General features: G+C 43.1%; 1 protein-coding gene and 1 long non-coding RNA gene across 10 annotated transcripts; one reads left to right on the top strand and one right to left on the bottom strand.

The window, feature by feature from the left end:
* Positions 1 to 25,215: 25,215 nt before the first annotated feature.
* Positions 25,216 to 59,439, bottom strand: LOC111254200 (uncharacterized). 7 transcript variants are annotated; one of them, XR_015317093.1, is made up of 5 exons: positions 58,760 to 59,439; positions 42,059 to 42,131; positions 34,824 to 34,980; positions 26,887 to 28,740; positions 25,216 to 25,566 (listed from the first exon to the last, which is right to left on the bottom strand). XR_015317093.1 is itself a non-coding variant. In XM_086974891.1 (5 exons), the coding sequence occupies exons 1-3, from the start codon at positions 58,899 to 58,901 to the stop codon at positions 28,683 to 28,685; spliced, it is 357 nt and encodes a 118-aa protein (XP_086831017.1). In that variant the 5' UTR covers positions 58,902 to 59,415; the 3' UTR covers positions 25,216 to 25,566; positions 26,887 to 27,016; positions 28,201 to 28,682. The 7 variants fall into 7 exon arrangements, 6 of the variants coding, with proteins under 6 accessions (XP_086831017.1, XP_086831014.1, XP_086831015.1 ...); XM_086974891.1 differs by lacking the exon at positions 42,059 to 42,131 and having other exon boundaries at positions 26,887 to 27,016; positions 28,201 to 28,740; positions 58,760 to 59,415; XM_086974888.1 differs by lacking the exon at positions 42,059 to 42,131 and having other exon boundaries at positions 58,760 to 59,415.
* LOC147754548 (uncharacterized) lies at positions 45,136 to 52,227 on the top strand. 3 transcript variants are annotated; one of them, XR_015317348.1, is made up of 4 exons: positions 45,214 to 46,003; positions 46,288 to 46,436; positions 47,186 to 49,564; positions 50,028 to 52,227. It is a non-coding gene; the product is annotated as an uncharacterized LOC147754548 (long non-coding RNA). The 3 variants fall into 3 exon arrangements; XR_015317347.1 differs by having other exon boundaries at positions 45,253 to 46,003; positions 47,186 to 52,227; XR_015317346.1 differs by lacking the exons at positions 47,186 to 49,564; positions 50,028 to 52,227 and having other exon boundaries at positions 45,136 to 46,003; positions 46,288 to 46,642.
* Positions 59,440 to 72,089: the final 12,650 nt, after the last annotated feature.

The raw sequence follows: 72,089 nt of genomic DNA, 5'->3' as shown, positions 1-72,089 counted from the left end.
CAGGGTTGTTTTCAAAGCTTCATCAGCTGGTATCGGCAGAAAGGACGTGTTTGTCGCGGTCTATGTTTGGCTATCTCATTCGGGAGCCATTTGGATCGGCTGTTGGATCACGGTCGACATTTGGATAACCGGTAAACCTCATATCATCTCGAGTCCTGTAGACAGCGTAGGCAAGAGCAACGGGTGGATCTGAGTTCCGAATTGACTGCAGTAGCATCTCGATTGTTACTTTTGTTGCTGTTGGTGTTGTCGTTGTTGCCGACGACTGTCGTTTTATTGTCCTGTTTCTTCCTTTACTGTTAAGGAGCTACTGCAGCGGCGAGCGTTTGCCGTCATCATCTTCTTAAGCATACGCATTACAGATAGATACCAACACTATACAGACTATTATAGCCAAATAACCTAACGCGGCGTTAGCTTCTGTACGTATAAGTGTAGACCATTGCCTGCGTTAGTCGGCCGACTGATTCAGTGGTGACTATAGCGCCGCCAGCACCTTTATTACCCCAGCGGCAGACGCTGCCATCTCACTGGTAAGCGAGAAAAAGCAGTACAACATCAAAAAATAAGGGTTTACAGCCCTGTTCGTTGCTCCTATATGGCGAGCCACACTTTTCCTTTGACCGCGAACGTCTACCGTATACGCACCAGGATTGAAGACGACGCTAGCTGGCGAAAGCGAATTCGCCAGATCTGGTTGATTCGACAATGCCTCTCTCGATAATGATGACCACGGACCACCGAAATCGCTGCTGCGGCAGTGGATCACCTAAATATCCCCTCTATTTCTTCACCCCCAGAACTTTCGCGATTGGTGGCTTGGCCTTTTTTCGCTTCTAATACTTTGATTGTCGCCATAGGCCACTTGCAGTCAAACAAGCGCTAACCACGAAGTGACATCACTGCAAGGAAAGACAATGCTTCGTATAGCTTTTTGTCATGATAGGTACTGTTATTGCTGCATCCTGTGGGTCTGTTGCTATTGGGAGGGGTCGGCATTGCACAGGTAAACGGAAGGTCACTAGAAACCACCTACAGCATAAAATTAAAAGTTACAATTGGCTGTCGGAGCGCCGCTTAAATACTCAAGCAGACCTCTGTAGTACCTAATCGATTTGGCTTGGCCCATTTGGTTTTATCCGATGTCACACCAGTCGAACTACGATATAAATATACGTAATACTAAGTTAAGTGATATTCGCCTTTGTGGTGATATATTTTGTTAATTAATCTGTATTGCCATTGTTGGTCTAACCGTTTGACCATGATGTCTTTAGCGCGCATTGACGCTAACGCTAATTCAAAAGAGAGCAGCTTTATAAGTGATTATGTGTGGCCTTGTCCAATGTTACCGTTCAGGGTGTTGCATCAACACGACTTACCGGGCGGCTCATGCCGCCGGTGGGTCCGCGGGATTTGCATTTCTTTAGCTTTATGCAGATGTTGTTGTGATTAGGCCCTAGGTCAAGTGAACCTGCTAGCATTCCGGCCGTCAAAGTTCAGCTGAGTTAGATGTTCTATGGCTGTTGTTGAAACTTCTTACAGCTTCAGATTGCAATGGATGCTATCTCCCTCTTCTTCAATCGTTATATATACATGTATATATATACACCCACAGCTATCTACCATCTCATGAAGCTACATGAGTCTCTCATAGGACGCTTCGACCTAACCCACAAGTTGAGTAGGCTGTAGTCGGCAACTTCTAGACCCTGTCGGCTTCTTGGTGGTTGCTGATCCGGATTAGCAGGCAGTGATACTACAAAACGAATCAGCCTGCCGCCCATAAAGTCCTCACATACACAGAAATCTACAGAATTAAGAGTGATAGCGTACACATGAGCCATCTATATCATAAGTGTAGTGGACGTCCAGCGGTGTAGAATCTGCTGATCAGCGTAGACAATATTAACAGATCTAACAGTAGCTTTCCTCTGGGAATCCCTTTTTTTACAGCGAGGTTGAAGGTCTCGCGCAATCGGCTCATTAGGCCTTCATGGTGAATCTTCGCTGGATTTCTGTCTAATTTAAGAAAAAGGCCAATTCAGATAGGCTTGGGGATCTATCAAGTAAAAGAGACATTCAAATGAAAAAGCAAAACTGCAAAGAGATTATATAGTAAATAGAATAGAGTCTGCTGGAACGATGCATTTATGAAATACGGCAATAGATAGATGTACTATATATATATATATATATATATATATATAGATTTGTACTTCTAAACAAAGCCGTGTACAAACCTCAAAAATATAATAGAACCATGAAAACAATAGGTTGGCTGGTCAACGTCTTTCATTCCAACTGCTTATATAAACAACGAAATATCCTCAATTAGTTACGTTAGCGTATTTTTAAAATGGACCAAAAGCATCTAGGTCATATCGCTGCTGAAGCGTAATTCGACACGGAACTCGTTTGAGGGATCGTGAGCTTTGAGTTAAAGCCCTCGACCCTGTCACCAACTGTGCCCGATGGGCCAACGGCGATTGATTCTTTACGGGGTGCTGATGAGCTCGTCAGAACAGAGGTTGGTCATTAGTTCCGTAGCCTTGTTTATACATCGAATATTATCGATGACTGAATATAGCTGTGCATATACTTGAATATTTCTATTGACGACAGTGTATCTCCCTTCAATGACTTCGTGCTACGCTGCCCGTGGTTTACATCGTTTTTTAGAACGTTATAAGTCTTGTACATTCGTCTTGCGGTTTTTTTTCGTACTATCGTACGATTTTTCCCTCTTCTCATGAGCCACTAAGCACCGTCAAAAGGTGGACATCTTTAGTTCGGACGGAATAACCAACATGTTTTTCTTTTTTTGTCAAAGTACGATGCATTTGTTGTCTTCACCATTGCCGACGTTTGACTCTATATATATATATGTGCGCCAGAGGCAGCAGGGGGCGTAAGAATCGAATCAACTCCTCGCCGATGTTTTCGTAATTCCTAAGCCTGGCAAGTATTGCACCGATTACGAAGGTCGTAATTCAACCTCCTGCATTCACAACGTCTAGCTAAGTCTCTAGCTGAATATAATATGAGTCTATTCTTCGAAGGTACATGATGCGTGAGATGGACCAGAGGTGACCGATAGCAATGAACATCACGTTCTTGTGGCCGATTTTGTTCCGGATTGGAAAAACATTTCTTCCAGATGAGCGCTTGCGAAGAATGCTGCGACTGCTGCCTATTATACGCGAAGCCTGTTGGCTATCTGCTAACAGCTAGCAGAGGTAGCATACAAAATCCATCAATTGGTCGACTGGCCATTATCGTCGTCGACAAAGATCCCATTTAAGCAGAAAAACATGCCGAATACTGCCACACGCAAAGGAAATTTAGATAGACAACGGTAAGGTGCGGACTCGAGTACAAGGGTGGACACAGCGCAAGACAATTTCACCGCGACCGTATGTACGCTGAAAATATTTTTTTGCTTTCGTTGTGCCGCGAAGTCATTTAGCATGCAACGCTGTCTTGTATAGGCTCAAGTCACATACTGACGAAGGTTTAGCTAGGCTAAGAGCCTGTGCGAATCGCGGCAAGATCTCTTGGATAGGACAAAGTTCGCTTAGAGGACCTGATATGATCGTATACTGCATCTAGTACATTTTCGAACTGTATGAGAACAACGCTACCGACTATTGAGGAGGACTGACTTGGGCTTGGCTAGTCTGGATAGGTGGTGGACGGGAAGGAAGGGGGCGACATATGTTTCGTTGATAAACGGCCCCTATCCGGTCACTCGTTCGTATGTGATGTTTCTATTTCGTTGAATTCAACCGCTTGCTCGACGACACATGAGGCAAGCAGAGCTGCCGAGTTTGGGCCGTCGCTTCAGTGTCGCTGCACCGTCGACAGTGAGAAACATACACGGTAAAAGAAGGCGAAGAGCATGTATAACTTATAATAAGTATATAGTGCCTCTAGAGAACACAGTAAGGCTCTGCATCCCACGTTTACACAATACACATACATGACATTGTCGAGCCTTTCTCTACGCAGCCATGTACACGCTGCTGGTCGGCTCGCTCTCGACCGTAACAAAGAATTACAAAAGTAGAAAGGGCGATGGTAGCGACGTTGTTGACTTCATATCAACAACGAGTTCAGCAATACACAAACGACGATCAGGGCCGATCAGTTTCTGGGCAGATGCTCAAGTTTACTCGACTCAGACCTGTCTGAGATGAAATGAGAAACGTTACGGAGAACGACATGAAACGACAGCTTATCGCAAGAGTGATGAGTGTTATTACATGAAGGCATGCGTGGGGCAGAAGGACCGTTGTGTGAGTCCCTACAAAATAGCACAGCCTCTTTGGCCGACAGTGCTGAACGTCTTTCTGCGCCGATTGATCATTCATCGACAAATATAGAAACAGTGAAACTTTAAAGTGGACATTATGCCAGAAGGCGCAGATAGGCCAAGTAAATGGCGATGTCGCCATAAGCTACCTAAAATCGATGTTTACTGTTAGAGGAGGAGATGAAGCCAGGAAGTGTTACGGAAATAATGCGCAAGCACTGTCAAACATCTAAACTACGGCAGAAGTTCAAAGCTCGATGAGGATCAAGGTCAAGCTGAATGCCAACTCTTATCCCTACGCGTTATGTAATTGAAAAGAAGCCTCTAACGAACGTGAATGACTAATAACAAGCAGGATTCCGATATTTGTATCAGAATATTTCATGTTTCAAATTGGTGACAGGTTATCATAGCAGGCTGAAAATCTATTAAGAAATTAATTAGAATGGCCGCAGTTTCGAACAGAAATCAATCGGTGTCTCATTCAGGCTTTGATAAGCAATCTTACAATATTTGCAAGAGCGTAGATGGTTCAGGGAACATACACCGTTTGCAACAATCTAAGCTAGGGGATATCCTCGCAGATGAGCGATCTGCGTCAGATCATAATGTCCGTTCCGCCGTGAGCTATTACGTCTTATTATGCTCATCATTCTTGAGAAAGTTTGGGGATCTGTTTTGACCGATATCGATAGATGACGTGCACATACGTACATGCATAGTTGTATATTGTGAGCCAATGTCTTAGAAACAGCGTTTTCAACCAAAAATGTATATGGACGGACATTAACACAACAGAAATTGCCATCTCTGTGTTATCTGCCATAGCGAAGTACGTTGTGTGTCTCTCATATGTGTATACGTACATCCGTGGGATGATCTTATTATCTTCCATGTCCACACTTCGGTTACCTCTTTTTTTTTTCTAACGTAGCAGGAATGATTGAAGAAGATCGCTGGTCGATCCGGTGGTCCCAGCCGCGTCTTTGATGCCCGCAGCAAGGTGGACTCACTGCCGCAAAAGCGCCAACATCAATGTCGGTGATGAATGTACAGCGACGGATCCTCGGATGTCCAGTCTACTAAATAAGAGAGTCAATAATAGATTCGGTTGGCATTCGCTCGTCGGCGACCGATGGCCACAGCCTCGACGGGCAGGTAGTGCAATGGCCTGACTATGGCTAACTTCATCGGGCACAGGCGATCGTCAGGCGAACATTATATTGGGTGTTTTTGCGCCAGCGGTGCGTGCAATGTCAGTGGCGCCCCCGTAGAATGAAAAGCTAAGGAGGAAATAAAGTAGTAGAAGCAGCCGACAACGATTCTATCAGATTATGCGTGGTGAACATCGTCGCCTATTCGCGCGCACGTAGCAACGACGTTGACGTGGTCAAAGTCATTACCAACATAATATATAACTGCAGCATATGAATGTCCCGCCGAGAGACACAGGTTGCTGAAGTGGGCAGCAGCAGTCGATCGTTGTACAGCTGCCGTTCTAGTCATCGCCGCCCGAAGTGGTGATATGCTTTCCAAGGAATGGTTCTTGAAGGACGTCACAGGACAAGGAACAGCAACAAATAAACAGCACCAGTTAAGTGCAGTACGGCGGCAGCAAAGGCATAATAGCAACATAAACACAACAACAGCATTTTCTGTCGTAGAAATACAATGAGAGGAGCATCTGAAATGATCACGTTACGAGGCCAGTGGCGGTAGCAACCACGTTGATCTCCCCTACGTTAATTGACCTCGACGGAATAACAGTAGTATTTAATATCTATTCAGCAACAGTTTAGCTACATTGCTGCCGCTTGCGGTGAGTGAACGAACCGATACTTTCAATAGCCATGATCGGGACGCTACTGTCTGCTGAATCACGCCATTAGCGTAACTGCAGTGAGTAACTAAGATGGCGAATAACTTCGGAGCATGGAACAGAGAGAAGCTGATATTGCAAGTACAACAATGTCAATATCGACACCAACCAGCCAACTAAACAGAGAGGAACGCTCGACAGCCGGGGTGACCATGTCACTCGCTCCTAATGGCCTCCATTGCAAAGGTTTTCCCTTACGCCTCAGCCAGAACGGAACTTGTACTAATAACGTGTAGAGTGGCCCGTCATTGTCTACAGACGCCTGTCAATGACTGCAGGCGCCGCTGAGCGCTCAGAGTCCACTATTAGGCCTTGATCAATGAAGAGCAGCATTCGTTTCTGGGTGGCCCATTTAGCGCAGTCAGGTTCCTGTCAGGTTCCTGCCAGGTTTCTGGTCACTGTGGTGCGAATGTTCGTCTAGGGTTTACAGTTATAATGGAAGGGTGATGACGATGTTGTCGGTGCAATTACAGACCCAGCTAGACCTATGGCATAGCGAATCTGAGCTTCTACTTAGAAGACAATTGGGTGACACGTTTAGAATTGGCAAGTGAAGTAGACTCGAGACGAGGGATCGCGACGACATCTGATCATCTCACAAATTGATGTCGATGAGGGTAAAGACGTTAGGACGAGACGTGTTAAAAAAAAAATTGATTTTTGCTCGGCAGACTGTACGTGTATGTACATGGACCAACTCAATCTGACAGACCACTATTAGCTAGGACAACTGGTGAGGGAAAAAGGCGTTCAGTTTATCGTGTCAATATATATGTGGGTCTAATACGCGTCCCGATGCGGGAGGTACGCTTACATATTATAGTCACATTGCCGTTATTACTGTAATTATTAGTAATTATTCAAAATTATGCGCTCTTTTTTGTGAAGTTGCAATGTAAAATAATCTGTATTGTACATATATATATATATATATATATATATATATACATGTACAATACTTTGGCTTCGTTTGTTTCGTTGGTTAGCATTTGAAACGGATCGAATAAGTTCGTTTTGCAGTTGTTAACTTAGCACAGCAAAAACATCGAACTTACATTGAAACACTGTGTTGTGTAGTGACGACGCGGTTTATCTGTCACTGCGTTGTTCGGCCATGTGACCGAGGAGAACCAGTACGTTAAGATACGTATACACACTATCTAAAATGTTTATCTTCTTCAGTACTACATTACTATTATGTTTTCATTAAGAAGTACGTAAATGGCTGGCATTAGCGTCAAGAATATTTGCACTGTTTGTGCATCTTATTTACCTGGCTATCTACTATTACGCTTACATGCAACGTAAATAAGGCCCATATTGTTTTAATATCCAGCTGTCGACTGCAGTCCTCAAAATCCTACGATCTAAAATAGGCCAACCTCTATGTAAATGGCTGTAGCTTTTTACTGCCTGACGCAGTAAGACATCGATTGGCGTCCGATTTGGGAAGGTTCGTATCCTTCCCATTACGTTAAAATACACGTATGCATATAAACACTTGCTGAGTGATTACTGAACCCTTTTTTCGAAAGAAGGCACCAGGCCAAACTTCATTAATTTGATTAACTGGTCCGTGCTCGACGGACATCGATCGGCTACGACACGTTTACGATATGGGGTGTCTACGCTTAATCGGCTGATTTTCCTATCATCGTGAACACAGCCGTAGCTATCAATCCGATGAAGCACCATCTAATGGTTCAGCAGGCCCCGTCGTACGCGGGATACTGGACGACGATCCTTTCTGTAGACTGATGCGCGCTTCCATGAAGTCGTTCTAATTACAGCCAAACAGTAATGAACGTTGCTCATCTTAACTGAACCAACGCCAAAGCGGCCATTTGCTAAGGTTGTTGTTCACGGGTGATAGTTCAAAGAACGCGCCCCTGAACCAGAGCGAGCTAGCTATATATATGACTGACATACGTGTTTCGGTGGCCCCAATCGATTCAGGACCGAGACGAAAGATTCTACTTGACAACTCATGAAGAAATTCGATTGAGGAGAGTATAGGAGGTGCTTTTAGCTATCGATTAATTGTGATTCTATCGAATTCATGTGACGAGAGCTAGTATAACGGTCGTACCGTACAACAATCCATTCATGTAATGCTTAAATTGAATGGAAATGTAACAAGTTACATTGGCGAATGTAGGGTTCGGTTTAAGGTTTAAGGGCCTAGGCATTCGAACGAGGCCTAGAAATTGTAAACACGGATGCGGCCTTACCTTTTTAGTGACATAAAAGGACCAAAGGTAAAAGAAGAAGTAAATCTTTTCTATCTTTACTTCCTGTTTCCAGTTGTTTTGGGTTTTAAGCTGAAGGCAATATTAAAAGTAGACCTCTGAAGGTAATGAAGATCTTCAAAAAAAAGACGATAGTCTTCTTTTTTCCTTACCATATTTTCTTACCCATTACTCAGTTAACCTTATCAATAGATAGTATTATAAGTACACTGCGTATTAAGATTAATCGTTACCTTCACTAGGTTTCAGAACTATTTCATATAAGGGCAGTAGCTTCTGTAATCAACCATTTACGGCATTGAGGTTCGATGAAACCTTGCTAGTTAGGTGTGCGATTTTCGTATCAGCTTGTTTGGATGAAATCCCCCTATGCTCTCTCATTGTCAATGGCTTAATCGTGACTCAACACCTCTGTCCTTTCAGCTAGCGACACACTTAACTCAAAGAAAATCAGAGACTACAAATCGGAAGATGGACTTGTACGCAGACTCGGACGTCGACCGCAATTTAGCTCAAGCCGATTACGGTGCCCTACACATGCGGACCAAGGCTCGTAGCTTAGTCGCATAGTAATTTCCTCATAAAACTTCGCTATACATATTTGGATGAATTCAAGACATTTGACCAGAAATAAGCTTGGCCTACCATGCCGGAAACACGCTCAGAAATCATACGTATAGATATGATTCACTCTCCTAATTCGAGGTACGCAGATCCTTACTCTTGCACAATGCGAGTAAAAAGTCCTAGCTTGACTCATTGGGATGATCATAGACAAAGTAATAAATATTATAAAGGTATTATAATAATAAACAAAAAGCCGAAGCTGGAGCACATTCTTAAAATGCCATGTAAGCAGATAGGTTTTCGTGATAGCCAGATACTTAGAGCTGAATATAAGCGACACATGTGTTTGCATGTGTTCCAAGTATAATACAATAGCCGCTAATTACCAGCATAAGAACAAGATTTGCAAGTAGAAACGAGGTGGATAGAGCAAAAAAACAGTACTCATTCGAAACTCATGGACAGTGAAGTCTACGAGTGCCTTTGATGTGACGCACCCACAGGGTTCGGCTTATGTCTGTGCTCTCGGTGACGTCCCACAGATGACAACCAATATGAGAGCAATCGGTGAAATTAAAGCTGATACGAATATCATCTAGCCATTCATGCTGAAAACCGGATCTAATCTTTTTTTCTTCTAACGGACTGCATGTCTTCCGATTGTTCGTGATGATATCTTATATTCCAGTTGATTAGGGTGCAAAGATCAAACGGAGCATGGATATTTAATTCTTTTCAACGACGATTACCCTATGTGCTCGGGTCGAAAGGGGAGAACGAACGTCACGATAACGAATCTAAGTGAAAAAAACCTTACTGTACCTACTAACCCCTGACGTGAATCGTTCTTGTAGTTTCGAGAACACAGCACTATCGGTGTTTCTTTGGTATCCCAAACAGGACCCAGGTATCAGGACTCGACCTGCGGTAACGGTATCCTGTTAAGGATCAATCGCGCCTGTGATGGGACACCCTTGTCCTTCGCTTTGTATCCTCTTGTACATCGGCTGCCTGTCGGTCCAGCTGATTTGCCTGTTTTCCCTCTAGCTCGTTCTCTTCGTTCGCTATTTCTTCCCACATAAAAGTGAGTTCGAAGCGTGTACCCGTCAAACACATGCTGCTATCGGCGGCAGCGGCAGCAACTGCGGTAATGATGGTGGCTATTTGCGGACAGCTCTCCACAAATAATCAGCTCAGCTTCAGTATAGAGATTGGTGTTTTGCTAGTCAGGCAGCGCGCCAGGCCCCTCTGCCTCTAAAAACAAGCCTAACTCGTCTTTATGTCGCCCATCGCCGTGGCACATTTAGCAGGCCAGCTACCCCCGTTATCCATGGACTAGTACTGTTCCTTTACACAACTTCTGCCTATTGAAAGATCGTAGCGGAGTAGGACAAGAATCGGCTCATTTCGCAGCCTTTGCTAGCCATCGACACAATAAGACACAAACAGGGTACTACTTCTGGCTGTTATTATCTCGCCCTTGGGGGTAGGTGTTTTGTAGCTTGTACACCCTTCAATTCGTTTGCCGTTCTAACAGTCGTTTTCGTACCCAGCGAAAATACTGCCTTATTTCTGAGGTATAAATGAGCGGGTAGCCGCTTGTCCTCAACCTTAGTAGGTCCGCACGAAATTAGAAGAACATATGGCGTTCGAAACGGGTGCGGATCGCAGAGGATTGATGGACAATGTTTAGCTTGGCGTAGCAACGATTGATATTTGATGTTACGTACACGTGTATGGACATGTTAATATATACAGGCACTCTGATACATCGACCTGGAGCCCCGTTTCACGTCTTATCATTATTACAAGCATAAGCGTGTCTGTATCTACCGTTGCTGTCGTCATCGAACAGCAATAGTTGAAGGCCAACATTGATCTAGATGTCGTCGCCACGGGAGTTTGGGAACGGGCACGGAGTTGACTTTGACATCGAAATCGACCCGAAAAGAAATGAGGTTTACCGAAGATTCATGTGGGGCTTAACAGCATCAAAAGATTTAGTGCTAATTCAAATCAGAGCTGGGCGGGTCGACGGCATGGCTATTGTCTACCGCCGCTGTGGCTCAACTGTGGTCGCCATGAAATAAAAGAGAAATTAACGAAACCGAAACAAATAAGTAAGAAATAAGCGTATGAGATACCGTAAGAACTCTATAGAAATCTTATATTGCTAGCTTGTCGTAAATACGCCTTGTACACATCCGTCCGTAGATGAAGAACCATATTGACTGCTATTACAGTTGTTCGCGTTGCGGGGCGGTGGCGGGGGGGGACGAAGTGACAACAATGCAGTTCGGGTTTCCAGTAGTTTCCTGGCCATAAACGCCCTCAATTGTCGACGACCACGAACTTGCCGTCCGAAGCATCATCATTATGGTGAAAATCTGCTTTGTCATCCATTCCGACGCTCTGGCAATGTGTACGTCTTGTACGCCGTGCGTCGTATTGGCGTAAAAAGTGGAAAATTATTGAATAGTTGTTTTTTGGCATAACAAGGCTAGCGCCATCAGCAGCACAAGTGGGAGGACCAGCAGCGGCTCCGGGTGGGGAAATGGTTGTTGGAATAGCCAAGCGTTGACGTCTCACTTCGAAGATATCATCAGACACCGCAGGACTTTGCCGTTTCAATGGGCTCCAACGACGTCTTGCTGTTCCTGTTGCTTTTGCTCCCCTCCCCCTTCCCCTCCCTGGCGAGACGCCCGCTGTGCGCCCGTCGCAATTGGTCGGACCGTTGGCTGACTGGATTCAAGAGCTATACCAGTAGTAACGACTAGAAGACACCCATCAAAGTTAGGAAACGCCAGCTGTGAAGTCGGCGCAGGTCTACGCGATAATGAAGTTGATGAAGTAAGGCCAACAGAGCATCAACAGCCTTACCAGCAAATTTACACATACCAATACATTGTATGCATATGTAGAGTAAAACCTGCAAATTGTGGGTCTCCATACATAATTTGTTTGTTGATTTTTTAGTTATTTATAGTTTCTGAATCGTCTTGAGACCTCCGACAATCTCTTGGAGAAACTTAAAATAAAAATTTTCAAAGGTTGGCCAAAAGAACAGGAAATACAGGTCGGTTTAACAAGTTTCGTGCAAAATGGCTTAAGTTAATTTTCATGCATGTCACTGTGTCAGAAGGTAGAAGGAGTCAAGATCTGTCGAGCTCAATTTAAGCATGCAGTCTGACCCTACTATCCAATCTACCATTTATTTATTTTTTTTTTATACCTTTCTCAACTTTGCCAATATGGACGCACGCGCTTTTCTACGCTAACCTCTTTACTGTACACAGAGAGATGTAACAAGTAACAAATGGGGTTCACGCCAACACAACTAACCGCAAATCTCCACGTAATCGTTGTTGTTATCTTCGCTGGCAAGCTTCTCCCTCGTTTCAGTTAGATTGCTTCCACACATTGGCACGTTAGTAGACCTTTCGTTCTCTTTCCTTCGCGTTATTCTTCCTGCGCGTCTTATTTACACGGCTCGCCGCATTCGGTCGTGTCCCGCTTACGCAGCCTGTGTACGACTACAGAATGGACTGCCGCCCTTGTTCGACTCCGCAGAGCTCAACAGGTTCTCGGCTTGTCCGCAAAGGCAGCAGCGGGAAACCGGCAGCGAAATAGGCCCTGGCTACAGCTTCATTTTCGGACGGGCGATTCCGATCAGAGGAATCATCGGGTGGCGGTCCCGATAAATAGACAGACAGCAGCGAAGTGGCGGGACGTCGAAGGAATTGTAGCAGAAAAAGATCAAAATTTGAATTCAGTTCCATAACTCATACTCTCCGCGAGCCAGGAGCATTAGGACTGTTAATGCATCGCCGTCGTCGTTGTTGCTGTGGGACGGCCATTTGCTGTTGTAGCCATCACTACTGGGGTGACGGCGCATGCCGTTCGTGCAGATGGGACTCGCCAACAGAAATCAGATAGTTGAATCGAGACGCTGCCGCCGGCAAGCGTAGGTACGACCAGTGTAACTTAGCTATCACCGACATCATCGACATGGTCACTAAAATAGACCGACAAAATTTAATACACCTGCTTCTCCTGCAAAGCAGTGGTCCCGCCATTCCCTGCGTCGTACTTGTGGTCGGGATCATTGTCGGCGGCGATTACTTCGATCAGGCGCGCGGCAAGGTTCGAATAGAATTATGGTACGACGTTACGAAGTTTTCATCCGTCTGCTTTAAATAGCTTGCTAGATTCGCTAAGTGCAAGCATCGCTTGTGGGTCCCATTTATATACGGTATGGGCAGGGGTCGATTGCTGGTGGCAGCATCGGGGAGATGTGCAGAGGCAACCAAACGTGCGCGGGTTATTCAAAGCTGAACGTATCTGTGCATGGAAAGTTAGACACCTACTAATTACCAGGCAACCTATACTTCACGACTGACGCATTTGAAACAGCAATTCTTGCCAAAAGAGGTAGAAGTCAGTTGCGCGGAAGCCGTACCCCTAGCTATGCTCTGTATGCGCGCAGGTTTAGGGGTTGTTGGTTGAGCGTTACCGCTTTTGCGTGTCTGAGTAGATTTAAATGCGATTTTGGCCAGAATAAGATGTTTTTAATAATAACTATAATAGTAAGCATAGCAGTACTCTAATAGCATAATAACAGTGGCATAAAGTGGGAGAATCATGTAAAAATTAGATACGTATTTGAAACTTATTTGAGATGCTACGCCATCTTATGCTAAAGAAATCACCATTGTATGTTATAATACAGACGTAGTGCACCATAGTAGTTTTTTTACAAAATGGGTACAAATAAATGACCTTAAGTAAATGTCTAAATATATAGAAATTTATACCGTAAAAATAGAAGCGCACTGCATAAAGATAATATTTTAAAAAGTCTTACGTGCAAATTCTTTTAGTCGCAGGGCTCAATGGCTCTGTTATAAATATAACACATTATATAAATCTATAACTCTAAATAAACATCTGTAAATCTCTGTCGGTAAAACAGTCAGTGAATCTAATAGTTTGTAGCAGAAGCTCTAGAGTGTAATTTATTTCTACTAATGAAAAAATTAGGACGAAAATTTGGCAAGAACTTTTTTTTTGATTTTATTAGCAGACGATAGGCACTTCATCGTATGAGGCATCGCCGTTCCCTAGGAGTTTCCTGTAACGTAGCAGTAACTATCTATATAACTTGAACAGCATCCAAAATTACATTGACGTACGATCTCGTATCAAATCATATGCCTTTTCATTACTAATCAATTACTATAATGAAGCGTTCAGTTAAGTAGTTGAAGTGTGCCTCATTGGTAATCCTCTACCGTCAAGAACCTACCATGACGAATACTCAAATAACCCAGCTCTTTGTGCTTTTAGTTGATCTGTCTGGAGTTACAAGGAAAGACTCAGTCGGCGATTCGTCAATTGGGCCTACCTCATTTTGCTGAAGAGAGCATGCTAAAGACAAGCTCGAGTGCCGTGGTTTCAAAAATCCCATGCGATTGCTTTCTCCATTATGTCTCAGGTTCGGTAGATCTGTTTCTTGGCAATAGCTCTCAGAAAGGGAACTCTCCGAGGGTATCGGATGAGCGGCCAATAATTCTTCTTCGGTATCTTCAGAAGCATCGACATCTTACGAAAGAGACCACGTGATCTCTATTACTAGCAAACAGATGCCATTTTGATTTGGAGCCTCGGTGCTTCCAAACCAAGCCATCACCGCCAAAGGTTAATTTGTGCCGAGCTTCCTTGAAGTACCTGAGCGTGCTGTTCAGCAGTGTAAACAGCGGTGTCAATAAGGGATACCAGCAACCCTGGGTTCATCATGAAACTAGTGAAGAAGAGACCCCAAACTCGAAACTTTTTTACGAAATCCCACCTGGTTGGGTTCACCATGAACAGACAAGCTGAAATAGTAGGAAATATTGTAAACTAGCCAACATTGGCGTAAATTCGTTTTGTCTATTTGATCCTCTCCGACCCAGTAGAAAGACTTTGGCCGTCGATAATGCTCAGCTTTAGCGAAAGACTTAGTGTACTATACGCTATGGCCACATTCAACGCCCTCGGTTCATTACGGGTTAGTAACCGTTTTGGAGTGTGTTAGAGGACAATACAAGTAAAGGTGACACGATGGACAAAAACAGTATCCTGCTTCTTGTTTCTTTCCTCGCATTGAAAGACGATGCATAATAGTCTTACAGAAAAACCTTATCCTAAACCGCCCAATCTCTAATTCACAATAAAAGTTCATAGCGCCAAACTGTGCCCACTAATGGGCTACCACTGATTGAAAATGGAAGAAGATCCGCCCGTTCCGCTGATTTCGTTGAAAGTCAAAATTGAATGTCTTGCGCGGGGCAAGTTCACGTCACGAGCCATCCCTCGACACTGTGGTACATATGATTGTTCTATAGCCATATGAGTGACATGTGACGTTTGCCGATTATAGGGGGTTAACTTTGAAGCTAGCGCTATGCAAAAACTTTTAGCTTTTATCCATCTAAAAATCACTTCTCTACATATTATAGTATGCACGTACTGTGAAGCCAATGCTGTGTTGAGCTTTATGGCCGTGGATGTCGTAACAGAAATCCAATGGTAATTGAAACGATGTTTTTTTTTGCAACATGTTTATAAAGGCACTATCCCACCGTATCAGTAGTACTAAACTGGCCAGTAAAATTGTTAAGCACTCGATCAATGACGTCGATACTTGCGTCATTATTATATAATATATAAAAAATAGTTTATACAATATCCTGCCGTACCCATAATAGCGTACTGGCTCATAAAATCGTTATATCAGTTGAAAGTCTGCTCTGGGTACTGATTTAATTAAGTAGTCAAACTGTTTTATATAGATAAACAGTATTTTAAATCTTAGATGTCGAGTTAAAGAGTTCCGTATTACTAAAGTCTCTCGAATTCACCCTGGCCATTTGTTGGTTACCCTTAGTGTAAGAGACATAATGAGAAAACCCACAAAAAGATTTGATCTGTATGGGAACTGGTAGGCGTCGACGGCACCCTAATACCTGTCAAACTGCTTTTCTGGCCTTCGACCCGTGCCTCCGAAAAAGTGTCCTGCTTAGTCTTTGCTTGTATGTCCTTGAGTTAGAATTAGACCAAATGCGTCTCTCAAAGCGTTTCGTTGCCGCCGATTTGGTTTCCATCGTCATTTGTGCCATCGGCATCACCGCACACCGTAGCCACCCCATGAATTTCACTGCCGGCTGAACGACGCCAGAGTTGTAACTCTGATCTTCTAGCAATTATTTACTATTTTTTTTTTATATATTATGTATTCATACAGATTCGTTTCTTGCTCGTGGCAATGTCGACCATTTTACTTGGCTTCGTTTCATCTCACCCTCGTCATCAGCGCCGCTAGCGGCGAAAACAGCAAACGTTCCATCGAAATGTCTTTGTTTTAGTGGCAGTATCGAGGTACCGCGTCGAATTTCACTTTACGGCGTATTTACCGCTTTTAAACTGTCTGCAACCAGCTGTCGTGTCATTGGCTCGATCTCTAGCATCACCACAAATTTAACTAGGTAGCACGGATATCGGTGTTTCTTACGGTATAGCTATGAAAATCTACAACGACGGCCGCTAATGCTACGTAGGACTGGCGACATTCGCAATTTGATGGCTGATTGGATTGCTTCCCTCACGGCGAAGCAATGAATCGTACATCGCTTTCGGTCGCCATTTTTTTCTTTTCTGATGGATCTTGTGCCGACTTCGGTGCTGTTGCTCGACCCACCTTTCCTTTTCGAAGTATCTGAGGTCGAAGAAACGTCTCTGAGGTAGCACGAGTTTCATTTATGACCGTCGCTGCAGCTGCTACCAGCGGCTGCAGAGCAGTAAAGTTTGTCGTGTGCAGAGCTTCAAGCGAATTGAAGTCCCTTGATATCCTCTGGAGGTTTGCCTGTCTCCGTCTGTGCTGCCTGGTTAGCCTTGGTTTAGGTCATAGGCGAATTCGGCAACACCAACAAAGGTGAGAGTGACTGAAACATACCATCATAGGGGTTAAGAATCCCGTGAGGCGTATGGAGAAATAGATAAGGCCACAGAGAAGTCCTAATCGTCCCCGTCGCCACCGCTACCGATGAAGGCTAAAGTGTTCTGTGTGGCTTGCCTACCCTTCATTTTGGTATCAGTGTGTGTGTATTTGTCTACAGAGTGCTACTGGACCATCCGTTGTCCGCAGACAACACTCGAAGATTTGTTTTGCGACCTGTTGAAACCGTGTCCAGGCGGCATACAAGACACATCCACAGATAGGAAGAAATAATTATAGAGAACATGTACGTATGTGAGAACGTTAGAAGAAAACGTTGTAATAAGGCTCTCCACAGTCGGCTAGGCTATTAAGGCCACTGATGCCTAGGTTCTCACACTACGTGCGGACGATTTATTATACCCAGATTGTTTGATTAACATTCAGAGATAAGTTGATATGATGACAAATTTCGAAAGAAACAGGCAAGCCCCGAAATGCAACAGGTCGAACGGGTCGCCGAAATGCCTGCGGAATCCTTAAATTCATTCGTGCAACGAGCATGCGGGGGTAGTAGGTCGGTGTCTGAAAATCCAGACCTAACGGGCGCGCTCGAGACGAGACGGTGAGATAATCTAAACAATCTAATCGGTTTTTGTTGGCCTAATGCATGGAACAATACTTACCATTATTGTAATCTATTCGAGCCTGCATCAAACCCAGCTTGGGTCTCGTCGGTTTCATTGGTCGCCTGTGAATAGATCCCTGCTGGTGCCAAATCAAAACTTGTTCCCAGTCAAGAGATGCACTCATTAATATTATTATTGCTCCTTACCAGTGAAGGATTGCAACTGTACATTTACCTAAAAGCAGTACCCTGGGTTGTGCGACGGCATTCAGAACTTTCGAAAGACCCTAGCATTTTTTCACATAAAACGTCCCAGAACTGGTAGCTGCCATCCCTCTCATATCGAAACAAACGCAACTGTTTTCTTTTCCCTTACATTTTAGTCAATACCCATGGAGTGCATTACGTTACATTTAGTACGCAAGCCCAAATATAATGATCCTTTTGTTCCTGTGCTGCTCCAGGAACTCTCCAAACAAAGAGCCTATACCTGCTTTCATGAAAGGCTCCCAATCGGACCAACAGGTCTACTTAAGAGTCAGCCTACAAGAACTTCAGAACACTCCGATCCTCCCAGGGAAGTCAGCCATCCGTATAAAACCGAACTAATCGCACTTCAAAAGGGCTGAGTGGCATTTCAGCTCGCTGTCGATTCCCGGACGACAGGCTATATATCCTGCATGCGCAAACAGGCCTGCGATTACCTCCTTGTTCTGCCGCGGCGGCCGCCGCTGCTGCCGTATCCGTGTAATAGCCGTTTTGTTCATTACTATTTGTCTCTGTGTTATCTTGTTCCTTCATCGTCGATCTGGTGTCCTCCTCTTAGTTGTTCTGGTACGTGTTTCTATCGTCGTTGTTATTGCTCACGTACCCAATACAATTTGTTGTTGAGTTGTTAGCTCCTTGAAGGGCTTTGCGTGACGTCCTCATCGTCTTCAGACTCGGTTTGGTTTCATCGCCAAGCCACCGTCTCTCGTGGATATCGACATCATTGTATACAAGGATAGCAACACGACAACAGCGAACGCTTTTCGACCATGTCTCGCCAGCAAAAGCAGCACCCAAACGCTCCGGGGTCTTCTGGCGCTCTCAGGAAGGCGTACTGGCTTCACCTATGCCGTCGATGTCGCGGTACAGGCAACGACGTACAACGCACGTGACGGCTTGGCCACATGCGATATTTACGTAGACATGTGGTCTATAGTGTGGTTGATCAGCGGCTGTCGCGACACGAACAAGTTCAGCGAATTTTGTCTAGTTTGGCCTAATCATTCGACCATCAAGTAGCTCCAAAGGACAAAGCCAGTTTGCTGTCGTTTTTCAGTTAGTTTTTTCACGATTCTACGCTGGTCGGCCACGTAGCAGCTATGCGCGCGCCTCATTGCTGCTGCTGCTGATGCGGCACCCGTGCTTAGTCCACCATACAGACTCGCGACAGTAGTAACCAATGTTTTAGTAAGGGCACTTGTTGCCTGGCCGACAGGCTGGATAATAAGAATTGGGCTCTTCCCGGCCTGACCTGGTATAGGTGGTGAGATCTGTGGAAGTGCGTACGTAGTTTAACATATTAAAATATCACGGCAGGATCCGATATTGGTTTTCATTTTGTAGCTGTTGTAGTATTTTTATTGGCTTAGTTTTGAGCACTACAGGACACGTTCCCCTCAATTCTTATCTGGTTGGCTGCATTAGCACCGATACTATACGGAATAACAGAATAGAAAAAAACAAGTTTAGGATAGGGAAACCTTGGAACGGCCGATCAGTCTCAATTCGTCCGACTTCACGGTTTTTTCTGCTTTAACTAGTGAAAAAGATTCGGAGCTATCTGCTGTTGATTCTTTGTTCGCCTTGTTTTTTTTCCTACTTTATCTCCTCTGACACTGCCTCATGCACAGGCTCTTTACTCTTGACTACCGATATCGCTAAGTCAACTACAGGTTCTTTCGTCTACCGTCTGACGCTAGTTGTTGGACGCCGTGTGCGAACACATCATTCTCCTAGCGGTCTTAATGGGCGGGATGTGTACAAAGTATCTGCCTCTCACGTGGCGATGCACCCCCGAGGGGTTCTAATGAAGCCAAGACAACTCGGAGGGTGTGTCTATCGGTTCTGAACCTGTGCGTTCTGTTTCGGCGCCACCTTCATGCTGTACGAAGTCAATTATGATCTGGGGCTTCTTCTCGTCACTGCTTACGTTCTTGCCTATCTATCTGCCTGCATGTCCTTTTCAAGGCTGCGTCCAAAGAATGAAGCAGGTCTGCTTCAATATTTTATGGTTCGTGCATAGAACTCGCTCAAATGCTTCCTTAAGTACACTTTTTGGGGGGTAAAAACGAAAACTCCGTAAAACTTTCCCCAAAAATTAAAAATGTAATTTTTTTCAATAGGTACTAGTCTAATATATATATATATATATATATATATATATTTCATTACGACTGAGGTACGGCCTAATCTGTAATTCCCTTAATAGTGCAAAAATCAGCGAAGATTGTGACCGAGTTCGAGACTACTGAGAAGGCCACGAAAAGAAGATGCAAACGTGTGTCGAAGACAAGTGCCCCTCTCATAATATAGGTGCGATGTCTATCGCAGAACCTTTCACTGACCAATTGTGTGTTCGCTGTTCATACCTGAACCTCTATAATATTAAGTTCAGTTTGAGCTCTGTTCAGCTTCGCTTTGTTTTTCATCAAAATCTATGTCTTACGCTGCGTAGGTTAATGTCAAAGGCGCTCAGCGCGGAGCAGGGGTAGCGTCAGGTGCACCATAACATAGAGCGAGGCACAGCGCCGTTGCGGTGCCGCCATAACTGTTTCAGGCCTTCGATGAGATGATGCCGGTTTGTGTTGTTAGATCGTTGTACTCTCACGCGTCCATTACGACGTCTACACGGCTCCTCGCCACACTTCTCGTAGATTTTGTTTAAATGGATAACAGCGGTAATTATCATGGCAAACAGCAATTTGCTCTGAATTCAATAGAATTTAACGCTATAAAGTGACACAGAGGTTACCTGATACACATCGGAGATCTTGTAGTATATAATTTTCTACAACATGGGAAAAGTTAAAAGGAAGTTTTTCTACCTTTGCTACTAGCATTTTTAATGGAGTCATTGAAAGCTTTTTTTTTTTTTACATTCAAGCATTACTTATTATGCTCCTCTTTATTTATGTTCCTTATTTCAGTATTATATAATACTAACAGGGGCGTTTGCAGGACGTTGCCGATACAGCAGGCGCAGCGTCGCTGACAGAACATAATGTATTCTGTGAAAGTGACACAAATTTCTTCGCTAGAATTGTCAACGCTCAAATTAAATTATAAAGCGTATCTACATACAGTTGTATGGCCTCCGTTAGAACCGTTACTTAAGCGACGTTCGAAGCGTCGAAAGAACCCGCTAACGTCTTCAAACTCTGTGTTTATAGTCACAAACTTTTTGTGGGTCCCTCACAAGATAAAATGGTACCTACATAACAATTCATGTATTTCTTGACAGAAGGCTCTGAGACCGTAAATAGTCCCATTGAAATCTACGGCTGTACGGATTGTCAATCATTAGCATGCCGGGCAAAGTTTCATTCAGATATTTTTCAATGTATGCAAGACTTTGCCTTCACAGTTCCTGTCATTTCGTTGAGCTCGTAACGACGGCTTGACCACGAAGGACCGCGTCGTACTGAGCGAAGGTCTTGTGACACTTCGTCATCACCAACTATGATATTATGCATGTAATAAATTGGTCTTATTAGACAATGGCCAAGAGGACGGTAGAAACACACAAAAATTTGGACGCGCATATGGCATCGTTGCTTTGCTCGCTGTCCTTTCGAATTTCATTTAGAGCATACAACAACATGGAGAAAAACGCAGACTTGTTACTTGTCATTAGTATGCTTGGTATCATTGAGGTTTGCTCTTACTAGCTTCATAGTCTTCCTTAATTGCGAAACAGGCATTGGCTGTACAATTTGGCTAGTTAATAATCGCACCGACTGAGAACTGTAAGTAGAAAATTAAAAAATTGGTGGTAGTAAATATCTAGGTAAGCGAGGCAGTAAATAAAATACGCCTGTCTCAGCGAAGAATGAAAGTAAATTATAAGAACTTACATATCGATGCCTAAAACGTATTCCTTATGACACTGAGACAACGTCAAAGCAAATCTAGACACCGACATCGGTTAGTCAAACAAAAGAGGAAAGAGTCAGAAGCTTCACAAAACGAAATCTACTGGGATGAGTCCAGCTGGAATTACTGACAAGTTAAATCTTCACAGCATTACTTTGTGTTTTTGCTGAAGTCATCATCGGCAACTGGGCCACTGTGAAGCGTTCGACTGCGTCTGTAGACAGAAAAACGATTGCCGCTCTGATATATGGTCCGCACGTCGTTACCGGCCACAATAGAGTGCTACATTAACTTCCCAAGCACACATCGATTTGTGGAACGGCGAGAAAAGTGGGCTATTACTTATAAAACTAATGGTAGAACTACCTCCGATAGTCACCAAGCTGCGACTGCTACAAAAGGGAATACAGTTGTGTATCTTACGTGAGACGTCCACGCCTACTGGAGTTATGGCGGAACAGTACCGGCCCAGCCCCATGGTACCTATCTTTTTTCTCATTCCAATCACATAAACACGGCGGTATTACCGGCAATCGTGTCTAATAACTAGATATACATTGAGATAGCGTGAAAATCAATGTCCTCGTTCGTTTTCAACAACAAGAAGCACGAGCGCCACTGCTAAGACACAGAAACACTTAACAAAAACAAATAGTTAATGAAAAGCTAATGCGTAGCAATGATGTGCAGCAGTTATTGCCTATCACGGATTTGCTTTTCTAAATCGCACGTATGGCCTTACTGCATTCACTTGGTCCTGGTCGTACGCCATGTACGCTGTTAAATATAAAAAAAATTGAGATTTGATATTATAACAAGTTGTATTATTATTATTATTAGATAGCTGTTCAATATTGCAACGTTACGTTCGATAAAAATGTTTGTTTCTAAAAAATCTGTTATTATTCGTACAATACACGTACGGCGATGACTATTGGTTTGTTATTTAGTTGATGACGGTCGCATGATGAAAACGCCTTAGACGTTTAGCTACACACTGGCTTCTGGGAGAATCTCTCTCCGAGATGCGTAAGTTGAATGGTCATTGAATCGTATCGAATATTATAGGGGACTGATGTGGGATATTGATGATAAAATAACTGGGTTGTCGAAGAGCTTGTGTATCTTTGACCGAATGGAAAGTCAACGATGGCCATAACCTCGTCGATGAGGAACACTAATCGAGGCCACTGATAAACGGGAAGAAAGTGAATTTAACGAAGTTTTGATAATGCACACTTTCATAAATCTACTTTCTAAATACTATTGATCCGTTTAACGACTGTGCTATAATAACAACCGTCTTGCACCAGTAGATAGCAAAAAAAAATATCATGGTCGTTGCCAATGCATCATCTATATTTGATCTATCACAGCTACTTTTCTGTCATACCAATATGAAACCATGGGTCTAAGAGCATTCGAATTTAGCTATACGAACTCAACCCACCGCTCAAATACCCGCTCCTATATCAGAGAGGAACGTGTTCCCAAACCAATACACATATCGTTATTCCGGATTTTCCGTACACTCATTGGCGTCTAGGGAGATGTTCCTTCAGACATCTGTACTCATCTTAAGACGTTGGATCGCAGAAATCATTTCCGTCATCACGAGTTGTCGTAGTCAATTATCGCAATTAATTGGTACTATTTGTGGAAACGTCTTCTTCACCGATAATGGTCCATCGCAGATCTCTACATTATAAGAGACATTACTACTTATATGGCGAGTATCGCTTATGTTTCTTTGAGGTTTCAGTTTGTCCGTTCCACGCTACTTCCCACCTTCATCATACTCCGCACCAGTGGCTACGGTCATTGCCGCTTACCTCGTTTCTATAACTTTTCTGTGAAAAGACCCACTGCGGTAATCCACAGATATGCAATCGATGTCGTACAAAGATGGCTAGATTGTTGTATGGCAAGTTCGTTTTTCTAGTTGTCCTACACTGAGGCACTGTGAAAGGTCCTTCCTGCGTCGTAGTTCAATGCGTAGGACCTCGTTGCATTTCAAATCAGTGTATCCTCAAATCGCTAGTTGTATCGCACTTAATTCACAGTCCATATGCGTTGTTTTCCCTATTTCTATCACACTGTCTTTTCGCCTAGTTTCGTCAAGCCGCCCGGCCGAGCCAAACCGATCCTCTTTGCTTCTGCTGGTACCGAGTAGCATCACCCCGAAACACTATGGCGCTTTACTGGTAGGCTCTGACGCATATTGCGACTAGCGATATTGTTTATTTTTGTCATTGTAGCTGTAAACTGTGGCTGTATTACTACAGTCCTCTTGAAACGCTTCAGCAGAGACTGCAGATTCGTCCGCTTGCAGCATGGTACGACTGGACGCGGTGCCTCGAGGTATGCCGTCTTCTGTTCCACTATGTGCCGCAATAGTTTTCGTGCGGGCCTTCCCTGTAGGACCTAGCAGTACGCGACCGCTATCATTGCCTACATCTACTTCGTATTTCCATTGCAGTGCATGCGTCGAACCATTTCATTCGGCAACATTCTTATTGCTATCGACAGGTTCTCCTATTATTAACTACAACTGCAGCTTGGACAACAATGTTATTGAATTGCAATTGGAATAACTTGCCGATCGTTGGCTTTACCCACCATAGCAACACCATGCTGAACAATGCTGCCTTCTATAACGAAGCCACCAACGACGTCGTGGCCTCATGACTTCAATATTGCAGAGCAGCCTCGGCGTCTTCACGGTTTACCAGCGGCAGTAACAGTAGCCACTCCAAATATAATAGCAGACCATCAAAGTGAATTGTAAGACCTTCAATCGTGTCATGTTTTCGGCATTTTTCTTTCACCGCCGTTTTTACCTCGACCAGCTGCATGCGAGCGCGCAGCAATAGAAGCGGTCCATTGAAGTGATGCAGACCCTCCACGACGTATCCTCTAATAGCAACAGCGGTAGCCTAGTGCTGTTGTTATTGTCATTATTATGGTTGTGATCTAAGTTGGTTTAACCTGACAATCATTGTCAGGCCGCCGCCGATCGCGAGGCGAAACAACGAAGCTGTTTGTCTGTCAGAGATGTCAGGAAATTGCCAATCATCACGTCTAGGCTGGTCTATTACTGCTGGCGGTAGTAGGTGTATAAGTGGTCTTGCTTTTCAAACGACGGGGCGGGCGTCGGACTTAAACACGTTAAGCTCTGACGAGCGATCTCTGATGAATAGTGTCACCATTAGAAAACGAATACATAAGAACGCGCGCAAAGTTTATGCGGACGTTCAGAGAAAGATATGAACCAGGTTCCGACGGAAACCCGTGCATGTATGTCGATATACAGCTGAGTGATACGACACATATTACTAGATTTATGTGACATATATAAGTGTGACAGGCGGAGTGACCCGCATGAACGATGTAGAGCGATTGAGTTTCCCTATCGAAATACACGATGGCAGATGGCAGATTTTTTCACAAACAGCCCTGAGGTAATAGTGACTACTATGATTCTTTTTATTCTGAACTACGAGCTCAAGTATCGCTCAAACGTTCAGGTTGAATGAACAAACGCAGGCGGAGTGATAAATCAACAGAGTAATATTATGTCCATTGCATGTACATCAATTGCCAATGCATCTTTCATCAATTTAAATAGAACTGTTGTCGTCGTGGTCATCCGAAGCTGTAGATGCTCATATGCATTAAGTGGGCATTCAGATGTAATGATTCTCTCACGTAACGTGTTTAAGAGATACGTCTACAGCTTCAACAACGACGCAGGTCGCTTCGGAGTTTGTTGAGTTATGCAGCAGAGATCACTTCGACGGTAACGATTTATCCCTGTAATAGTGCAGCAGGTAATGCGTGTATGTGTTAAAATTAAAAATACATGGTGGTCTAGGTTCGAATCCGGCCGTGGACACGATTCGTTTCGTGCTGGAAGCCAGCCGTCTGAAGTAACATCTGACGGCTTACGTCGGGATAGAAAAGCATGAGAATTACTATTTTAGTGGTAGCAAATAACTGCTAGTGTCCAATGTTAATAATGCGTTATCTGTGACGAGTAGGAGCTGTGGAAGCAGCAGAAGAAACGTAATTTACAATACAAGACAATGTCTTTAGTGGATCATGTGGCCTGATTAATTACAGCAGTGCAGAGGAAAGAAGGATCTTAAGCAATGCAAGTGTATGAGAAGCACACGTAGATTCGAGCAGAAAAAAAACGGTCACAGAATCAATTGTGAAGCTGTGTTTAGCATATAGTTAAGATCATCTGGAAACTACTGCTTTTTGATGTTATTTAACTAGATAGTTCGGCTACTTTTCCAGCATGCTGCGAAGCTGATTAGAACCTGCTGCGTTGCTCAAGAAAGAAGCAAGCTTTCTTTATGAGAGAGAGAGATATCTGTACTGGGGGAGCTGTAAAAAGATAAATCATTATAACGAAAATATATACGCTTTTTCTGTTTTTATCTTTCGATAGTTTTTGTACGATATACACGCTGTGTTCTCTAAGGTGTTACTTAGGTAGGAAAAGCGCTTCTGTATTCACCAGTAAGGTTAGGATCGAAGTATTGTTGAGGTTACTGTCTACCGTGTACTGCCCGTCTAAGTTTTCACCTTCTGTCGTTTCGTGATCAGACAGCTTAGCAATAACCTAAACATTTGCTATATTGATATTTTTAGTGAAACGCTAGCTTAGGTCACGTGTTAAATCCAAAGAACTGCGCCGAGCGCCTAAATCGGTTGTTCTACTGGATCACGTTTTTGATCAGGTAAGCAAATCTCAGTTGATCATATCAAATAAATATAGTAAATCATACTAATGAAGTATTATCATACATCGTCACTTTTCATGTTATCTGCTGATAAGATTGATGTAGATTCAGTCATGCACAAAAATACCTAGAAATTTCAGTACATGTATATCTAACGCGACTTGGGCACCGAAAATATACCAGGAGAGACTAGTTTTCAGGCGTTTACGTGCTATTATAACAAGTTACTTCTTACACTAGGAACAGCCACGGATACGAAGCAATAGCTAGAATAACATCGGGCATGGTTTCAATGCTGGGGCCTCTTTAAAACAATATGTTAACAGGGGATAGCAAAAACTAAGCGAAATATAATCATGCATTAAGCTACATATATACGTACAACTTACGTCACGGTGAGCGTAACGAGCTGGCTTCATGCCGGAGCCTCTACTATGCCTCCTCCGCGGGTGATGGATAAGTTAAATGGGACTTCGCAGTAACCAACGGCGAAGGAGCGTAGCGTGCATTGACTGTGTCGTGCGTAAAGTCGATGAATGAAGTCATATCTTACTTTACCCACTAACAGACAGACCTTCATTTACGATTTGTAGCGGCAACTTCCGTTTCGTTCCACGTCTAATTATATAAACATATATACTAAAATAATGCAGAATACAGGGCTGGCACTAATTTGCTCTCCTTTCTAACAAACGCAACTGTAGGGGATCGCTGGCGATAGAACATGGTGATAATTGAAGGCAACATTTTGGCTATGAAATTTATCGGAAAAAGAGGTTTTAGCTTCTTACAAAGGATGCGAGAGATAGATGGATACTTATGGGTAACTGTCGTAAGAATTTGGGACATTATATGGATGGGAATACTCTTATGTGTAATTACCATTTACAAACTGTCAAATTTAACCTAACATAACAACCCGTTGCCAATTAACTAGATTCAAAGTAGGTTTATGAATGCAGTAAATTGGGTTCAAACAAAAACACTGGGCTATATTAAATCTTCGCTATAGATATTTCATATTAGTGAATCAATAACTATTTTTTTTCTAATAAAAAGCACTCATTTTTTCGTTTAGATACAGAAGCTGCGACTTAGTTTGTCTACTTACCTTAAAGCCTTTTCCGTTAGACTTTAAACACATAATCCATTGACAAGTTTCTAAATCATTTTAAGGAAAATAGGATAAATAACGTAACAATTTTGCTTGCTTGCTTGTCTACGAACCTATTAAATTAATAATATGTCTGAGCGGTACAAACAAATAAACTAGAAACCAAGTTCTGCGTATCAGACCGGAATAAGCCTAGTCTACGGTTGCATTTCTGATGAAATTAATTTTTGTGGCACGAACTTTCCTTCACAATATGACGCGATTTGTTTTGTTTTGCTAACTCTATTACCACTAATAGCCATAGCATAATGCACAGAACTCCGTCATGACGATATGTGCTTAGCACTGCGGCTTGAAGGACAAGTCTTGAGCTTCACGGTTAGATATTGATTCACCCCCTCGAGTTCCCTTCTCTGCGGAGTGTTCTACTATAGAATGGAAAAGGAAATGTATGCTCCTTTAAAACTCATATATTGAGGATTGGTGGTGGCTGGGCTGGGAGCCTTTAAAGGAATTCAATGCCGATGTTGGGTGGTGACGACTGCGGTTCTGTCGTTGCGTTGGTTGACGTCGTTATCGTACCTCCTATCTGCTGATGGCCGCGTTTCCCGCGCGGGATCGCTTACAGTCGCTACGTTCGTCGACGAATGGCACATGGTGTACGGAGACATAAAGAGCGACAAACAGCTTTCTGCAGGCTCGCTTACCGGTATCATACAGCCTATGCCCCGATGTCACACGCCGGAATTTGGGCTTCGGTAAGGGATTCCGGCGTTTGTTCCCTTCGTTTGTTCATTGTCGGCAGCTCTTTTCTATGGCTGCCGCAGTAAATACCACAGCGGGTTTACGTTTTGCTACACAACTTTTACGCCACTCACGGTGTGCTCTACAAGCGTATCCGCCACACTATACTACACATGCTATCAATATTAGTGCGAAGATACGACCGGCAATGCGCTCGTATGATCAGGCAAACAAAGGCATGCGAATCAGCTGCACCGTGTGATCACGGTACCACGTCGAAGATTCGCCCTGTGCTCCTTCATTTTCGTTGAACTGCGCCTTCAAATGATCGTCGCAACCGCGAGCCTCTTTTGTCTTGAACTGCCGCTCATCATGGCTCTTTAAATAAAGAAAAAAACACAAAGGCGTCTTATTAACGCTGGTTCTTTATTACGTACTCTCGAAAAATAGTCAATTGTGGTGGTAAAACATGTGGTTGGCCTGCATTTGTGCTCTCACAGTTATCCCGTATTCATAGCTCGTAAACGGGAGAAGTAAGCTAGCCGAAGACAGAGGTGGCAACAATGTTCTAATTGGTACGAGAAGACTGCGTCCGAACGAGCTGGATGAGCCGTCGTCGCTGTAGCTCTGACAATATAAACGAAGTACGTAGGGCAAGGAATGGCTTTCGGTTTTCTCTATCAGCGCCAATAAATGCCACAGTCGTTCTATATCATATGGAGCTTTCGTTGAGGACACAGCTGATAGACTGCGGACAACTAGTGATATCTACGCTATATGTTCTATGCATATTCTGCCGCGGTCACTGGTCAACTGGGTGCTGATTAGGGAACGTCCGCTAGGAAATTTTGTTTGTTAATTTCTTTCTATTATTACACTGCCACACTAACGACAGGATCGAAAAATATGGTCAAGTATCCTTAAATGCTAAGAAAGAATCGAGCGAACCTTTTCATAATTGAAAACAACATTACTGTGAAGTGAAGTAAACAGAAAAAGCAGGTAACTTCTGAGATCGCTACCTTATGAACGATAATATAATTTATAAGCCATCTACTTTTTGCATGAGAAATTTGCCTTTGTTGTATTTAGGTATTATCGAAACATAATGAACTTTAGATGTACACAGGACCTGTAATTCTAGGAACGCTTGACCAAGAAATAAGTGATATTTTGAGATTTATTTTTCTTGCTACTGATCCAACTACGAGAACTCAGCGTGGCGTCACCGGTCTACAGCGCTGCTCTAAAGAATCTTGCGAAACATGGCAAATAGACTATCCTGAAAACTGGAAGAAGACGCTTTGTGCGACGGGGCCTTCTGGTGGTCTATTCTTGACAGAGCTCTCTAGCCGCAAATCCGAATCAGTGCCATCACTCTTGTTACCTCACAAATGAAGTTGTTATATAAAGCTCCTACTAAATGAATTAGACGTTCCTCTAAATAAACGTATATGTCCCGATAAAAAAATCAAGGTAGAGTAATAATATTGTTAAATAATAATTTAAGAAGAAACAATCATCAGTGCGTCCCATGTTGCCCCTGGGCAATTCAAGGCAACACATAAGCTATTACAGTAGCCTTATTCATAGATACGAAAGTACTGCGATCAACGTTTATCAATGCATATTGCATAAATGCAAACAAAACATCGCCTGCAGAGGCGTGCAGCTCAACAAAAACCATCCGAAGTCACAGATAAAGACCTCGTAAATACTGCATAACTAGACCTTCTACGATCCCCTTCCTTGTGGCTGATCTGCGATTGGAGATCTTTCGTTACATCTAGGCTCGAATTAAGGTGTTTTTCAGTAACTAATCGTTGCCTTCTTTGATTACGTCTTCCACAGCAACCCCCATTATGTGTCATGCTATGCTCTTCACTGCCGTCAGTTACAATGACATAATACACTTACTATCGTTTGTACGCTCAACGCGCCATTCCGCTTCAGCCACAATATATACTGCTCGGTGTCTAACGTAATCTATCTATTCTTGCGTAGCAATTTACTTTCCTTAACGTACTGTCGTTGAATTTCTCCAATTATGGGGACGTTCCCTCTTCGCGTGGTGACCACAACGACCTGTCGGTGGTTCCTTGTGCCTGCCTGCCTGCCTGCCCATCTCAGTAGGCTACGACAGATTTGGCGTCCAGCAGGCGTGTTAGTACCGTACTCGAGTTAGGTTCTCTCGTGAACTGACCCTTAAATGCTGATGTATGATTGGTGCCGCAGTTTCACGGCACCTGTATTCTGTTGCGCGAGGCAGTTAATCACAGGCTGGCATTGATCTGGCAGTAGAGAACGCCTAGGACAGAGGAGCACTAATCTTTTTATTTTACTCTATGCATCCAGCAGCACGACGCAGAAACAACAAGGTTTTTACCTACCTAATTTGGCACTCTACGGCAATCCGAGAACAGGACAGCAGTGAGAGATTAAAGGACACCTATGCGCTTCTAAGCCAATGGCCGCGATCAGTTGTTGCGCTAGACGCAATACCTCTTCAACTCGTATACAACACAGGATGTTACTTTAGTTACGTTAAAGAGCTCCGCCATCGATGGCCATGGACATTAACCCCACAACATTCGACGTAAAGGGATATTACACTGAATATGCCTTGTAAAAAATCGAAAGCGAACGCAAGTAACAGAGGATGCTACTGCCACCTGACGTTCGGTTGTGGCACTCCTTCTCATTTTCTAAGCCCCACTGCCTTTGATCCGTCTACCTCTAGACAGCCATCGCATCTTCGATGAGTTTGCACTACACTATATCCTATCAGTAGATACCGGGGCAGTCGGTGAGCGCGGAAGCAAGGGTTTAAGCATTTTGCTGCCTGCCGCAATGAGCGTAGAATCAGCTCACTCAGCGCAGCTCCATAGAGTATCTGCAGTCCTTCACGCTGTTGATTGCGGCCTTTTCTTAGGACTTATTGCACTCTAGCCAAACGAAGGTACACCTCCAGCTGAGAGGGCTGCTGGAACGGAGAGAGTAACGGCTTCGATTTGTCCTAGTGGTTGAGGCTGGCGTTTTCAGATATTCGTACCACTGGTCCAGCAATGTCGGCGGTGGCCAGTGATCTACGTTGACGGCCACTCCCATCTCGTGTTGTTTGCCAACGTTTTATCGGTGCTTGGCTCGTTTGCCCTCATTGATCAGTAAACGTTCACGACGGTTATTTGGTAGTTCTGGCTGCCTGCTGCCACATAATTTTTTCTTGTTGATACTGCCATAGTTGCGGCGGCGGCGGCGGCGGCGGTGAAGGTGGCGTTGCTGCCGACAAAGCTTACACGAACGAGGCCACTCTAGACGGATTTGCCTATAAGCTATATGTGATGCTAGAGTGGATACAGAATAAACGGTGCCGAGCACCCTGCCTTTACTTATTATAGTATCGTGACTATTATGATCAGGTGCATAAGTAGAACGCTATTTCGATTAGTAGGCCGTATATTATATATATTCGTTACGTTTAACAAAATTTACAATTCACTTAAGGACGCGCAAGTGATTAGCGCCGAATAGGACCACCGTAGCAGTAAACGTTATTGTCAACCAGGTGAAAAATTATCTACCCGCGGCATTTTTAACGACGGAAGGGCGTGAAAAGGCTGTAGCTTATGTACACTGTTTTTTCTTTTCACACAGTACTCACGTATATATGGACGTGGAACACAAAAAAGATACATTGTATTGTCGCGTCCTGATGAGCCTTATTTTTGAACGAAAAAGCACAGCGGTCCTTCTACCTTTGGAATAGATAACTGTTGGCTTCTGTACCAGTGGGCCGTTTATCAATTTTCTGCACAACCTAAAAAAAAAAAAAGCCATCCACTTCTAGCTGTGTAATACTTGTCGGCCACTTAATTTTACTTACCGGTGGCAAAAATAATTTCTGGCCACATTCTCCCGTCGCAATCCGTAATCGTATTTGATTTGTGTATAAATAGATGTGAACGTACACACCTTAAAACAAAAACTATTTTCAAAATAGCTCTAGCTAGCTTCTGAGTATCGATTGATCAACGACGATGACGATTTGTTCGTGAATGGAAAGCCTGCCGAGCGTAGATCGCCGCTTCTTTGGGTGTCATATACGAAAAGAGTTTCGCAGTTCCCGTCCAGTTTTCCCTGCATTTGGACCTGGACGACGTGTAAACAGACAATGGAGTTTAATCGTACGTCAATGCACGTCTGTACCTCTGTGTGATCGAAGCTGCATCATTCGGCTCAGTCATAGCAGCAATGGTAGTAGATATAATGAAAAAATAGCAGCCAGCAGTAGTCGATATAAGGCAAAAAAGAAAGCAACTAAATGATTAAGTTCAGCGGTCGCGTCGCTATAACATTGTCTTGGGTGTCGTCGTTGTTGCTGTTGATGTGATCTTGCTAATACGTCCTGGCAACGGACGGGCAGACGATACTAAGCGACGGATTTGAAGAGGAACGCGCCCTGTGCTCAATCCACGGCTTCCGCCTGCAAAACAAGCATCTCGCCACGATATACCGATACACATACATGAGCTTTGCTAGTAAACTATCTGCCGTCGCTTGTAGGTTCTTAAATATAAAAAAGAAAAGACGCTCGGGTCAGTGTGAGGAAACGCTACATCCGAGAACGGCCAGCGCTGATGCTTTAAGAGCTCTATAATCAACAAAATCGTACGCTCACGTAAATCCAGAACGAGATGGAGTACGGTGTCCACGTACGCGCGAAAAAATGAAAAAATGCACGAGTTAGCAATGCCAAACATTGACTGGTCATGCAAGCAATGATGGCTTTTGGGAAGACGAGCCGCCAACTCGATCACAACAATGTTGGTAGTTGCAGTAGCGGGTAAGCGCTGATCACGTAAAGTCAGAAGCAACGGCAATGACGGATATTCCCGCAGGATTCTTCTCTATCCCCTCCTATTACATGTTCTCTCTTGCTGCTACTGCTGCACCTTTTTAAAGAAAGTTATTGTTGATTACTTTTTTCGGTGTTTTTGACAGAAGTCGCACACTCAGAAGTCATCGGATAAGAAAGTCGTTGCAGCCGTTTTGTTGCTGCTGGCGTTTACGTCGACGCGCATTCATGCACATATGGGGTGCTATCGAGTGATTTGAAGAGTTCCCTGTTTTGTTATGATGATCAGTCCAGCGATAGGAGCTTGCTTAGCATTCTGCTACGAAGGAAACAGCAAACAAGTAAGTGCTTAGGATAGCACGTAGCTCCAAGGGTCCTGGCGGTATATCCACGGATGCGATCGTCGTTTCTTTTGAAAAAAAAAAAGGAATGCGTATTATCAGTGTTCAGCTTGGGGGAATGAACGACTGTTCGAAGCCGTGTCGTATACCCTGAATTGGTCGAATGCGCATGCATCAGAGTGTATAAATATATTTATGATATCCATTTGAAGTATATCTATCTTCCCAACCCAGTTGTTATGTTCCGTGGCTGCTTCCATTGACGTACGTATTGCCTTTAATGTCAGACACATTATTTCGTATTTTCCGTATATAGTTAAATACTTTTGACGTTGTTTTCCAGCTTCACTAAAACGAGACTCACTTGATTCGAACGAATATTCTATTGGGCATCCGTAGTTTTCCGGAACTTAAAATTAAGACGTACACACAGACGCAGAACTAGCGCCTGTAGTGTTTTTTCTTTTATGAAGGTGTATCTGATGTCGATGACGAGGTCAGCAATTGAAGAATTTTTTAGTTGACTGAGTGAGCCTGAAGGCAGCGCGGCCGAACGGCCAAGCGGAGACGGGATGAAAAGTGCGCGGTGTGGGAAATGCTCATATAAAAGTAAGATATAAGACATAATAGCGCTTATCAAGCGCGAAACGTTTTTCTCTTCTAATCGTAATAGCCGAAAGGAGCGTCAGCTGTCGCTATCTGTTTTCGAATAAATTCACAATTCACCAGCATTTAGCGGTACGATAAATTCGATAACGGGACAGGTGGACGTTTAGCGACGTCAAAAAAATAGCGGCCGGCCAACTGAGAAGAGTCGAGCTGGGTATACGCACATGGGTAATACACAGAAACGAAACATCTGAAACGTATCATAGGTTTTTCTCTATTTGTTCAGCGCGCAGCAACAACAGCGGCGGTAGAGCGACGGCCCTTTATTGAAAGAACGTTTGCTGTTATCGGCGTCTTATTGTTGTCAGTGCTTTGGAAAAGCCATCTCCTGCGTCCGTAAATAGTTCAACTTTTGGGTCTGATCTAGTGTATATGTCTAGTGTGATCTGCGTCCCATCTTTCAACGGGATCGGGCGATTTTTTCCTCGAATATATCTTCGTTGCCTTTACTGTGTTGTGCACTCTTCGTGCTCAACAAGTTAACATTGGCATTGTGGAATGGAGGAAACAACTGAAGTCTACCTGACACTAACACGTAGAGTCCGCTGAACCGCGGAACCGAATCGAAAATTTAGCTACAGTCTATACCCACTTACCGAAGGAAGCGGTCTTGAAAACACACGGGTGCAACAAAAGGGAACGCAAGTTGCATCGGCACAACAACAATAGCAAGGAGGACGTCACCAAGAACAACAATAACAACAGCGACGAAGACGGTGACGGCAACAACGACAACCAGACGAAGTGCAGTTTCTGAAAAAAACACGGATAGACAAACAGACACTGGTTAGATAGGACGCGATTCGCACACTTACCTTTCATCCTTCCACAGGGGTGCTAATCTTCAGATTCCGTACGGCGCAGTATAATAGTAGATCGAATATACGTTCGACTGTGCAGACAGAACTCTTTTTCCGCCGAAAGAGAGAAAAGTGGGGAATTCAAAGAGACAAAGAAGAGGCAACACTGATACACGCTGAAAACGTAACAGAAGAAGAAAAAGGTGCGAGATGCGATCTTGATGCGTGAAAGTAACGCTTTTAGACGCGCCACGACAACTAAGGCGGCGGCGGCGGCGGCGCCAGCAGCAATCGAGCACCATAAAGAAGCGACGGGTAGGCGCGATCGCTAGTATCGATAAAGGCGACGCGCATCACACCGCACATTCAGCAGATATTATTGCTATTATACGGCGAGGGCCAGCGCTGCGGCAGTCCGGTGGACCGGCAGACCAATCCAACACAGAAAGAGATGTTCCAGGCAGATAGCAGTAGACATCTGCTGAAATGCCATAGATACGACGGTCGGCGTGGGGGGAACGGTTGACTATGGGAGGACGGATGTTTACGCAGCGGAAAAAAAGAAGAACAACCTACCCAGCCGCTCGATTGGGTCCAGCCGAATGTACCATTCGTATGAGGTTCGCAGCAGTCGTGATAATGGGAGCAACAGCATGACTAGGTCGAAAAAGATCCGCATCAGGAAGACCGAGCGGTGAGCGGGACCAAGCCACTGCAAATTATGAGACAACCGCTCGTCGGCCGCTGGGTTGTCGTCAGCTGGAATTTCAGGCAGTAGATTGGACCCACGCGAGAAATTACTGCCGTAACGTCTGTCTACATACTGTATTGTACTAGCTTTTGCCATCAAGATGTGTCAGTCGACAAGTTATGCGCAGACAGGCATAGAGAAAGAAGCATAATACAACGACCTAAGAAGCGATAAGTTGGTGGATCGTCGAAGTGCTGCTGTGGGTGAGTTCCTTGATAGCCTTCGTTGATGGCAAACGATGTCGGCTGTTAGTACATACTTATGTTTAGAGACTTCACAGTAGTAGATTGTATGTGGATCATTCGAGAAACATGAATATCTTATGTGAGATAAAACTGCTACCGATCCTGCGGTCCTGACTGCGTCGAATTCACCTTGAGATACACGTAACGGTCAAAACTGCGCAGCGTTTGGTAATAAACAAACGGTACGTAGTTTGAAGAACGTCCATGAGCAAGGTATTGTTCTAATAGGCTTCATAGTAGGCAAACGTGGCACGGCAAGCTACAGGGAAGCTTATGCTCCTCACCAAAGGCTAGGAGTGACTACTAACGAAAAGCACAGTGAAGCACTTCAACTTGAGGGGACGCGATCCCCAGGAAGGGAATAGGAATTGATGGTCGATTCGATTAAAACCAGCAAGCTAGTACAAATACTGTGACACGGCAGCTCCTCTAGAAATCAAAGGGCCGCCCTCGAAAAGAACAACTCTCAGCTCCTACGGTAGGCGCCTACTCGACAAGCACTTACGTGGCTGTGTTGTTTCCATCTGTCTCTTGCACTGTCTGCCTATATGTGGTACGCTTCTATTGTGTATACGACTAATACAAATGTTCATCTACGCTGAGCCTCTACGCAATTGGATTGCCGCTCCACGACTACACTCATCATTGGCTACATGAAGCCGCCTTTCGTACCTGCCGCGCTAACGTGGAAAGGCAACAACGCCCCCGGCGTTAACAAAAGACTATTCAAAAGGACTCCGTTGATGAGCGCATTGTCGACGCGCAAAAAAAGAAGGCCTGTCCCGCTCTATGCCGGCTCCCTTTTCTGCTTTTTCGTTCGGCCGATCTCACAAGAACATTAGGATCAAAGCTCTCGCCGCCAACTAAAAAGATCCGTCCGTCTGCTGCTGCTGCTGTCCATTGTATGAGCGCGCGTTTGACATTAAGTCACACCGGTATAGATGCTGGTAGAAACAGGCAGATAGGCCGCTAAGTAGGTAGGTATCTCATTCTACGTTGTTTCCTTTTCGCCAGGCATTTACTATAGATGCAGCTATGTGCACTCGATGTAGGCACGCATCGAGCCAGTCATGCTGAGACCGCCCGGTCCGCCAGTAAAGGTGAGAAATCGAAGGCGAGAGGATACAGAAAAAGCAGAAAAATAAAAAGACGATCGAAAGTAGCTCAAAGTGTCGATACCGCCAAGAGCACCCGCTGCCGCCCATCGAACTGTACCTGCCGTCGACTGCGGCCACTGATTATACTTACGAAAGTATTGCTTGAATTGGGCAAATATTCAGGTATCGGCTTGCTCGGATTATTCTCCCATAACAACACCGACAGCGATTGCGTGTGAAGTTAGTTCGAAAAGTCTGATAGACTGGCTAGGGAGATCGTGTAACATTGCATGTGTGCGTACATTGAGCTATTGGTATATCGTGTTCTGAAGTTAAATTTTTGTTTGCAGTTAGACAAAGGGTAGAGAACCGCTTGCAGCGAAAGAAAGATAAACGATAGGCGGTTCGTTATCAGTGAAGTCATTGGAGACTGTAGGGGCTGTGGCAAACTCGTCCTGTCGGTGACGGGTGCAGCCATCTGTCATCGCAACGAGATGAAAACGCGACGAAATAAGATTTCGACGAACAATAAATATTGCTAAACAGTGGGAGTTGTTGTATTGTTGTTGTATTGTTGTTGTACAAGGTTTGCTATGAAACTAGTTAGACAGAATTACGAGTAACGTGAGCAGACATGGCGGGCCACAGATGCGGCAAACTCTTCTACCTACATCTATCTCGATTTAAGCCATTCGTGCAGGTCTACCTTGTCAGGTGTCGGCATCTCTTAACTTGACTAACAACTTCGATGGTTCAAGAGGCACGTGCTGCATTGGCGATCCGGCAAGATTTAAATCGTTGTCTGGGGCTGATTTGCGATTTTGCTATGTAAATCAGTTCCTCATTCATGAAAGACCTCAAATGCCGCTTCTGGGAAGCGATAGCCACAGAAACTACTAATCATCGGTGAGGTAATATTGCGACTCTACTAGGGGAGAAACAATACTGATAAAATTAATCGAAAGACAGTTCCAGTTCATAAAGGTTAGGAGCATGAACGGTGGCGGCGGAGCGATAAGGTCCTGAAAAGTTCGGTTCTACTTTTCGGCTAGTCGAATTGTATATATAGTGCACCGTCTTCCTAACTGGATTCGCCAGTTTGTGTTCAGTGTCGAGACCTTCGTAAATTGTCGTCACTTTGCAATCTTCATTGGAATTAAGACTTAAGCGAATGTTACGTGCTAAGTGGTTTACAGATCTGGAAGAAACGTGGAGTTTCGGATAGAAAAACATATTCAAAAATGGCCATGTGTCTTCTGACAGTGAAACCTACTGAATTTACCGCCGTTTCAGCAGTCGTTGCAAGAGAGCTTGCTGCGAGCTGTATGATCTAACAACAATTTCCTTTTTCCTGATTTAGAGGTGGATGTTTGCTTTGTCGATTGTTTACTTTCAGCGCATGTCTGGTACCCTCGAGTTTGGCACCTTAATGGGGAAGGAAGGAGGCAACCAAACTACTACTGATGATGAATGGCCCCTGAACAAACTTTGTGCGTTTGTCGTCAGTCATCTTAATGTCATCCCAACGACGAATAGCAGCGTATTTATTGTTATACATTTTGCTTCGGTAAAATTGAACTGCCTTCACCGGTGTCCCATACTACAACATCATCCCTAGCATTGTCAGCCTCACTATAGTCGCCTTCATCGTTACCTCGATTATCCTGCCACTGTTCTACCCTTCAGTTCTCTCTATGCTTGCCGGCCGGGGCATCCACAAAGGAATTTCCTTCAACTGTCGCTATTATCAGCAGCAGGCGGAAAAAAAATAGAAAAAACACAAGGAGAATGTATATAACTCACATAAATGTAAACAAGTAGACATTTTTGATCTACTACCCGGACATAATCCAGTGGATATCTTCAAAAATTTGCGTTACCGGTAGCTACTCTGCCCATGTAGCTACGTCATAAACTAGACACAATGCAGGAACCGCTTCAACAGCTACAGTCAAAAACACTCCGACGTCTTCTACTTCGACGACTGAAACGATTGGAGCCTTGATTTAGGCTAGGGCAGGAAAGTCAAGTAAAGTAGTAACATGAAGGACTCTCGTCGGTTGAACGTAACAACAAGATACGGTTGCGCAAAAAAATACAGCCTGCGGTTATCTAACATTCTCATATGTTAGCCATTGTAATACTCGCTGTAAGAGTGTAGCTAACGTGTGACGCAGTGATTTCGACGTCAAGTTCCACACGGTAACTGGGTGTTTAGACGTCGGGGTTTATGTACAAGAGGTAAATACACAGATTATTATAGAGAAGAGCGTGCAACGAAAATATCAACAACGAGCATAACTAGTAATAATATCGAAACTAAAGCAACAACGCTGATGTCATTCAGTAGAAAAGACAATTCGTGACGAGGCCAGCCAGGTTAGCTCGGTTCTCTATACGGTTCGTTCATCTTTTGATGCTGACTGCCGTTCACCCTCACCTATCCTCATCACACCCCAATGCGAATTGAGAACTATCGAAGTAAGCTGTACACAGCCAAAGGAGTAGAAATAAGCTAGATAGCAACGAGAGATTGTGGTATGAAAAAAAAATTTGTGGTGGTATCTTCTCGAGTTCGACTGTCTTCGTTGCCGTTGTTGTGACCACCGCTGTCTTCGCTATTGCTAGCATTAATCGACCGCTCGCCTTCGTCTCTGTCGAAGTCGGTTAACGAATCTTAGTTAGACCGTGGACGAGTCTAAGTTTGACTGTATATGCACGGATATCCAAATGATCGATATGTTCAATCAGAAATCCGGAAGATTTTTATAGATTCCGTACGTACTTAGGGTATACAAGCATACGGTATGGTTTATAAGAGTACACTATAAGCCGCTAGCTGTGATCAAATGGAGCCAGCACGCTACATGTCATGTATATTCTTACATGTTTTCTCTTTAGCAGACAATGTGAGAACATCATCAGTCGCTTCGATACGATCTGTGTGATAACATCACCATAACGTCCGTACGCATACCAAACCGTTCCGTCACCACCTTAGATCCGTACATGATAAAGGTTAAAAGGATCTAGGCAGATCTGTTCTGCATAAATAGCTACGACAAGTAGGTCTTTCCACTAACGTTACAGGTTACGATTTCTCAGCAGTTCAGAGACTGATGCTTCGCCCCACCATTGACAGCTGCACTGCCACCTCTTGGGTAGGACTCGCTCGTGAAATTGTGGTGATAAGCATGAACCTATAGAGTGTAGCCATTATTAGGTTCGGGCGGACTCCAATTTATCGGACGTTCGATCCAAGAAATTTACCGCTTACCGAAAGAATAATGGGGGTGTTAGATAGCGCTTGTCGCACCAAAATGCTTCTGTGGGAAATGTTTCGTCCCAAGCGGTTTATTATTATATACTTGACGGCCGTCTTTGGCAGCATAGTCGGCACCAGAACGAACTATGTACCACACTGTTAAACTTTCAGAGACTGCTTAAGTTTAACTTTTTTTAGTTGAGCTCAACTGAATGCAGTCCTATTGCCGTCGACTTGGTGACAAAGATATCAACAATAGTGAAAAATGATTCTGTGAAGGAAGCTGACTGATGAGGTATTTGACAGATTCAAGAGTTGGCATAGACGGAAACGGATGTAAAAAATCGCAAATTGATAGTTGAAAATTTCCATATATCGCCGAATGTTCTTCGGATAATGTCAGAAACCTTGCTATGAACGAGGATAACAGAGATCGAGACATTATCACAGTTTATCGTGCCACTGAAATGTTGTTTCCGACAAACTTCGATCCAATAAGTATTAAGCTCGTGGACTATCATAGACTAACTGTGCAGAGGATGAAATATCTACGGTTGTGTATCGGCGATGTTCGGCTAATTTATCTGGGTATCCTAGAAGTAAAAAGCTATCGAAACGATAGCTCGTTAGAGGACGTATGCACGTACCTGAGGATTTATCAGACATCATAGTATGATTCGTTGCTATTATCATTAGTTATAACTGTAATCGGTCTTTTCTTTTCTTCCAGTCGCAACAAAAGGAAAAATCCTCCATTGGGTAGTTATCCTCACAAGCACGTGCAAATAAATCTGTCGCTATTAGTACACTGACACTTCGTATCTCACAAACCTATTGACGAATCACTGATGGATGAAGAATAGCTGAATAGATACATCTTGTTTTTTTTTTTTTTACTATTATATATTGGCAAGCGTGGCTTCTGTTGATAGGCGTACTTTAATTTTGCGTTCACGCTTTATTTTGGTTAGCAGCTAACCAGAAAATCCTGCAGGTTCGATAGGCTCTCGATATAATGGTCGACAGGTACGTATCACCGAGTGATACCTGCTTGAGCCTCACTTCCCGTCGTCTTCACAACTGTACCCCATCGCATCGCAGATGTTCCCCACGGCCGAAAACAACTCAACAGGATACAAGTGGCAAGCACATAGGTAGACATTTATCTAGAGTTCAGCATCCGTTCATACAAACATGTATATACTGACACGTGTTGTCTTCGTGATACCTCAGCTTTAGCCACAAAGAACAAGTGCAATGACTGCAATTGACGAACGTTCTCTTCGATATGCGCCATCGTCCATCTTATGCTGTTTTCATAGTGACGAAAGGTTGCCTGTATAGTTTCCTACGTGGTGTCGCTACTCCTTATAATGCACAGTATCGGCCATCATTCCTAAGCGATGTCGACCGGTGCTTCGATGGTCCATCGATTTAGTTTGGGATTTGTGACCGGAGACGGAGAAGCTTCGCAAACACTCGACTAAAGTCGACTTAGGATCAAAATCAATACCGGCAGCTCATCGTTGGATCTATTCTTAGGAAAATATGAGAGGTTCCCTTTGATGGCCATATTGTTGACCTAGTAGAAAAAAGCCAATTGTCGACAACTGCCAGAAAGCTGCTAAAGCGACGTTTTTTAATAGTGGTTCGACAACAATGCGCGTACTTACCTCTAGAGTACTTGACAGCGATGGGTGTAGGCACGCAGCCGCAATCTTGAGTGGGATTATCCGATAAATTTACCTGCAATTATATGACCGGTTCGCTTACGAATATCTGTATTGGTGAATACGCATAGCTCGTGTATGTCAGGTTCCGGAGAGCTGTGTACTCGTTTCTACAGTCTTCACGTCTTCCCGACAGGTCGATAAAATTCGTATTGAATAACTAACCAAGGGCGACGTAGTAAGGATAGCAACGTTTTTTCATTACCACGGGACACAAAATCGCATTTGCCTTCGTCCACCATGTAGGACCACGACTGAAACGTCATAGACTTATACGAACTAAAAAAAAAGGGCTAAACTTATAATTAGTACGTTGTCCGTTGTCAGTCTCGCTTCTAGGTCTGTTAAGCCCTATTAGGTAGCAAAAATAGAAAAAAAACTTTAAACGTTTAGACGAGTGTTAGCTCAAAAAATACATACGTGTTGTATTGTCCTATTTAAAAGTGCCCTGTTGTGCTAAAAGTGATTAAGATATTTCCACAGGGCTGGCGAGGTCGTTTTCGCTAAAGTCTAACATTTAAAGCCAAACTTTAATACTTTTTAATCTCACACTTTAAGGCCAAAGGGCATATCTATCTTTGCATATCCGGCCATACGTCCGAACACTGCAGCGTACGAACACGGATATCTCTACGTACCAAAGTGCCTATGTTCTTGCAACGGATATGAACCACTGCCAACTTTATTTTTGCAAGATGCCCAACACTTGTGAATGTATTAGAGGTTGTTAGCCCAGTGGTTACAACTCGTCGAATGTTTGATTCTGACCCAGTTTATCTCATGTTGTACGTTTTAGCGGTGACTAGAGGAAATTAGCAAAAAGTCTCAACTTGTTGGCGAATGCGTGCCCCATCTCTGTGTTTTCCGTTTGGGTCAAGGTTTTTGTTTGTGAAATAAAAAAGATCAATCTATTTGCTCGACTGCACTACTGCCGATAACCTGAACCAGTATAGCTTTGCATTTGCACAGTCTTTACTGTCGCTCATATTTTTCTCTATGGGACGATCCGGCGCAGATCGTCTACTACGGCGCATACTGCGTCTATACGCGGCAGCTTTGTCCTGATTAAGTCCTCCACAACAAACCATTTCGAATGGGGCCGTCGAAAATGCTAAAACTAAAAAAAAACTTCACACTTCTTTTTCAAGAGAAACGAAGCCTAAAAACACCAGCACGGACCGAAGAAGAATACAGGCAAAAACACGAAAAAATCCAACAATGAAATGATAACAAAAGGGGTCGTGAACGACCTGTTGAGTTAAATCTTTGTCAGAACGTTGTTAGAGAAGAAAAAACATTTACATGAACTGCATATAGTGGCCGCGCTTCGAATCAAGATGAGCTAAATAGCTGTTTGCCTAGGCTGCTTCATTGAGTAAGCCTTGATCAAAAAGAGATGTAAGAGCTGTTTTCCATACACACTGTTTTAGCAACACAGCAAATGCTTCTTCCCGAATAGGTTGTGTAATTTGAAAAGCACGTATGCTGTGTTTTTCGAAATAAAGCTGTCTTTTTACCGTGTTTGGTCAGAGGCGTACGTTGCATAAAAGTATCGAAATGTAACCCAGAAAAAGGCAACCGCGTGCAGCGATAGTGATTGCTAGTAGATAGAAGCAAAATAAAAAATAAATAAATACATTTTGTTTTTATTAAGGTCTAGCAACGACAGTGATGCCGTTGACAATAATAAAAAAAAACAGAAGTATATCAAATATTGTTCGGTATTATGATTAGACTAACACTACACAGGCGTTGTATTTAAAATTCATAGCAATGTTTCGTTTGTGCTATCTCAGCTTCTAAACCATTATATTTTTTTTGGAGTTTCTCTCAGATTGACGCTGCAATTTGAATGAAGAGATGGATGCGTACCGATACTGAATACGAGAAAGTTCACTTTGGTTTCTACTAAGTTCCTTATTTTCTAGAGGATACGCCGTTTGTTCTAACGGAGAAAGAACAAATAACTAAGGTAGCGCTTTTTAGAAAGACCGAAAAACATAAGGAAGAATTGTTATTTATCGAATAAAATAAGGATTTAGGCGATGTTCATATCTTTGAACAATCAGGACACCTAGACGTGTGCATAAAGTTTGTTATATCGGACCGAAAGCAAAAAGACGCGTGATTTTTAGTCTTTTTTTTTTGTATCTTCTCTGCTTTGAATATTTTATTTATTAAATAAATACGGCAGTAAGAGTTGTTAAAGAAGAGAAATTGGAAATATTAGAAAACTGAAACGGTATACGAGTTTGGGTCGAGATGTACTCTGCATACGAAGGATGCCGATGATCGCAACCAAGAAAGGAATACAGCACTGAACATTTTATGTTCATCAATGTTTCTACAATCTCGACGCCTCCCTGTTGTTTCTGTCGCTTTAGAAGATGTCTGTTTTGCTGGGCACCACCAAACTTCGGATAATGAACCAGCTTAATCCACTTCACTTATCGATGCATACATTATCAAACTTGGGCCGCGATTCCGGCCCGTATATTTTTTGCTTACCGATTGCTATCCGTTATTTGAATAGTCTCTATTGCATTTGCTAACAGTCAGGCTAATTTCACTCAAGCACGATTAGAGATACTATCTGGTCGGGTGACCCGTACCGTGGCTTGGCAGCCAATCAAATCATATCAGAGGAATTCAGAGCAAAATTTCCTCCAGCGTCCACGCTTTTTTTGCTGTTGACACCGAAATTCTGCCCCTGGTGGCTATTCGTGTGGCCTATCGGTTGACGAAATATATTGGATTATTTTATCAAGGTATGCAAAAAGAACGATCTTACATTATTTTTATTTTAGGCTAATAATAATTCCTTAACAATTTCTGCAGTTTTACGATCGCATTATTACTGTTGCATGTTTGCTGCTTACTTGCTATCCATATTATATATATGCTATACATATACCCTCTTCTAGCAAAAAATCAGAGTTATGTAATAAAGTAACGTTTTCAAACAAACGTTTCACATTGAATGAATCCAATTCCTCTGTGTTGGTAGGCTCCAGAATTGTCTGTATTTCAGCCAGCGAGCAATCCTTCAACATATAATATGATTGTTTCCCTGTTACTAGAAAGGCCTCAAAGGGTGGTCCTAGTTCACTTTGTTGTTGAGGTGAGTCGATCAACACGAGTTGCGCGCTCACATTGTTTTCACGGCGACAAACCAAGTCACGTCGTTCAGCAACCGACATTTCACTGTGCGTGTCCTTCGCATAGTGCACGTGCGTGCCCTTTGCGTTGTGCAGCGGTGCTTGTTCCATGACGCCGACAGCTCAACACGTTTCACGGTATTAAGGGTTTATGGTAGCTTTTGATCTTCCTTCTTGCGTACGTACTTCACTTGTTTTGATGCATAATTAATGAACGAAGATAAGCGGAGATATTTTCCAACTATATAGACAGCCGGTCGGCACTCCGTTGTGACTGTGAAGAAATTGCTCTGCTCTTATATGCATTAGATATCCCGACGTGCTACGAGCTAAGTGGTTGTGCTAGTGATGATCCGCGCGTCAAAATTTCAAGTATCCCGGCAACGGCTGGACTGCTATTGTGTCAGTTCCTATGCGAAAAAAAAACGATCAAGCTGGGCAAGTATCTGCCACAGTAGCGCCTCGGAACTCTCAGACAGAGTCATTTAGCTTTCCCAACTATAAACCTAAGCTCAAACGGGTCTAAGGTAGGCGCATCCACTGATCGTAGTGGCGTATAACGTGAGTGGACGGCGACAACTGCTCAACCAAGAGTCGAATGACACGTTGGTGCCTCTCAGGGTTCTAATTGTTATGTTAAGGCCATTCGACGATTTGGAAAAATACGAGGCTGGACCAGAAAACGGATACATTTAACGACGCTCAAACGAACACGCCTCGTTTGTGTTACGTAAGCCATATATGTATATATATATATAACGTTCAAGCAAGCTCGTATAATGTAATAAAGATGTAATTATACACAATCCTCTACTCTAGCAGGATCCGTACACACAGGACCACTTTTGTACGTACAGGGGGTTGAACGCCAAATATATACTTTCGAATACATTTCAGGTCAAGTTAATTAACTTAACAGGTTAGTATCATATCAATACCAACTCAATTTTTTGTTGATTATACAATAGATCGTTACAAGTAATCGCAATCCTCATTGTGAACGTTTGTTTTTAGATGGATTCAGTGGAAATGGGTACTGTGAGTAATCAGCATGATAGAGGCACTCTAATTTGAGTTTATAGTGGAAGAAAAGGACGTTTTTGTCGAAGGTACTTCATGAAATACGGTTTAGACAAACTTCAATCAATTCACACGGATGGCCGGTAATCGTGTAAATTCTACTCGCTTTTGTTACATATATTTAAAAAGTCACATAATATTGCCAAGAAATGCTTTAAATCGTTATATTACGAACTTATAAATCTTGCCCGCGTCATATGAATCTTAAGAATCATTACATCGATCATCTTTAATCGGTCTGTGGAACCCCAAACTGGATGATTAGGCATTAAAGAGATTTCACGAATTAGCTAACATTGTTATCATTACTGTTATATTTTCAATACTATTCCACTTACTAAGGCAGACGTATCAATTAATTTTTGTTGATGTTGAAAACTTACTTTAAACAACTATCCTACTTATCGTTACCTGTCGCAGTAACTTTAATACGTTTTAGAGCTTTTATCCTTTAGTAATTAAAGAATTGGTTCAATGATGCCAACGCCCGGTAAATGGAAACAGCGTACGTCGCAAGCAACGTAACGCGCGGCGACCGATTTCTTTATGTGCGTTTTCCTTCTTTCTTATAATGGGCGAAGATGGCTTCCTTTTGTTGTGGCCTAAAGGGCGCGCGTTCAAGTGGAATTCCGCTATCCGCTCTGCCTGTCAGGTTCGGTACCGGTGCGTGCATAAGTTTGTTTTTGGAAAGGGAAGTAGAAAGGGTAGACGCCGACCAGCATCTCCTCAACAACCACATTACATTACGGTGAGTTTAACGATCAGCGGGAAAAGGAGTTTTTTTTTTTTAATTGCACTGGTTTCGCTGTGTTCTTCACTGTACTGTTTTCAGAATCTCCGGTATCTCTTTAGGGGTAAAGCTCTGACTTGCGATCGACGCTGGTTGCGACATTATGCCGCGATATTGGGGATTTCAGGGGTTTTTGCCACTACGAAGCCCAGTAGGAATTTTGTACCGTAGCTGTTTCCGCCAATCTTGCGACACGGAACACCTTCTGTAACACCATCCCATCGTCTCCCCCATTTACTCCTTCTATTATCGTCGTTTCAACGAGACGAACAACGAGAAAATCAAGTGAGGCACTTTTAAGAAAGGACAGGTACAAACTTTAAACGCCCGGAAGTAATAATTTCGGCCATTACCTTGTTGTGTTTACCGGCCTGTGTGTGTATATATGCGAGTACATATACTGCTGCTAGCGTCCATCTGAGCTGGATGTACATGCAGCTGCATATTTGGCTACTTCCCTGGCTGAAATGCCATTTGGAGGCCAAGTTCTAGAAAGTCTCAAAGGAGTGTCAACAATAACAGAGAGCCCCAAGAAATAGAGTTAGCCATGAAAGTTTAAAGTGATGATAAACGCTGCGCAGAAAAAGGAAATTCGAAACAAATTTTTTGCATACGGCACGAGAAGCATGTCTGCATGTGTGAATAATGCTACACAGCCCCTGGCTTCTTCAAGGCTTAAATCAACATCTGAAAATGATAAAGTATATGCACGTTCCTTCGGCAACTTTAGACAGTTTTGCTCTCAACCAATGCTCTGGGTAACGGTATGTAGATGATTGAGAAATATAAACGTGGAGGTCGTACAGCTAGGTATTACCACTTGCATATATTTTAAGTTATCGCATCGGTTTATTGACTGGAGAATAGTAAACGGACTAAGTTTAGAATGTGCGGTTTTATTGGGGCGCGTCATTTATTTTTTAAATACATAACTTGCTGTTTGCCGGCTCGTTAGCTTATCAAACAACTTACCCGTTGTCATTCTTATCAAAACGAATTCATTTTTATCAAAACGAAGATATTTAACTACAACTAATTTGCCTGTAACCAACTCCATTATCTAATGATTAAGATGATATCTTATCATTCAATTAATTAAGTCTGAATGGACCGCATCGATACTAGAAGACGTTTTTCGTTCATTGAAACCCATAAGCAGTTAAAAGAAGTAAAACCTGACAATAGCGCCATCTGTGGCGATGCTAACAACTAAGACCGAACGATTCAACAGGACATACAGTTATGCATGCATTCACCTCTATACAAACGCACCATTAAGTACTATGGAATCTATTAAGTGGTGGCTACTTCTAAATGTCGACTTTTGGCGGACTTATCGATGAACTAACAAGCTCACAACAGACGCAACCAGAAAAAAATCCTGCTGCAATTCTCCGCGCAACTTTGTGCTATATCTGATCGTTACGTGTAATCAGACAATTCTACGTGAATGAGCACGTTCATCGAGTATATAGTGCTCAAGAGGTCCCATTTAAGGACATATCTTTACAGTGTATTTTCCTAAAGGAAAACAGAAGTGATCGCATGGATAGCGCCTACCGCAGCTGTCTTCAACCGATTGGAACTGACTCAGCATAAACGAGCACCACCGAACGAAGTAATACCACAGACACCTATGAAGCGCTTATGGCTGTTGTTCAATTGAAGTATGTCACTTGACCTGCATCAAGCAAACTTAGGTGGCTCAGATGAAGCGAACTTGCGTTCCAGTTGGGTATCCCGGGCTATATTAAGACCCACCACTCAGCTTTTCTGGTGCAACCGTTTTCCTGTTACTTTTTGTATTGGTATGGTATCGCTACCTGTTTGTTCAAATTAAAGCTGTCATATCAAGTTAGTGTAGGGTAACGCTACTCCCGCTGTTATTAGCTTACTACCATTACCACTGCTGTTATTACTTGGACCGTTTCCACTCCTGCGGTTAGTTCTACGACGGTTGAAAATCTAGTCGAGCCGTAGAATACAGGGTCTAAAATAACCGGTGTGCATTTAGCCTACCTAAGCTACAATCCTACCAGACCGCATGTATTGAGAAAGTCATTGGGCGCCTATGTTCATGCTACTACGAATTTTCAGTTGTTGAACAAGCGAGCGAGATGTGACTGTGGCGCTGATATTACAGACAAGTAACGTAGTGATTAGTAACGATTCAATTGGTCTGCGTCTCCTGTAGTATAATACCTTATCACTGGGTGCCCAGGCGAGCTCAAAACCTGCGCACGGGGTGACGACACATCTGGACGGTCAATTCACTTACTCTTTATTGGCCATCTTTTATGATCAATGGCCGTGGACTACTTGCTGAGGTACGAAGTTACGTTTTCGTCTGGCGCTGGTTCGAAGCTAGCAAGCTTCTGTCGCCCTCTTCGGATGTTTCCCGTATCGGCTCCTACAGTAAAGGTACGTGATTAACATGACCACAACATTCGCTTGTAGCCATGCGACCACTGGTCCTTAGATTGGTTCTGATAAAAGTTAGCACATATTTTTGATGATTATGCTAGCCTTATTTGTGCTGATACACGGCGCGACACATGTACGTCGACCCGTTGCACTACGTAGTTGTGATCAAACACCTAGCGGGAGACAGCAGAAGGGCAGGCCAAACCGGCTACTGGGCTCGAGAACCGGGTTGGCCTTCCACGAATAGCTCACGATGGGAGTGAAGTTCGTCGCTGACGCAGCCATCGCCACTGGTAGTCGCGGTCAGCGTCTCCGCATCAGCTTCCTCGACATCTTCACTATCATTACTATTATTATTATTATCGTTTTTATACTTCGTAGTCTCGTTCTTTTAAAGCCCAAGCTCAGCCTGTTTCCTTTCTTTCTAAGTCGTTTCTTTACCTCGTCGGTCTCTCTTCAGGCTGTCGGGACGTGCCTTTGCGTCTGCGACGCCTCAACGAGTCCATCAGAGATATACGCAACGCTGTACATATGTGTACTGAACAGCTACGTCATCTTGGTGTATAAGATGCGAGGAATGCCGAAGTGTCAGTACGTAAATTGAGTGTACGATTTAATGACTGATGCATTAGGGGCCTTTTGCAAGCTGTTATAGTCTGGAGCGCCGGCCGGAGGCGGGACTGGTAGCCAATCGCCGGTAGCGAAGGCGCGTCTTTGTCCAAAGATCTGCTCCTGTTCATGAACGGAGGAAGGCCGCATAGAAGACACTGGCTGGTCCTAGTGGATCCCAAGTTATGATGTCGAATTGTCAACAACGAGAAAGTAGCATAGGTTTGAGTCTGAAGCTCACGACGATTAAATATCGTCATTACTGAAACCGAAACATCTATAGAATCCAGGAGAGTATTTCCTTAAGTTACGATGACGGCTGGTCCTCGAGGAGCTCTCAACCGAAATTGTTCTTGTAGATGACCTTTCAGTTTGCTACTGTATTTTCGCTGACGTGAAAAATGTTTCTCTCTGCCAGAATCCCCACTAACATCGGAGGCATTGGCAGACATATTCCCACATAAAGCCGACTCGTGTAGTATCGAAATCGACGCACATATGCTCAATTCAGCATAAGGATAAGGGTCAACCACGCGAGTCATGAATGATTCGATAGGGGACATTGCACGCAGATGCAATTTCCTATATACGTACATATACATTTGTTGACCTCATCTACTTGAAAGGTATTTTGTACTAATGCATAACAATCTCTACAGGACCGCTTGGGATAGAACAGAAAATAATACTCTTGTATCATAGTAAACAAAAACAACAGGGTCTGCTAAGTGAATATTTTCTTTTATTTTACCTCATGTTTTATGCAGAAGAAGAAGGCAATCGTCACGGCTTGAACCAGCTCCAACGAGATATGTGATAGAGAAATATGAAACGTAACTTTGCAAAGTAAGCAGGCGAAATTGAGCGCTTTTCGAAGAACGATAAGGCCGCTAACTATGAAGACATATATTTTGCAGATATATGCACCATGGTTAGATTTTTCACTGCTCGATATTTTCAAAAACGTCAAAGCGTACGATTACATCTCTAACTTCCGAATGGCAAACAGATATTTCCGCGTCCTCGTTTAGGACGCAATGAAACCATATTTGCACAGAGACGCCCCTAAAATTTGTTGAAGTAGTTCGATACCCCGCGGCTACAGATGTTGTTTGTGCTATGGCTTACCAAATATATGGCCAGAAGTCCAGTGGAGCTCACGCGAAATATGTGTGAGTCACCAAACGCACTCACCGAGTGAGTTCGTTAAATCATCATTTTGCTATCTAGTATTACAGGTCTCCTACCTGCTATCGTGTTCGATATAGGATCATCTATTTTCATGTAGATTTTACTGTCTGTGCGAGAGAGGACGCGTTCATTATCTAAGCGGTTCGTTCTACATAAACTGGCGATATTAAAACAGATCCAATATAGATATTGCTAGTGAATCACACGTTCTTCAACGAAAAAAACTATATACTGTTAAAACACTGAGTAGTATGTTGTTTATGCAAACCGTATATAGCATCTCTGAACTTTTTTTCCATCTCTCAACTTAACCAAATGAACGAACACCGTTATGGATGCGTTCTGCACAAGGCAGGGCAACAGGCAGTCAAAAACAGTGTATATAATGTTGTAGCATGTTAATTAAAATTAGAAATGGAGACTGTATCGAAATAGTTCCATCTTCGTCTCAAAGCAAATATGATCAAAGGTACATATTATTTTCTTTCTTCTTATACCATAGGTTTAAAGAGCACTACGATAACACACTCGTACCTGTATGGCACTTCCTCTGGGAACTAAAAGCGGGTAGCAATAATGACAAGTATGAGGAAGTACATAATGACATACTGGCATCATGAAACGAACATATATATAGTCTATGTTCATAATATCTTCGTATTTATGTCTTACGACTTTTTCACTGATAAACGCCCGTAAACTTTCAAAAGACGCTTCGTGTTTCCAACGCGCGATATTGTTTTCATTACATCTCCATGTATATGTGCGTAGCTTTGGTGGTCATGGTCACCCCGCTAAGTAACACTGTTTTTCATTTGTGCACTCTCCAAATCTGGAGGGTTGTGCTTGACACTTAATCAGAATCAGACAGAAGCATACAGACAGAGACGTTCCATGGTGCAAGTTAGAATAACTAGAATTGTCCTCGTACGATAACTGCCACTGTAGCAATTTGATGACGCCAACCATAAAACTGCTCCAGTACAGATACACTCGTGGTTCTCGCGCTTTATTGCATTCGATCATTTTGTTGTAAAGTTCAAACTTATCGGAAATTATCTTTTTTTTTTTTCTTGCTCGCGTGATTTTCAGCAATTAATCGTTACGTTCTCAGCAGTTTGGCATTTTTTTCTTGCTAGGTTGACTGCCTGGGTCGGTCGCATCCACAGGCTTCCTGTAGACGATATATTCGATGTGAATAGATTATTGCTTAGCTGCTAGCTTCTGAAAGCTACTGCGGTTTCATGGACCACAAGTCTGCCTGCTCTCTCTTAAAGGCATTCAAAGACACTGGCTAGCAGTGTGTACTGGCCATTTCGTATGCGATGAATGTAAATATACATCATGTCATCTTTTCAGAGGTGGAACATTACTGGTTCAAAACACTGATCGCTACCGTTCAGCTCGCGCCTAATCGGGCTGGCGGATCAGGTCGTTGAATAGAGTCCAAGGTACACTATGCAATAGGTCCCAGCAGGGTCGTTCCGTGACTCAACGTCCCTGTCTCGCATCTAGGGTTACCGCGCATTTATGCTGTGTTCTATAGCAATACTACTTATTGCCGCTCAAGTCAGCGAGAAGGGAAAAAGGTTCATAGCCGACCACGTCATTCTATTTCGCACGGCTGCAGATCACATAGCGTGCTTTAAATGCACGTGATCCTCGCTGAACTTCTCCTTTTTAGTCAGAGCGTATTTTCTTCTTAACGATGAGTAAAGGTGTTTATTTTGGATGTTTAAACGGCCCACCATATCGCAATGGAGGCGTAACCTGCTACCATTTTAACACCTTCGACCTGAGCTTGAAATAGCCCAAATATTGTTAACGCTAAAAAAGGCCTATAAAAATGGTGAGGAAGTAGAAATTTGCGTGCTTTCTGTGTAAATTACTGTTATTTAAATAATGATTTCGTTCCATGATAGAATCAATCGAAATACGGCTTTGATGATGACACTGTAATGACACACAATGTATCAATAAAGTAACAATGATAACAATAATAACTGGTATTCTTTGTCTAACTTTTTAACGCAGGTAGTACTAAGTAGGCAAAAACCTTCATCCAACGAATACAAACAGATAAATGCTTCACTCTTTACGCACTTCCTCCGACGATAAAGGCATCACTTCATTGAACGATTCCAAATACGGATGTTACTCTTAAAATTGGCCGTTAGGATCGCGACATTGACCTGTGTATATATTATATACCATTATATATTGTAAGTCTCGTTTTGCCGAGATGAGCATGAAGCTATCGCAAGTCAGACCTGGACATGACAACGCCAAACACCTAGGCCAATGCATACACAAAAATACGTACATATCTTTACCATATCATTATGTTCAATGCTACTATAACATGATATCTGTAAACTTTTTGTCCGACACCCCCTCCAGATAGCCGGGTCGACCTGACTAGAAACAAACTGATAAACAATACATATATGGGTTTCTGTTTAATCACTTTTCCAGATGAATGCATTTATTAAGCACACATGTACAAATATAGATATACGGGCACAATTATTTGTCAGTAGCAAATAATTGCAGAGTAAAACCAACTGTTGGCTTTCACCGGATGTCCATCGTCACATTTGTATTTTCTGGACACGTTCGTGGACGCATGGTCTGATACATGCATGTAAATCGTAAAAAAAAACAATCGTGCATGTGCGCATAAGGGCATCGCTAAGAGCCAGATAGTCTGTTGCTGATGTTTATAATGAGCGTTTGTTGTTGTGACACGCTGGGCAACAGCGTGTCACAACAACAAACGTCAACTATGTACAGCTGTACTCTTTCTGTATTTATCATCGTCCATGATGGGCGTAATTGTTCTTCGAGTATTCATTTCCACCAGCGCTGATTTGAGCGCTACGCGAGACAGGTTGACGCGAAAAGCTCGCCTTAGGATCCTTCTTTCCATTATTCTGGCTTATCTCCAATAGTTTCGAATTATTGTCTACCGACAGCTCGTGATCGAAATCGGAAATAGAATTCTGCCATTATGTGCCCGGATCGTCGTCGACCGAGGAGCAGGGACATCAATGGCATGAGTTTTACAAGCGATCATATATACCTAGTTCATGTCACCGTCGGATTGTGTCAAGCTTAAACCCAGTCACACATTGGCTTCCTTTACTTAACATTTGGTTCAGCTCGGTAAGATGTGTCACTACAAGATCGCTATGGGGCGTAGGTCTGTTTGTGTCGTACATCAATATAGTCCCATACGTTAGTCATCGTCAGTAACGTTTTCTGATGAAAACAAACGCATTACAAGAACATGTCATGAAGGCAGCTATGTATAATTACTATGTCGAAGCAGATTTGCGTACCAACAACAGGTATTCTGAAGTATAAAAAACAATGCTTATAAAACAAATAGCAGTATCTATTATGATACCAGTTCACGAGGCTTGCTTTTGCCGCGCTTATATTTTCACTATATAGTATCTATAATTAGTATGACTTCATTTGTTAAACATCAGAGGGCGACGATACAAACTATTCAGACGGTAGTGGACGAGACGCTATCGTCTTCAAAGGACGGAGCGCCCTCTACCAACTTCTGCACGCGTACACGGATACACAACTGATTGACCGTCAAGTTCGAGGGTTGGCAAAATAGCGGCGCCAAACAAAACCCCGGGCCACCGATGTCTAACCAATTTCAGATTAACGTATAAGATACTGATTTATATCATGTCTCGAACAGGTGTACAACCGTACTACGTGATCGAAATTGATATGATGAGTGCTTGTTGTAGACACCAGTGAAGTGATGTTTGGTAGTAAAGAATTTTGCCCAGCAAGTTCTTTATTATTAGTGCGTTATCTTATACGGTCTTATTTGAACCTGCATTTGTATAGGCAAAATGTAGGTTGTTTACACGGTGGTGATTTCTGTCGGTCTGATTACTTTTCCACTTCCCGGAAGAAATAGACGAACTAAATGGAAAAGACTTTACGCTCGTAGCATAGGTTTAAACCTTATCGCGTATCAGTTGTTGAAAAAAATAATATATATTCTTCATACACACTAGTAAGGACCTTCGTGTAACAAACGACTCTTTCGAAAGTTTCCTGTTATCGCGAACCGTTTTATATTACCCTCTTATGTGCCGCATTTTGGCGACCGCTTCTTAAGGTATCTTTCAAGATACCTAGATACTTCTATGGCCTTCCTCTCAAGTCACCGCAACTATCGTGGTAAATTATCGATTCTCGGCAATCACATGCAATGAAAAGCATATACCTATATATATATATATATATATATATATGTATGCAGAAAAGTTACGCGCCTGCCTTAACCATTGAATCCTCCTGCTGGCGGGCCATTTACCTTCGTCGATTGCAACTTTGCACAAACGAAGAAGGCTACGATATTGTGCTGATTGGCCTGTTGCTTTTGGCATTGCCACTGTGGCTTTTGTGACCTGAAACGGTTTCCCAATCTCCCAATGCATGTCCTGCAGTATAGCTTGTTTTCAGTTTATTTACCTCAGCCGTCCGCCACTTCTCGACTGCCTAGCCAATAGCCAACGACCGCTCGCTGTCATGATCGGCAGTCACGCAAGAGCCATTTTATCCCCGTTGCGGTCCTTCTTCTCATACTTATTGCTGTTGTTATGTAGTTGAAGTTCCGAACTGGGCGCTAAATGCTATTTAGCGCTAGTGTGGTGTTGCGTCAACATCGGTAGAAGAGGAATGGGCCGAGTCAACTGTAGTGATACGATTTGCCGTCGTTTCAAACAGCGAAAGTAACAAAGGCTTATTACATGCATGCCCATGCAAAGGACTGTGCATCGACAAGCCTCGTTCGACAAAAACAGAACCCGGCACGGTTTCTGAGCAGTGACATCTTGCCGCGCTAGCTAGTTGTTTCTGCGTGCTTCAAGCTGTAATACTTTTCTAAACAAACAACCATTTACAGGCTTTATAAAGTATGTGTGTAATGTTCTAGCTGTTAGTAGATAGCATCGTGGCCTTACGAATACGATCCGCTCAGTAGATGATCATACCGTTCTAGTCCGGGTTTTTGTTGCCGCTTTCACTGGCGTCTGCTAGGTATACAGGATGTGGGGACACGGTAGTCCACTACTTCGTCCACCTGAACAGCTATGCTTACTAGTTATTTGTGGTCGTATACTCACCTCAACGATGGCATTCGCTCGTTGTCTGTCGAGCACTCCAATGCCCGTTGCAGCGTCTGGCAAATAACGTTGATACAACCAAGGCTATCAATCGAAGAGCAGGCGAGGCACGTCAGAAAATGAGTTTGCTAGAACACTGTCGGTCCCCAAGCAAATGCAGACGAAACACTCGATGTGAAACAACCGCCGGGCCCGGACCCGTTTCGAAACAGAAGACATGCTCAGTGAGTTCGTTCAGTGAATGCACTTTGTGAGACAAAGGCAGGCGGGAAGCTGAAGCTTACTGGTCCAGGGCCACCTTCCTCAAAGTAACCTTAGGGTATGGAAAAGATCAGAAGCGACTGAGAGGGCCGAAAAGCGTCCGATGTTTGATGGTTTCTTCAACGCTCTGTTTTTATCTGGGGACAAGCTGCTGCTTCGTCGGCTGAAGTGTAAGCGCTATTTCGGGTTTATTCAAGTCTGAACAAAGCGCGCTCGGTTCTGCTTGATTAAAAAGACAGCCGAATCTTTACGACGTCCCTAATAGCCGTTGAAATTACATTACCCATCTAGCATAGACATCTCTTCTCACTTGTTGTCAAGACGACACTCTTGTATCATTGAGACGCTAAACTACTAGAACTTCTGCGCTACTTATTTTCGGCTTCTGTGAGTGCATAACAAACACTACTAAGCGTATTTCAACGTCAGTCTGTTTGATTGTCTTGATTTAGTTAGTATTACATTGACATTTGACTCAACTGAGACCTCAGGGGGCACTGCGAAAAACAATAAAAACACATTATGAATTTTAACTAAACGGCAGCATTTAATTAGAATGAGATGATAACATGAATCGTTTTTACTAGAATCGGATAGTTTTCGAAATGTGCTTTACAGCAGACGTTTGTATAACGTCTGCTGTAAAGCATATTTCGGTATATTTCGTCCAGGAAACTTGTTCCGACTCAGTCACACAAAGACACCGATCTTCATTAGGTTCGAATTTACGTGCTCCTTGCCCGCGTGTTCAATATGAATGAAAAGTTTGACCTTGTCAGTTTCAAACAGTCTGACTGGTATGAATACCAAGTAATTGCGTTCAGCAATCAGCTGAGACGTATGAGCGCGAGGCATGTTTTACTGGGCACCTCAAAGGTCAAACCTCGACACATGTTCACAACTGACCCACAAAGATTTAATACGTACGTCACATTTGGATCCCCCTGAATTGTGCCATGTTCTGCTAAGAATCTAAGGACGAGATGTTTCCGAAAGTTCCGATAAGCCTATCGATCTGCTAGGCAGGCCAGACAGAGCCACACTGGATACCTGTAGGCGGCGTACGGTTTGCGAGAAAACAAATTGCCGCTGTCATGTCGGCTTATCTATTTGACACGATACCCTGTTCAGTGTCGACAAGCGCTGTTGAATCTGTCCTCAAAGCGGAACTCGATCTGCAAGCTATTTAGAATGGCATTGGCAAAAGCAAGAGATCTTCGACTGTTTAGCCGAGCGAACTTTCAACATAGAATAGTCGAAACATATATATAATAACTAAATAAAGTGCGGCTTTGATTTGTTCCACACGACGGAGAGAAATTTTACTCACAATTACTATTTACTTTATACTTAGATTGTCCGGTGCAACATTGTAGTATATAGCATTGTAGTATATAGTAGTGTGTATAGTAATTTATTCGTATTTGATAATTAGGCATCTGAAACAGAAGTGGATTTTATCAAAGTTCGACTGCTGGCCAGCATGCACGGGGCCATTGTTACGACCTTCCATCGTTCTACGATGTGTGCGAATGTCACGACGCGTCCCCGGTCCGCAAGGCCTCAACCACTCTTCCAAACGATTGAAGATGGCAGTCATCAAATTTTAACCAGACGAAACTTCATATTCACCTAAATGTGTGGCCAAAAACCATAATAGCTCGAATACGAAAATTTTTTTATTCTGTCGACGCGAGCTGATTTTCCTTCAACCCGGTCAATAGGCGAACAAAGAAACTGCACACTCTAATGAGAAGCAATCTACGTAGTACCCCATATATATATATATATGCATATTAACGCCTAAATTTAACCTAATTGGGCCGACCGGTAAAGCCAAAAAAGAAAGCTATGACAGCGTAGTAGATCGACTGGCACTAATTATTCTTTTCAGTCTTTTCAGAACCTTATTTTTTTACGCAGGGTTTATTTCCTATGAAAGGCAAAAGAAATATTTTTTTCTACTCACTCGCGCCGTTGCCTGTTTCCGTCGCCGTTATGAACTTTCCGCCGATCCTACGACATGTACCGAAGAACTTTTCGAACGCATCTTTTTCTAGTTCAAGGGTTTCTATGCTCATAACCACAAAGATTTTTATTGGGATTGTCATTGCGTGTAGCGTGTTTACGACAACGACAGTTTTACACTGAACAAACAAGTGGAAAAAGATACCGATTAGGTATACCCCGAAGACTCACTCAGTACGCGAAAGTCGATGTCTACTCATTACGAAATGCTCGACCAGCTGCTAACAACATCGGAGCCTCATCAATCTCAAGCCAATCAATGCTTCACTGTGGGATCCACCATAGATTGTAAAAAAGTGAACCTACGTTACACTCGTCACTGTTATAACGTAAGCGATGATTCAATTCACCGTAGCTACTGGCTGGCCTCGTTCGTTACTCCCCGCCCATTTTACCACTCGTTCTGGCTTAACTACTCAGCCATCACATCTCCGCCACCCATACTCTCTATACTAAATCCTGACATATAATTTATCAATAGTACTATATGCATTTCGTGCTGGCAGATTTTTTCTAATAGCGGTCACCCTCATCGCCGGATCAAAAGATCACATCGAACATTTTCCCCCTGCAGAGTCAGGTTCATTGGATTCGAAGTTACAGACAGCCAGCCAGCCAGCCAGCCAGCCAGCCAGCTAGCTTTGGTGCCTTTTGACTTGTCGCTCGGAAATCGAACGATTAGTCATCGTTAATTCCAACTAAAACAGAATCCGCAAATCGCGTACACAAAAGTAAGCTCTTACCGTGGTCTCTTCCGTAGCTCTATCTCCCGTTGTCTTCTGTTTTATTTATCCAACGTCTAATGGTTATTGCAGCGAACGTATGAAGCCAGTTATTTTTTATGTCGGTCTTTTTTTCCATTATGTTCTCGTTTCTACTTTTATTTGTCGCACTCCCTCAGTCTCTATTCAAACCTGCAATCCTTACAGTTCTATGCTCGATCCGGATAATTTTTTATGCCCTTTTGCTGAGCATCCGTCGTCGCAGACCTCGCGAGTCGTCCACTCGACGGAACTCGGAGTGCAGCAGGGTATACTGGATTCGGTCTGATTTCTCCATCGATGGGCCAAGCAGTAACATCCATGTAGACCTAATGTTCAGCGTTTGGAGGTCTGCTTTTGATTGATCAAATCTACTATGGATATTGTGAGCACCGATCGGGAGTAGAATGCAGCGTACATAGAAAGTACTACTAGGCAGCGTTTCTTTGTAGAGAGCAAAGCCGATTTTAATTAGGCGGTACGATTAGGAACAGGCAGTGCCAGGAACAAGGTTATTAAGGGAAGGCAAATCCAAGCGGGGCCTGCCTAGAGGGATTGTAAGCGATTGCGGCTTAGTTATTGGTCAGAGTTAGTAATTTTTCTCTAGTGGTGACTCGAAGGGCAGTTTGAGTGTCCCTCTTTAATAAACAGGGTAGAAAAAGTTTGGGTGATATATAATGTCGGCTATCTTGCGGAAGGCGCTATCCAACGCTAGATGCATTGGCCGAAAGCCAGGCTTTCTTACGCGGGGAAGTTCGACTATGATGAAATAGTTGAAACTTGAAAATAACTTGAAATAATAATAATAAGGCGACAGTTTGCTTAAAAATGATAAATTTTTGATGAAGTGTGCGTCGCTGCGTCGATAATTTTTTGCCGACAAAACGAACGAAATGTGCATTTTACCTGTATATCACCAGAGTAACTTGGATATAACTGATAAGCCTGATAAGCATGATATTCACACTTAATGTCCTACAATAGTTATGTTCAATACGTTTTTATGCCATAGACTTCGTAACATCGTTTCTCGTCATTGCGCCGTCGTTGCTGGGCTCGCACCGGTGACCACATCTACAGAATAGGTATAAGTAAATTAAATTAAACAATATTTTTATTTAAATCAGAAACAATGTCTGGTGTGTAGTAGATATTGATAGAAAAGGATCACAGATGTGCTGCCCCCATCAAGCATGAACCTGCACGATGTACGAGGATAACTTTAGTTGTCTAAGAAACAGATCGAATGAAAACATCCATCGAAATGATAGCAACGCAATAAGCATATGGTACCGAAAAACATGCATATTATTTGTATAGTATCACCTATTCAAACTCAGTCCCGCTTCCATCACACATGTATACGCATCTTCTGTGAACTAATTTTCGTTGTGTGTACATTCAAGTCCAGCTAAATCATCACCGCAAGTCCACTCTGATCGAGGCAGCTAAATACTGCGTGCCTGTACTAAAAACTGGGTCATCGTAGAGACGGCACACAGAAGTGTACTGGCATTTTACGAGCTGAATAAATACCGCACATACTATGTGTATGTTTCACGTACTTCCCGGCATCCTCTTTAGGCACACAGCCACAATATGGCGCGTACGTTGCCTGATAAACAAGCTAGCCTATGGTTACTAGCTGGGAACGCGCGACTTCTATGAGTCGACGCACAGAAAGGTCCTACTGGTCATTGATGACATTTCACTCAAGATGATGCTTACGACAACTTTTTGGCATGATCGTCATGTGGGTACCTTGGCGAGTTCGTTGAAATCGAACTCCGCGCCCATTCCTGCGGCCACAGCAGCCAAGTGAAGTGGCGCTGCTGTCGCTTTCATCGAGTGGAAAGCGTTCATGTGGGCATCCGTCGTTGTCAGAGATGGTCCTCGATTTGCACGCCCCTCAACCCGCAACTATTAGTTATTATATTAAAATTTCAGAGAGGCTACTTCAGTCTACAAAGGGTTAGCTGGTGCTGTACAGGCGTGCGCTGTGTAGCGTAAGATTACGGTTTCTGCAGCGAACTTTCTGACTGTAATCAGTTGTGAGCGAAGGTTCATTGCATTTTAACGTACACGAAAATGTTGTGAAGCGAAGAGGACGTCTTAGAGAAATACGGTAAAAGGGAAGGCCAGGAAGAAAGCGAAGGCTCAATGTACAGTTAACACGAGCAGCTAAGTGGATGCTCGAAGCCGAAATGGGCCGCCCCCAAGAGACAATACGGTGGGCTGTCGAAAACTAACGAGGGCTATTTTCGTAGCGATCCCTTCTCCTCAGCGGAGCAACGACTTTGGACTGTCTGGAGCATCAAATAATAATGGTCGGAGAGACATCTTAGGCAGAAACAGTGTTAAAACCCAAACTATACCATTTGATGTTGCTTACGTACCATGTGATATAAGCAAATAATGGCATGCGATGTAATGTTATCGCGACCCAGACGTAGAATGTAGGGAAAACAAAGCAGAACGAAGCCAGAGCGGGCGAACTTGTTCTCGCAAATTACAAATACGGGAGAGTACAAAGTGTATGAAGTAACCCTTATGGGAATTGTCATTGGCGCCCAATAGAGATATTGGTCTAAGGTAAAGAAACATCTCGTGAAGTTTCGCTGTAATTTTTTAAATCGTGTAGCAACTGGCGCAATACAATAGCTTTTTCCCAGTTGGATTTTTAAGAGTCAAACTCTGTTAAAATGGGATATTTTTTGTCATCGCTAGCATCTTTATATTTAACAAAATAGCCTAGAGGAAAAGCAAAGCTTTGTTGAGTCTGTATACATTTCTGCTTGTTATTATTGAAGTTTTCGTATGCATATAGCGCCAAAGGCCACCCAATGATACATACGCAATGGATCAAACGGAATGAAACGAACGCAATCCGGGGGCAAGAGAGATCCCAAAATATGACTGAATTTAACGACGTTGTCTCTGCACAGTTATTATCAAGTCTATGTATGGTAGGCCTTCTGAACAGGTGCAGCTATTCTACGACCGCCCTTAAACCTACAAACAGCCAAGGACTCTCTAACGGCCCGATTTAAAGCCTCGAACAGGTTAATTATAGTTTGCCTCATAGTTATGTTTTACATGATCGCGATTTCCTTATATAGGCGAAACACCGGCTCGTCTGGCTCGAATACAGTTTAAGATGTTGCTACTCGTACCCTATGCGTTACGGCATAGTATCTGCTTGAACCGTCCAGATGAGAACGCGCATACGACTTTGTCATTATGGGTATTACCGTCGCCATTTCTCGCTATGATATATTCACCATATTTATTTGTATGGTGCGAAGTTGTACCCCTTTTACCTTTGTAGTTTGTTTATAAAAAATAGTTCATGGTGAACTTGTCCAATATTGGCTTATACTAAATGGCGTATGCAACAGTTTGTTAAGATGGTTGAGATGGAGACAAAGTCACGAAATTGCTAAAAAGTATTATAAGAGTATTACCAGAGCTTTCAGGGGCTGATCCAGCTAAAAACGCAACTCTGTCCGCAACTCAGGAAGCCTAGTTTATCGTAGGTATGGCTGTGATGGTGAACTGACGGTACGGCAATGTAAATAGCACTTTATTACATTTATCCATGGATCGTCATGATATATGCATATATATATATATATATATATATATATATATATATATATATATATAGGGTAAGATAAGGTCGCGTTGTGTCGGAGGGCAACGGAGATAGTCTAGCCTAAAGAAACTAGCAGATTCGAGGTAAAAATGGGTGAAAAGGGCCGCACATTATAATATGTGGTTTGATTGGCAGCACAGTTTGTGAGCCTGTTGTGCGATCGACGGGTGCAAGAGTGCATAGCCAGCTCTTCAACAGTCCAAATTTGGGCCTTAACACTCGCTCTGTCTTCGCGGTGTTGGCCAAACAGGTGAGGAGCGACGAGCGACACACGGAAATAGAGGGCAAGCACCTTGGTACCACGATTCACACTGTAATGACTCGATTCGATGACGGTCAGGAAATTGTCCCCTACAAAACAATTGCTTTGTGGGGTCGTGCAACGTATGGCTTCCGCAACATCTATTTAACAGAGCTCGAAATAGCTCACATTCGTAGAATAACAGTGAGAAAGGGAGACCCTTGTAGGCACGTGCTTAGTGAAGGCCTTAAGGCATGCTCTTGGAATGCTGTTTGAATGCAGCTACGACGGACGTTCAGTAAAAGACAGAAATCAAGAAAAAAAAAAAGAAGAACCTGGATGTGTTTTGTGCACTGGACACGGGCCATACATTTTGGCCATGGGTCGGCTAAAGCATGTGTTCTGTGCCAAAAACACTAAGATCAATGCGAGGAGATGAGGCAGACTGCGTGACGGCTAGCCACCCCCACTTGGCTGTAATACGATTGGGAAATTAAGGCACGGCAGTGCTGCTATATACACAATACTACAATGGAGATACTTTCCAATACGAGCCAGCAGTTAGTACTATAGAGGGACGAACCGAGAGGCCAGTGAAACGAATCTATTTAGTTTCGGTCGTATCTCGTACCGACATGTAAAAAGCGAATGTTTCCTACACACGATACACAAAAGTACAGTGGTCTATAGGAGCGCTGCAGCTAGAAGAGACATTATCGTTATTGCACGTTACGGACACGGTTGACGGTACGTCAATGAGGTGGCCTTTGAATTGTTGGAACGGGAAGTCTTTTTACAATAAGCAATGTGTATTACAAGAATTCGATATCAATGGAAACAATGGAAGAGGCAAAAGCTGTCGGCGTCCGACTTCGTAAGAACGCGTGTCGTTAAGCAGAACTATTTTTCAAGCGATTCTCATTTGGACTTGCTCACATTTTGACTCCTCTTTGAACGAGGATTAATTTCGCCGAGTCACAGGCTTAGTGAAATGTTTGGAGCTCACAGAGCTTTGCTCACCCAGGTCAGCAACCTACCTAGGTTCGTATACTTTATACCTAAAACGAATTGACATACGTTTAATAATTGAGTAGCATTTTTTCGTCAAGAGTGTAGTTGATAAGTGTTCGCGACAAACGAAAGTATCTAGCATCAATGCTATACCCTACCGACACTTTGAGATATTCAATAGACTTTATCGCACGTACATTTGCGTCTTTTTCACCAAAACGATAGGTTTTAGAACCTCTAGTTGGTTCTACTGATAGGCAATATCGGCGATCTCTTGCTTTCACAGAAAAAGATCCGCTAAAGCCTATAAAGCTAAACTACCGAGAAATGTACAGATCCGCCGTTGTTCTACTCGTCGACAAAAACCCTGCCTAATTCCAAACGGATCCTTCAAAAACTTTCAGTCTGTCAAACAGCCTATGCCAAAACTCGTCCAGTTCGATTTACCAATGAGCTATGGCCCAGGCGGCTCTCTCGTCCCTCATTTCTCTGCTTACCTCCGTGCGGTTAGTTTTTTGGGCTGTCCACTGCTTATCCGTATCACCTAGTAGAAAGCTGATATCAGCAGGCGTAAACGTTCCCTCAAAAGCCCTTATCTAGGAAATCTAGCCTGCACGGCCTGGCCTAAACCAAGAGCTTTTTTTCTCATTTAATATTCCTGCAGAGACGAAGCTGACAGCCGGTACTAACACTAAATAGACAGCGTGTCGTCATTGAGAAAACGTGCGCCACTGACTCAGCGAGCTGCCGGTCCAAAAGTCAGCGACGAGTTTTCGTGAGGTATGGATTAGACTATGCTTCACTGCTAATATTTACAGCACATCAATTCCAGCTAGGAGCTAACCAGTAGTTTGTTGTCACTTTTTTTCATTGAGCGCATGTCTAACTTCAGCAGGCGTCTAGAAGCTGTCGTGGTTCCTCCCGTTTTCATTAACATAATACACTTCTGTTCGCGTTTTAAGGCCGAGGAATAGAAGGGAGGAATATTGCAGAGATATAGATATTTCCTCGTATTTTTCTAAGAGACCATCGTGTGAAAACGCTGTGAGTGATAAAATTGTTAATAATGGGTGTCATCGCATACTAATAATATAAATTAATTAATTTTTTGGACACGTGCATGTTAGTAATAGCCTAGATATATTATTCCTTAGGCGCATGTATTGATGAAGGTATTTGCATCGATATATTGATTGCCCGTTAGATGGCAGCCACCTCTTTCGATAGACTCAGAACATAAGTTAACATTCGTATGTTGCTGGGCTGACAAAATGGATAAAATAAATAAATCAAGAAAATAAGTAATTATAGTACTCCTGCACTTGCCGTTTCCAACCTACTATAGCTTGACTTTATTGCAGTCCTTCTTTCTCGCTGCTAAACACAATGCATCGTTCCCTAGAATTGCGCACTGACTCGACAGAGCTTTCTTTAATATATCCTATAGCGCAGTAACTGTAATGGAAAAAGTTCAACATATTATTGGCCCGCCCGTGAACCGGCTTACACGAGTGTTTTCCGTGTGTTTTTGTTTGATTTCCGTTTTGTTACGCAATACTTACTGCTGTTAGCAGATCTACTGTCGGCACAGGAAATATTAGGCTCAGGACATTGGCCAACCTATAGGGAGCCAAGTACGGCTCAACGCTTCAAAGGTAGCGTTTTGTGCAGTCTATCGTCATGTCCATACTCAACGAAAACCTATGTTCAGGCAGTGATGTCTCTTTTCAGGCAAACAGTAATTGAAAATAATTAAGAAGTAATTGTTTCAGGAATCGTTCAACTAGATCTTGAATGGCTAGTGCCATTAATTCTGCGTTCCCTAAGATACGTTCCTTTGAATTGATTTCTTTTTTTTTGCAACAGACCTTTACCTGAATATTTGATTGTAAAATAAACAATGGAAATAAACTGCTACTACTATTATCAACTGGTTAACTTACTATAGGTTGCGTAACTTCTTCAACATACAACTTTGTACATACACCTACGCATGTGACATGCAGAACAGCAACGCTCAGCGAGTCTGCTGCAATGACCATTGTGCCGTAGACACGAATGTACAAAAAATCTATGGGTCGACCAAGCCGCTTGGGTCTTGTGATCTATAAGGGCAACGACGAGAACATAAGGGCTAAGGCCAACCACTTCCATCGAGGTGTTTCCCAACGTCATAGTGATAAAAGAAATGTCTTTAGTGTTTCGTGCCCAGTACTTGAGCCGTCACTTCAGGCGGGCTAGTTCCTGTTAACACCAACAACTTATGTTTACTCAGAATTCGAACGTAGATCACTACATGCCTCTGAGTTAAGCAGGCAAACACGATATCCACTGCACTGCCACAGGTACAAGGTCACACTGACAAAGCCCTGTTAAATCAAGCTAATTGTTTCATATTCAAACGGTACTCGTACGCAATAAACTTTCCTACGACTCTCGGGTCTACACAGAAGATGATTATTTTTACACCGCACTCCGTCTAGTGTTCAGTAATACTTATTCGGTTCTGTATTCGTACGATGTGTACATAAAGTAAATCAATATAATGAATTCTTATATAATAGATTTTTATCGTAGAGTACAGCAGTTGACTGTTTTTGGAGACGACAGCCCTACGGAGTACGTCCCAGGGGAATTGATATTTCGTTGCAGAGCCGGGACATGAAGGCCGTAGTATTTACCAGAACTCGTATGAACCCAATTTACTCATCTCTAGAGTCTACTGAGGATGTCTCAGGAAGCCAAATATATGTTTGTACATCGTTACGAACCCATAAAAGGCAGGCCTACCAGTCGTTTCTATTGTATAATAAATAAACAATATGAATTACTTGAGGCAGAGGATTACCTGACGAAATGTTGTGAAAGTGTAATTCTACAAATTAATTAATCATTAGCTTGTAATTCATCTTCAATCTACAAAATTAAATAGCTAAAAAAATAAAGTATTTGTCAGTTCACTGTTACAATAACTATAAATTTGTTAACATGTGTCAGCTTTTTTTTCTATTGACCGATAACAATGATTACCGTGAAAGCTGAAGCTACGCTTTTTGTGGCATGTACATGTACCGATAAACACAAATACACACAAGTGAGTTGTGGGAATGTCCTAGGGTGCGTATGCCTTCAATTGCTTCACCTTTCGCTTTTGTGGAATTTTATTTTGCTACACATGCGTACCTGGTTTCTGTCGACACTAGAGCTTGCACTCTCTGGGAATATCTCAGCATTACTAAATACACCGAAGCGACATTAAGCCGAGATATCTGCAAAAGTTTGATTAGTCTTCACCTTATGGCTGTCACTTCTCAGTACGCGCTAAGCTTACTCTTTCATAGACTTATAGACTTCGTATAACTTACGCATATTACTTCAACCAATATTATTGCTATTGTCTAGCCACAAGTCGCGCTTCAGAGGCGACTCGGGACTATCCTCACGGCGATGCTTGGGCCTGCAGCCTTATTTCAATGGTGGACTCGCATGAGCAGCTCGATTTCATCGGCTTGTTCTTGACATATGGCCTATCTTTGATGGTTTACCTAGTCTATGCATTGAACACCCCATATATCCGTGTATGCAATAAACAGTAGCGTTCGCTAAGGAAACAACCAAAGAGAGTGGGGGGTAGTATTGTATCGTATTGTTCATGGGTGTCATCCTACTGTCATCAAATCACCACCAGTCACCATGGTCGTTAAGGGAGACGGGCCTGTTTCACTATTACAGCTAGTGTAGACCGTACTGGACGCGCTTTGTAGGCCCATAGTTTTGTTCGGGTGGAGAATAGGAAGTCAACTTTAGATAATATAATAGCATAGCCATTGCTGTGGAAATCAGCTGCCCTGCTATTCGGTGCATACGCTAGAGACCCCCAGACCACTTAGATAGCTATATTACTATACTGCTCTTCTTAGGTACTCTATTATGATATGTAGAGCCTAAAGTGCACTTGGCCTATTGTGAGACAAATGAGAGTGCAAATATGTATGTTATATAAATAAGTGCTGCTTAAAGTGTAGTTACATTTCGGCGAATCGGGCTGGTCAATGCTCGTTCGACAAGCAAGTTCGCTTCATGTCTTTTATACAGACGCGTATGTGTTTGTGAAGATCTGTGTCGGTATGTTTAGCCGCCGATGAATGTATGATAGGGCGACGAACCTCTGTTGAAAAGCTTTGTCTATACGGTAGATTGTAAAGTGTAATACCAACGAAACGCTTAGATGAAGATTTTGTTAGGCAGACGACTGCAATGGCCGGAGGGTCGGTATACAGTAGCACGGTAGCTTTTAACTTTGGATGCTGTGTCTAAGCGCAGCCATACTATATATGCTTCTCTTCGTGCGTTGGTGAATAATAGTGCAGCTATCTAGGCCAATAAGTATAGTTTAATACAGGTAGCACTTTGGAGGTGTTTGAACAGTAAAAAACGAGGCCTTCAATAGATCGGTACGGATTTGTCGCCGTTTAAACTACAAAATTGTGAGAACTTCCGTGCTGTTTTTATGCGCCACTACTTATACACAAATCAAGGTCATACTTTACTAATCTCCGGTGTTGAGGCTTTGTTGGCTGCTGTAAACGAAAAATTATCGGTAAGATTAGAACTTACTGTATTTTATTACTATGTTCGGCGAACTCCATGGCTATCACTATCGATTGCTTCTTCAACCTCAAATGAAAGATTGAAATGCTGACGATCAATACAATCTTGCGTGATCAATCTATAGACTGATCACGCAATTAAGTAGCTCGTGTGCACTACCTGCGTGTATCTCGACCAGTTACGTTACCATACAAAGTTTGAAAGACCTTTCTTACGCCTGCTACCTGTGGTCCTATTAGCCTAGCTAGCCACGTATGCAAATGCAAGCTCACTCTCTAATCTTATATGCTGCAATAATAAGTTAGAAAATCGAACTCGCCTTTGTATTTCGAGTCAAATCTAAAGGACAAGCACTACATTTATGCACTTACTTACTGCCTAGTGAAGGGCTGCAGAAAACAAGTTGTCAAGTAGGACGTTAGAGGTTTCCAAAGCGCGGGAAGTCGCGGCCCACACGAAAAATTTAGAGGATGTACAGACTACACCAAAAACATCGGATAACTGGCTACCTAGTCAACTTTGAGCATTAACTTTTCTCGGAAGGTCCCCGGGGCCAAAATCGACGAAACTTGATTAAAAAGTGTGGACGCGCTGGGCGGGGGCAAAGTTCTTTAGCTACTGTGCAAGTAAACAGAAAGAAATTGATATTTCAGCACTGTACAGAATAATAAGTCGCAGCATGGAGCATGCTGGTGAAATAATTCATTTTCTATTCAACTTTGAAAAAATCCTTTTCAATGTACCAATTCAGACCTGACACACTTCATCCCTATACGAGAAAAGGGGCGTTGTAAGATTGCAGACCACGGAGCTACTTTCAGTGACGATCTTTTCTGGCTGAGCGATGGTATTACGGAAGGAAGTGCTCTTTCAACAATACGAAGCAACAATATAATACCTTCAGACGAAACGAACGATGTCGCTAACCACCAAATATTTTCATATAAATTTTTACACATTATAGTCACCACCCATTACTACTAAGGGCGTTGTTTCAGGGTTTTTTGATAGCTTTCTTTTCTGGCCAATAGTAAGGTGCGCGTATGCAATACACCATTTATATGCTGAGGGCATATATCCTGTGGTTGGACTTCATGGCTGGAAACTTCTAGTCGATGTACGTCGCGCTATTGATAAACCTATACGTGTGACAGCTGTTTGTTTGCCTGCATATGCTGTTTTCCCGAACAACATATGAAAATACTGTGATCGCTGATCACCGTCCTGGTCCGGTGCGATTGTACTCAATCATAGAAGTAAGCGGTTTACCATAACGCCGTAACTTGCCATTTTGCTAATACGTGTGCCTCTCTGTAAGATTTCTGCAGGAAAAAAGCGTTTTATACCGAGTACGTTAGTTGATGACGATGAATAATTTCTAACCGCATTTTGCATACGAAGCCCCTGCCATTATAAGTCCCCACGTTTTCAACATAGTAGGGAAGATATTAAACACAAATTCGTGGTGAAAAAACGTGCTGCAGTCCCATGTATCTTCCTATCGTAATTCGTATTGTCGTTGAGGGATGGTGCGTAGCAGAGTAATATTCAACGTTCGTAGGCATTACATATGTATGTATGTCTATATATATATATATATACATCCACCATGCGTGAAATAAGAATTTGGTGCGTACAAAGTATGAAAATGATTTGGCACGTTAAACATTTCTAACATCTTGTTGCAACATGCTTCGAGGATGTAGCGCTAGGCATGTTTTAAAACGTTTAACATTATGACAGACATTGAATTTCTTATGCTAGACACTTCGCTTGACAGGTATTGAGAATATCATTCGCAACGATAAATGTTCAGACATTAAGTAGATATAGATCTCTGTCGATATAGTCCTTAATCCTCTTTGCCATTCCGACTCGAATTCTACGGACTGCAGCATTGCTAAAGGCCTTAATTTCCCTAATAGCCAGAGCAAATCGTGAACGCTATTTGTGACCTTCTCGATTTTTCTGCAATACTTTTCTAATAGAATTAGCCAGCTATTTTCGGTGTTTGTCAGCTACTGTTCAGACAGCTGCTGCTCGGACAGCTGCTGCTGTCTCTGTTATTAAGAAATTCATTGGTCTAGATTATTCCTTTGCCTAGTCTCTAATCTCGATTCCCTTCGTCATACATTTTTATTACCCGCTCGTTGAATGAAGCTGCCTCAAGGTGATCGCGTCCCGCTTCTGCAGCAGCGACGACGTTTAACAATTATTGATGATTTTTTTCTTGTTTGCCTTCTCCTTGTCTTCTGTTTACAACGGCGTCGAAAGCGATCATTGATCAATAATTGGGCATCGACCAATTTGCATTTGGGCGCTGCGCCATTGCTGCCATTATCTATGCAATTCGCGAGCCTACGCGTTGAGCTAGTTAGGCCAGCTCCACGACTGTTGGGTCTCTGCAGCGAATTCTTACGGAGCTGACACACACGCACATACGTTAGCATATGATGACCATTTGTGCCCGTGTCTTATGCATTGCGTCGCGCGTCGATGCAAACATTGCTTCATCTTCAGCTGCTGGCTCAAGCTAGAGACAAGAAAAGGTTTAGAAGTCAAGGTGCAGACTATAGTTCTGGCTTAGTTTCACCATCGCTTTATGGCAAGTACTCTCGCTGATACGATGTCCCCTAATCTTAGTATTTGTGTACGAAACACCGTTTGCATACGAAGCAGCGCGCTAAGCTTTTTGTCCTGAGTTTGTGCATTGTCGTCGCCCTTAGTTAGTCTCGGTTCTGAAGGAGAAAGAGGGTTAGATCAGCCCTCTTTCTCCTTCAGTCAGACTGCCTCTTTTCGGCCGCTAGAAGATGGCCAAAAACTAGGGAGGCCTTGCGGACCACCTCGAAGCCTTCGTCTCGCTCCATCGATATGGACAGAGAACGTCGCTTTCACGACGTTTGCTAATACATACATGTGCATCGTACCTCCAGCGAGACGCCCCAGTTGCTGGGGGGGGGGGGGGGGGGTAGGGTATTGCTCTATTCAGTAC

The sequence above is a fragment of the Varroa destructor genome, unplaced genomic scaffold (genome assembly GCF_002443255.2).
Source record: "Varroa destructor unplaced genomic scaffold, Vdes_3.0 BEIS01000007.1, whole genome shotgun sequence".
Lineage (NCBI taxonomy): Eukaryota > Metazoa > Arthropoda > Arachnida > Mesostigmata > Varroidae > Varroa > Varroa destructor.
The sequence above is the reverse complement of the archived record's forward strand: the minus strand, read 5'-3'. Positions and strand labels throughout refer to the sequence as shown.

What these genes read in the sequence shown, in the direction of transcription:
- LOC111254200 (XM_086974886.1), bottom strand. Translation starts at nt 58,901, where the DNA reads ATGACAATCCCAATAAAAATCTTTGTGGTTATGAGCATAGAAACCCTT. An exon ending in GGAAACAGGCAACGGCGCGA is followed by an intron (nt 34,981 to 58,759) that starts GTGAGTAGAAAA and finishes TGTTTTTTTCAG; the next exon opens with AAACTGCACTTCGTCTGGTT. An exon ending in TTTCAAGACCGCTTCCTTCG is followed by an intron (nt 33,627 to 34,823) that starts GTAAGTGGGTAT and finishes TTTTTTCAAAAG; the next exon opens with AAACGACGATCGCATCCGTG.